Raw genomic sequence first — 69111 nt, forward strand, 5'->3', positions numbered from 1 at the left:
CTTCCATGTCCTGGCTATTGTAAATAGAGCTGCAATGAACATTTTGGTACATGACTCTTTTTGAATTATGGTTTTCTCAGGGTATATGCCCAATAGTGGGATTGCTGGGTCATATGGTAGTTCTATTTGTAGTTTTTTAAGGAACCTCCATACTGTTCTCCATAGTGGTTGTATCAATTCACATTCCCACCAACAGTGCAAGAGTGTTCCCTTTTCTCCACACCCTCTCCAGCATTTATTGTTTCTAGATTTTTTGATGATGGCCATTCTGACCGGTGTGAGATGATATCTCATTGTAGTTTTGATTTGCATTTCTCTAATGATTAATGATGTTGAACATTCTTTCATGTGTTTGTTGGCATTCTGTATATCTTCTTTGGAGAAATGTCTATTTAGGTCTTCTGCCCATTTTTGGATTGGGTTGTTTGTTTTTTTGATATTGAGCTGCATGAGCTGCTTGTAAATTTTGGAGATTAATCCTTTGTCAGTTGCTTCGTTTGCAAATATTTTCTCCCATTCTGAGGGTTGTCTTTTCATCTTGTTTATGGTATCCTTTGCTGTGCAAAAGCTTTGAAGTTTCATTAGGTCCCATTTGTTTATTCTTGTTTTTATTTCCACTTCTCTAGGAGGTGGGTCAAAAAGGATCTTTCTGTGGTTTATGTCATAGAGTGTTCTGCCTATATTTTCCTCTAAGAGTTTGATAGTTTCTGGCTTTACATTTAGGTCTTGAATCCATTTTGAGTTTATTTTTGTGTGTGGTGTTAGGGAGTATTCTAATTTCATACTTTTACATGTAACTGTCCAGTTTTCCTACCACCACTTATTGAAGAGACTGTCTTTGCAGTTGCTGGGGTGGAGGCGTCCAGGGTGGAGGGCAGGGGCTTTGAAGTCAGACAGACACTTCATTCATTCACTCACACACTTAACATACATCTCCTGATGTATATGCCTCTGCTCCGATGTCCCCTCCTCAGAGATGCCTTTCCAGACCATAATATAGCAGCCCTCCAGCTCACGAGCCACCCCACTCTCTACCCCATGTTATTGTCTTTATAGCAAAAATCACCACTGGCTATTTTATCTGTATATTTCTTTCTCTAGTATCTGGCCTTTCCACTAGAAATATAACCTCCGCAAGAGGAAGCCCTTGGCTTATTTTGTTTGCTGCCGTATCCCTCACACCTGGAACAGAGCCTGCTACAGAGAAGGCACTCAGTTAATGTATGTCAAGTCAATGAATGAGTGAGTGAATGAATGAATGAGTGAATGAAATGGGCTCTCAAACCCGGGCCTCTCTGACTTCAAAGCCCCTGCCCTTTACCATGAGAGACGACTGTCTTCTTCCAGTGTCCCACCCCCCTTGCTGCTGAGTCTGACCCAGTGGCTTTGGGCAATTCACTTCCTCTCTCTGGGCCTCAGTTTCCTCATATATAAAATGAGAATGTTGCTAGGATCCCTCAAACTTGAATATTCCAAATGTTGGACTCTGCTGTCACATGAGCATATTCACTGGGCACAGACGGTTCTAGTCATGATTGAAAGCCAGCCCAGTGTCTCAGCTTGCAAGTTTGCAGCAGCACTTTGCTTCCTGCAAACCCAATGGCCTGGGAGGACCCCGGGCCCCCATCCTGCAGTGCAGGATGTTCGTGCACATCAGAGATGTCTTGGGAAGGAGGAAGAAGCTTATATTGAGCTGATGCCTGTGGTTTCCGTGATGCTGCTGCGGGTATCCTTCTCTGGATTTACCAAAAGGTGTTCATTTTGTCCTTGAGCCCACTTAGTTTAAAATGGTGCCTTCCTCCCCTCCCCCCCGCTTCTCATGCTGGTGACCAGAGCTGCCACTCACTAATCTATTTATGGGGAAATTAGAGAATTTATGTTCTCTGATCGGTCAGCCTCAAGGTAAATTCTGCAGACTTGCAGGAATCCCCCTCGGTTTTCTCCAGTCGTGGCAAGATGAACAGTACGTCATATCTAACGCACAGCAGATTTTCCGATCAGATCCTGCTTCAGGCTGGTACCTGTAGAGAGGCTCTGGGCTAAGGTACCTGGTGATTGTGGTTGCAGGAGGGACCCACCCTCACCCTGCTCCCCATCTCTAGTTTTTAATAAAACTCTTGACGTAAGCTGAGGAGAGATGGGGTAGCTGGACAAGCAACCACTGCATGTGCCTTAGGTTTTGTCCTCCATTTGAGAGCCTGGGGACGGGGACCTACTGACTGTGGAGGGGGAGGGGCTTGTCCTGGCGGCCCAGGCAAGAGCACAGGCCTCCGCCTTGCACAACTCCTGCGGGCACCATCGGCTTCTGTAGCACAGGCACCGTAGCAGCCCGGGGGGAGGCTGAGGGCTGGAGGGGCCGCAGACACAGAGTCCCACCTTGGAGCACCCTCCAGGACGTGATGGAGTGTTCAGCTGGCCCACTGTAAAGTGGAGCCCAACACAGAGCTACATTTCTTGTAGGGAGTTCTGAGGTCTTTCAGGCAGGCTGGCTCTGTCCCAGTCACTCCAAAGCCCAAGACCCTGAGGTGGAAGGGGACAGTCCCTAAAGAATCACTGTCCCCCTTAGACGAGGAGAGCAGGGAAGTGTCACCTGCTTGTGTGGTCCGAGGCCTGGCCTGGGGAGGGCTGGCTAACCCCACAGACCAGGGTGGACAGTTGTCCCCATTTGCCGGACCTCCTAGCTTCATTACGTGTGTAACGGGATCTGGCCAGCCAGGTCTCCTTGAAGGTCCTTGTGGCTGGAGTCAGCCAGGAGGTTTGGGTCAAGCCCAGCAGGACGGGCATCCCTGCACGTTCCGCTACAGAGGGACCTTGCCCAAGAATTCAGGTGGCACGTGCGAGGAGAACAGAGGCAGCTCCTTCCCTTAGTAATGGCAGAGCCAGATAATTTACATCCCTAGAAAGATGCAGGGCAACTGCCGGCCGGGGTGTATGTGGTCTAATTTTAAATCCTCCAACCTCCCCTTAATGAGGAGGTGCTTCGAAACAAGCAGAATGTTGGGATCCTTCAAAGGACTCATTTCCTTGGTGCTTTCTTTGTTTAAGGGAAAGCATGATACACGATGGGGAATTGCAGGAGTAGGGAGGGTTTTGCCTCCCCCGCCCACGTTGTGCAGACATTATCTGCTGTAAAACTGTCACTGAAGGATGGAGAACTGGCTCTTGGCTGTGGTGGCCTTCAGATAATGTCACTGCTGAGTGATGACCCAGGATTTGTTGGCACTGAGCAAACATCTCTAGGGCCCTGCTGCCAGAATCCTTAGCTGAGCCTGGCTGGTGCTCCTGCCTGGGATGCTGGTGTCCAGGGGCTCCATGGTAAGAGCTCTAGGCTTTTTTTCCCCAAGCATTAATGTCCCTCTGAATCACCAAAGGTTTTGTAGAAATACAGAGAATGATTCAGTAGGTCTGGGGTGGGCCTGAGAGTCTGTGTTTCTGACAAGTTCCCATGATGCCACTGGCCCCCAAACTGCATTTTGAATGCAGGCGCTGGCTTCCTGGGTCCCACCAGGTGGTTTGACTACATAGAACACAAGAGGGCTAGGACTTGGCTATACCCTGTGCTGCCCTGGGCGGGGAAGGCCGGGGAGCCCTTCAGATGTTCTTGAACATTCTAGGGTCTGTGGTTATGAAAGGGGTCAGTGTTGTCGTGGACGACCCTTTATTTGGGTTTGGTGTATGGCGTTGCTTCTTTCGTCCCATTAGGCTTGCCTTTCTGATGATGCTCAGGTAAGAAGGCCAGTGGGGAAACTGAGTGTGCAGACCTCGAGCTCCTCAGCGGGCACCTCAATGGGGAGGAAAGCGAGCTCGATGTTCGAGGCCACTGAGCAGCCTCTGAGTGAATGACGGGGAGTTGATGAATTGATTGGGTCATGTCCACTTGGGCTCCCCACCTCTCTGGCGTGGTCAGCTAATCCTCTCCTGCTCATCTGGTTTCAGAGGTCCCTGGATGAGAAGGAGCTGACAGCGGCCGAGTCCCACCTTCTCTGCGTGCTGGGGAGCAGGGCTGCGTCGCCCAGGTGGCCCAATGCCGAAGAACAGCAAGGTGACCCAGCGCGAGCACAGTAGTGAGCATGTCACGGAGTCGGTGGCCGACCTGCTGGCCCTTGAGGAGCCTGTGGACTATAAACAGAGCATCCTGAATGTGGCCGGAGAAGCAGCCGGCAAGCAGAAGGTGGCGGATGTGGAGGACCGGCCGGCCTGGAACAGCAAGCTGCAGTACATCTTGGCCCAGATCGGCTTCTCTGTGGGCCTTGGCAACATCTGGAGGTTCCCCTACCTGTGCCAGAAAAATGGAGGAGGTAAGAGGCAGCCCTGCTTGCCCTGGGGGTGCCCTGCAAATGGGCCGGGCTGAGGGGTGAAAAGAAACACCCCTTTGTGAGGCAGAACCAGAGCCCTCGTAGGTTGGAGCTCAGAACTCGAGTGAGACTCCCCAGGAAGAGCTAATGGCTAACAGCTCTCAAGAGGCTGCAGGCATGATGATAAGAATGTGGGCTTGGCCCTAGACAGCCTGGGTTCAAATCCCAGTGCAAGTTGTTCAAGTCAGCTTGGGTTCAAATCCCAGGGACCCTGTGCAAGTTGCTTAATTTCTCTGTGCCTTGCTGTTCTGTGTTTGTAAAATGGGAATAATAGTAGTTCCTGCCTTCCAGGATAGTTGCGAGAATTAAATGAGCTTTACATGTAGAATGCTTACCGCTGTATCCGACACAGTAACTCTTGGCCATTGTTACTAAATGCGTATTACTCCTGGGCACTGTTGTGAGCACTTCCTGGATATTAGGCTGAAATACATGAGACTGCTGATATGTGAGTGTCTTGGAACAGCCAAAGCACCAATTTCATATGGTTCAACCATCATATCCTCCCAAAAAGCCTATGTGAGGAAGAGCTATTCTCATCCTCACTTTAGAAACTGCAAAACAGGCACAGAGAGGTTAGATCACTTGCTCAAGTCACACAGCTAGTGATAAAGTCAGGATTGAAACCTGGACAGCTTGGCCCCAGAGCCTGAGCACTTAATCACTATACCCACAGCCTCCCAGGTAGGAGGGGTCTTCACGCTGCCCCCTGAGTTTCAGTCCCCCCAGAGGATCCTGCCCGTGGCATCAAACCCCTTCTACTCAATACTTCTAGCTCCCAGGGAGGGTAGAAGCCCACAGGCCTTATCCCCCAGCACCTGAATGCAGGCTAGAAAGTTCCAAAGGCAACTTGCTTTGAAACGGGGGGGAAACTAACCAAAAATAAGCAAGGCAAAACCCAATGGACTGAAAACAATGACGCTTCCAAGCTCAGACCTCTGGTCCTGGGAAAGTGATTTGAGTCAGAAGAGAGCTTTCATGCCCCTGAGTCCCTGTGCCCTGGGACTGCCACACTCCAGCCTGAAGGTGTGGCTGCCGCTTTGCAGGCATTTTAACCCTGCTGCCTCCCTCGCTGCCCCGTGGGACTCTCCTCCCAGTGATGGAGCCCTATTCAGGGACCCTCCTTCCTCTCTGGGACACCCTCCCTGGTCCAGAAAGCAGAGTCTGGCTGGAGGCTTCCCCTCCTTTGCAGTTTCTAGTCAAGGGCAGGGAGTGAGAATGCCCGCCTGACTTAGGCCAGAAACTTCCATCTTGCCACCAGGGCACAGTCTATTCCCCCTATGCTCTCTTTGCTTTGAAGGATCTTTTTTTTCTCCCCCAATAAATAATTGCCAATCAGAGCTTTCAGTCTGTATGGCATGGCCAGGCCCAGGTCGCTGAGTTGATATAAGACCAGCCCAAAGCAAAGATACAAATGGAAGTGTGTGGTTCCCTTAAGTGCCGTGAGATGTTAAGAGCTCAGAGTACCCGAAACCACTTTGGAGGACACGTTACATTTGGGGACTCCGGCTGGCAACCTGCAACCTTGTCCTTTGTGGCCGAGATAATCAGTCTGCCTGAGCACTGATGCTGAATCACAGAGTCCTTCTCCCCACTACACATTCTGCCCGTGCCGCCGCTCCCCCGGGCAGCGTTCTTGCCAAAGTCTGTTAGTTTCCAGTGTCACCAGACAGTTGCCACGGCACCAGACATCACGAACAACCCCTGGAAGAAAAGCGTTGTCGGGTCTCAGGACTCTGAGCTCCCCATCCCATGTTCCTACCTTCATTTTCCCATCCTTTCTGACTCCTGGAATCCCTCTTTATCTCTACCTTTAACTCTCCAGTATTTTACCGTTTTTATAGTAAGTCGTCTTAAATGTATTTTGGAAGGAGGCAAATTATCACAGGAAGGAGATGATTGGTCTGAGAGTCAAAACTCTGGCTTTGAACCCTGGGTGATCCAGTCAAAATTACTTAATTTTGGATGGAAACTCTGGAACTCTGCCTAGCTCTGCCAGATGTTGACAGTTTATTCTGTATCCTCTCAGTTTCCTTCTTTTTTCTCTTTATTTTTATGAGAAGGAGGCAAATGGTCATCAGGTGCTTACTATGGGTAAGTCACTCATTTAATCCTCACAGCAGCCCTGTGCAGTAGGTATACAGTTGAAGCATATGAAATGGCCATTTTCATAAGTCAAAAATGATCAAATATCAGCAATTTCATATGGTTCTACTTAATATTTTCATCCTCTTTACATAGATGGCAGAACAGTGGCACAGAGAGATCAAGCAATTTGCCCAAAGTCACACAGCTAGTAAGTGGCAGAGCCAAGATTCAGGCCCAGGAGGTCTGGCTCCATGGTCTGGATCTTAACCCCTACTCAGTGTGCATCTCAACAGGTTGAGATCGAGATGGTCTTTCAAGGCCCAGGAATAACCTTGGGGTTTGCAAGAAGCGAGACATGTATAGACATGTCACACAGCCTCCCGGGTTTTGTATTTCACCCGCAAGTCCTCAGGTCGGGCAAGATGTGCAGGGAGATGTGTCCCTGTCCTTTCCTGCAGATCACTTCTCTCCTCTTCTGCATCCCTGAGCCAGAGACCAAGAGACAGAACTAGGTTAAAAGACAGAGCCAGGGGTCCTTCAGGCCCTCCTCCTTTTAGGATCGTGATACAGCAGGTTGTTAGTGACAAGTGGAATTTATGTGTGCACGTGACCCTGTGCACCTGTGTGTTTAATGTATTAGATGCTGTTATATGAGGTGTGGGAGGTGGCTCACCTGGAAGCCTCTCCTGATTAGCTCCATGGGACTCACACCCCTCCCTCAGGACACACGTGCTCAGTTGGCCGTGTGTGCATGCACTGACATGGCTCGTGTGAACCTGAAGGTCCCGCAGCTCTCTTGGGCTAGCGTCTGTGCCTTCTGTTGCCCTGATATCCCCACTGCACGCACCTGGTACAGAGTAGCTAACAGCTGACTGTTGCCAAGTGCCGGCTCGTGCGCCCCGGAGATGCCAGACCCCCTGGACTCATTGGCAGTTTGGGCACATGTTGGGGCGACAGGTGTCCACAGAATACGTCAGGAGGTGGCTGTGTCTGTCTCTGAGTCTAGCCTCGTGAGTGGGAGGCATTGCCATACATCTGGATCCTCCTTTAGTGTTTCGGGTCAGGGGAGCCAAGGGCTAGAAGGAGGTCTGGGCGGCCAGCGTGTGGTAGGTCGCACGTGTGAGCCAGACCGTTCCTGGAGGAGCACAGGGACTGGTGACGGTTTGAGGATGATTGGAGATGTGGCCAATGCTATGGGACCTGGCTATGGGACCTGGCTGCCCTCCCTTACCCTGCTGCTGTGCTCCAGACACCCTCCGACATCCCTCCCTCCTCCCCAGGTGCCTACCTGGTGCCCTACCTGGTGCTGCTGATCATCATTGGGATCCCGCTCTTCTTCCTGGAGCTGGCTGTGGGCCAGAGGATCCGCCGCGGCAGCATCGGCGTGTGGCACTATGTGTGCCCCCGCCTGGGCGGCATCGGCTTCTCCAGCTGCATAGTGAGTCGGGGGCTGGTGGCGGGCACTAGCCAGGAGGCAGAGGGGCTGCTCCTGGGCACAGGGTTTACAGACCAGAGTCCTGGGCGGGGGTGAGGGCAGGGAGGGAGACTCTCATCATGAGAATTGCATCCAGCTGGTGTCTCAGGGCCACATATTTCCTAAACCGAAAGTTGGCACCACTCTCTGATGGTCTAATATTTGGGATTGTTCTGAAGGAGGGAAGGCCTGGGACATCTCCGCCAGAGTTCTCTGGGGACATGTGGACCATCTCAGATTCCCCTTTCCGCCTACCAGCCCATCAGCTCTCTGTGAGGGAGGCCCGTCCTTTTTCCTGGGTTAAAGAGTATTTTATTTGGGTAAGTGGGTGGCACGAGAAAAGGCAGCCCTGGGGTATGGCGTCTCCTTGCCAGTTTGCTGTGGCATGAGCAGACCGGAGAAGGACTCAGGAGCCTGGGGCTGACCCACGAGGGGTGAGGCTTTGGAACAGTGGGAGACGGGGAGACCCCACTGGCCTGGATGGGGAACTCCATGAGAGCTCCAGGCTGATCCACGGGACAGCAGACGAGGCCCTGCTTAGCTCTCTAGGTGAGGAAACTGAGCCTCCCTTAAGGGCAAAGCCCGCAGGTGCCCATGCTCACACCTGGGATAAAAACTGGAATCCGCTTCTGGAAGGGACTGAGGATCTGTCAGCCCCGGTAGCAGGGCCAGTCCAAACCTGCCTCACTCAGCGCCTGGGAGAGATCACCTCTACACAGGTTGACATGGCTGAATACAGCAACCTCTGCTGGGGCTGGCCGGGGTGTCTACGCTTGAGTGTGAGTGGTCTGCCCCTTGGACTAAAAACATCCAAGTAAAGATAGTGGGTGTCTCTCCTTCTGTATTCCACATAAGGTGTGCTGTAGGAGTGTCTGCTTGTGCATACCCGGGCTTAGGTGAAATTAATAAAGCAAGGGGCTCTCAGCTCTCACACTGCCCAGCAGTGTCATTGATGCATCATATAGTCGGGCCCCTGGAGATAGAAGGGATCTCTTGACATCCAAAGATCTCTGCATGTAAAAACATTGCTTTCAAAGAAAGCCCTTGAACCCTCAGCCAGAATCCATGTGCTCCTGTTTTAAATACAGTTCTGCCAAGGTTGGTTATCGTGTTTCCAAGGACGAGAAGTGATGTCTTTCTAGAGGCAGACTGCTGACAGTACCAAAGAGAAAGTAGCATCCCGAGAGAAGGAAAGACATGGGAAGCCAATAAGAAGCATTTACAAAACCTCAAAAAGCACAGCAGTCTGGGGCCATTTACTGTAGCGGTAGTAGCTGTACATGCCTCCATAGCTGTGGAGGGCAGCTCTGGAATTGTAATCCTGAGTCATCAGGAAATGATGGGGAAGCGCTTCAAGCATCTTAGAAGAATTTCAAACTGGAGAGGATTAACATTTTAAGAGTTTACTGCTTAAAGGAGAGAACTTTAATATCTGAAACATTCCTCTGTGGATTCCCCAAATAGCAGATGAGTGGAGGATTAGGAACAGGCCCTCAGCTGCCACTGTCCCAACATCCCATCCCTTCTCCTCCTCCTCCAAGGCTGTGCGTGGGGAGGGGGTGGGGGTGGAGTTGCCTGTAGCCTCTGTGACCCCCATGGACCCCCATCTGCAGGTCTGCCTCTTCGTTGGGCTGTACTATAATGTGATCATCGGGTGGAGCATCTTCTATTTCTTCAAGTCTTTCCAGTACCCGCTGCCCTGGAGTGAGTGCCCTGTCGCCAGGAATGGGACCGCGGCAGGCAAGTATGGTTCTTCTGAGGAACCCACCTGGGGATTCCAGCCAGCTCTGTCCCAGGAAGGAGTCGAAGGAGCCTAAGAGGCTAAGGCACAGATTTGGGATTTCATTGACTTGCTGTGCCACCTTGGATAAGCCACCTACCCTCTCTGATCCTCATATCCCCTTCTGATGATCTCTTGCCGGCCTATCCCACAGAGTTCTTACAGGGATTGAATGAAATAGTGAGCATAGGTATAACTCCAGAGATTGTGACTTTCGTTTAGTTATTATTAACTACCCTATGTTACTCTAATACCATCCTATCTGGAAACAACCTTAATTTGCATGCCAGTCCCCTAAAGGGCTGGCTGACTTATCCCACCCACAGATGGGTAAACTGAGGCCCAGAAACAACTTTCCCATGGTCACACCACTGATTTAACCAGGGATCAAGGATGAGAATGCAGGTCTCCAGCTCCTTGCTCAGAACTGTTCCCAAGGAACTTGAGGCCAGTTCTGCCTAATCCTTCCTGCCCTCCATGGATGGATGTGGGCAGGGGGATGCCATGAGTGGGAATTCGGTCAGATCAGTATATCCTGAAGCCTCCCAGGCCCCTTGAGAGCCCAGGAGTCCTCAGGGTCTGCCAGATCCTGGCTAACCCAGAACGATATCATTCTTCCCTGCTGCCCATGCTCAGCTGCCCTGGGTGAGGGTCAAGTGGAGGAGGTGGTCCCACAGGCCCCTCCACCGAGGCCCTGTGGCCTTTGCTGCCGTTTCAGTGGTGGAGCCAGAGTGTGAGAAGAGCTCGGCCACTACCTACTTCTGGTACCGAGAGGCATTGGACATCTCCAACTCCATCTCAGAGAGTAGGGGCCTCAACTGGAAGATGACCCTGTGCCTCCTCGTGGCCTGGAGCATCGTGGGCATGGCCGTCGTCAAGGGCATCCAGTCCTCGGGGAAGGTGAGCGGTTGCGGGGGGTACCCACACTTACACGGGGGAGGGGGTGCCGCAGAAAAGTGTGGAAGGCAGGGGTGGAGAACTCTGGGTCGCCCCTGCAGGGTTCTTTGGGTGGGCTTGGCCTCTGGATGGCTCAGGATGAGGACACAGGCCTCTGAGGAGGTGATGGGAGCATCATAGCCACAGTACTGTTCCCTGTGGACAGCCCGCCAGGGATGGGCTTGTGGAAAATCACTGCCTTGACCCCAGCTGCCTCCGTGCTCACATAACTCCGGGTTGCTCCCACAGACTTTAAAGAGAAGGAAAACCAGGAGTACTGAGCTAGGACATTCGGCTAGACCGTAGCCCCTCAGGTTCCCTAGCAAGAGCCCTAGAAGAGCCTGCTCAGCAATTTTTGGTGAAAACCAACAGCTCAACGTATCTACAACTAATGAGCTCTGTGAACGGGTGGGTGCTGTGAGTGAAGGGGGCTTTGGGGGCCTCTGAGGGTGCAGACCAGCCAAGCCCCACACACACCGTCTCCCAGTAGGTCAGATTCCCTTCAAATAAGGGTACTTTCTTCTTTGTCATGTGTACCAGTATTCGTGGACTGCCAGGGCTGGAAAAGATATTAGAGATCCTATAGCCCAATCCACCCATTTTACAGATGAAGAAACTGAGGTTCCAGAGGCGGGGGGAAATATCTCACCTGAGATCAGGCAGCCAGTCAGCCCCAGGGCTGGAACTAGAATCTTGGCTGTCTGTCTGTCTGAGGCTCCCGGCTCTTTGGTGGATTTGATGAGCAGGGAAGCTAAGCCCTGGAGAGGTGGCGTGGTCTCAGCCACCACTTCTTCTGTCTCCAAAGGCCAAAATAGTAGCTGGCACTTCGTGGCACCGATCAGGCACTGCCACATGTGTGAGCGCATTTGGGCCACAACAATCTTAGGAGTTATTTTACCCACTTTATATATGAGGAAATGGAGGCACCCCGAAGTTAAATAAATAGCTCGAGGTCATGTGGCTGGAAAATGGTAGTCAGGATCAGAACTCAGGTGGTCTAGCTCTGGACTTGCGTGCTTTTAACCTTTACACCATCCTCCCTGAGCAGCCTTCTTGGTTCGTTTCACTGCAGCAAACTTTTTGTAAGCATCTCCTTTGTGGGAGGCTCTGTGCCAGGCCCACGGAGATATAGAAATGTTCAAGAAATGCATGTGCTAGAAAGTAGCATTTAATTTATAATCACAAGAGGCAGGACCTTCTTCTGATGCTTTTGCTTGGGAGCCGTGCCTATAACCTCCTGGATGCCTTCTGTCAAAGGAGCTCTAAGGACAGGGGAGATCCTTAGGGGGTCCACTGGAGTCAGGGACAGAAAAGCAGGCATGAGGTATGAGAAAATGAAGGGGGGAGAGAAAAGGGCTCCTCGCCCCCTTGGGGGCCCTTGGGGACGCCGAGGCTGCGAGCCCAGCCCCACCAGCCCTTGAAAGGAGAAAACAAGCCTCAGGCACAGCCATGCTGACTCCAGCTTGTCTGTGTGGCTGCTTCTGCCTTGGCTCGATGCCAGACGTGCAGTAAGTTTGGCCCCGTGCCCAGGGGTCCCGGGGCTCTGCTTTCTGCTGCCATCAGAGGAGGCGCGTGTACCCCAGCTGCGAGCAGGGAGGCGGATGCCAGCTGCAGGAGGGGCTCTGGCCCACAGTGGGTCCCTGTCCTCTCTGCAGGTGATGTATTTCAGCTCCCTCTTTCCCTACGTGGTGCTGGCCTGCTTCCTGGTCCGGGGGCTGCTGCTGCGGGGGGCCGTCGACGGCATCCTGCACATGTTCACTCCCAAGGTAAGGGTCTCGGGCTCCCCAGGAACACGGACAGCTCTTCTGGGCCTCGTCTGCTTCACGCAGTTTAACACTGCCTGAGGACGTGCTGTGTGGCGGGCCCTGTGGTGGGCGCTGGAGGGAGGCACCAGGGAAGCGGGCGTGGGCCCTGCCCGTGTGGTTCCAGGGAGAGGGACAGGGCAGGGACACCACATCAGTATGGGTGAAATCAGAAGAAGCTTCAGGGAGGAGATGATATCTGAAACGAGCCTCAGGGAGCAGATAGGATTTCAGTGGGCGGCAGTAGGACATTGCAGTCAAAGGAACTGTATGAGCAACAGTGTGGAAAAGCACTGGGCGTGCTTGGGGCCGTGGTGTGAAGTCAGTTTTGGCTCGGGTGTGGGGGGCAGGGCACGATTTCATTGAGTGGATCTGTGACAGCAGGAACCAAGGAGATGCCTAAGAGAAGAAAGCTCCCTGGGAATCCCAACTTGTACCCCAATCAGGGGAATGAGGTTACTATCTTATTAAAGATAAAAGACCACGTGGATTGAGATTTTTACCCTTACCAAAGCTATCCACGGGCTTCCCTGCTGGCACAGTGGTTGAGGGTCCGCCTGCCAATGCAGGGGACACGGGTTCGTGCCCCGGTCCAGGAAGATCCCACATGCCGCGGAGTGGCTGGGCCCGTGAGCCATGGCTGCTGGGCCTGCGCGTCTGGAGCCTGTGCTCCGCAATGGGAGGGGCCACGGCAGTGAGAGGCCCGCGTACCACACACACACACACACAAAAACACCTATTCACATGTCTCATTAGATCCTCCCAGTAGCCCAGTGAGGGATGAGCAGGACCATGGTGCACGGTGTCCTGAAGGTGGACACCTATACTCCTTAGGAAAATGGAAACAGCCAGTTTCCTAAGCATGGTCTCTGCCCACCAGGTGGCCCTGCCTCTCTGTTGCCCTCCAGACCACTGGGCACAGCTGGCATGAGCCAGTCCACTGAGGAATAAGAGAATTTCAGATGCAGAAACGGCATGCCCTTCAATGTAACCCTAAGCAAAGTACATTAGTCGCCCCAGCAGGCAGGCTGGGAAGTCCACCTCCAAATGCCAGCAGATCAGTAAGCAGCATCGGGGGCCTGGTGAGGCTCCAGTCCACAGGCACAGGGTCAGAACCCTGCCGGGCCAGCTTAAGGCCCTCAACACTGTCCCTCAGTAGTGCCATCTCACTCACGTGTGCGCACACACACACACCCATACACACATACACACACGCATTAATGCTTACACAGAAAGTTCATACAAATGGCACAGGGAGAAGAATCCAGATCTAGTGGGGTTTGAAATCCCCCTTCCCTCCCAAATGCCCTGCTCTGCAGCTGCAAACAGCCCCTGATGTTTGGGGCTGGGGGAGGTGGGTAGCAACGGGCAGGGCACAGACCCCTCCATATCCACTGGACAGAGCATAATGGGCCCTCAGCGTTCTTGGATGTAACATCCGAGGTTTCTACGTGAACAAGCACGGAGGTCCGCTCTATGGAGCACTTAGTGAATCTCCCGAGGCATGAGTGTGACTACCGAGCCACTTGGCTGGGGTAGGGTTGTTGTGAACATGTGATGTCTGACAAAGAAGAGAAAAATGCAAACCTGGTTTCTTTGGGGGAAAACAGCCGTGAGACGAAAGCCGATGGTTTTTATGAATGAATTCAACTGTATTTCTAGAACCGTGATCAGTCTAATGTGTTCACTTGAGTCTTTCCGTTATACTTTATTGAGCTTTATGAGAAAATTATATACTCTGGAGATGTTAATAAACATGGAGATTCACACAGGTCTCCAAACGGTCCCCTGGGGGGTGCTAAGAGAGCCTGGTACTTAACTCAGAAGCCAGTGGAACCGATTCATAAGATCAGTTGCCAGTCCCAGCACACACAATACTGCTCCCCTTCTGATTCAGACACTCTTTAAAACATTTTTTTAAGTGAAACACCTCAGACATATAAACACACATATATTAATATAATAAACATTCTTAAGAAATAAGATATTACAGGTGTCATAAAAGTGCCCGTGTAGCCAGCCCTCATCCCATTCTCTTCCATTCCCTAAAATAACCACTATCTTGAATTTGGGGTTTAACCTGCTAATACATTTTTAAAATTTTGTAATACATATATGTGTATACTTAAACAAGATATAGCATTATGTGCGTACTTTTAATCTTTTTTGTATCATATGCAACCTTCTGCAACTTGCTTTTATTTTTGCTAATCACTCTTTTTTGAGATTTTAGCTATATTGATACATGGAGGTCTAGTGCATCCATTTTCATGGCTGTATTGTATTCCACTGTGGCACTAAACTAAAATTTATTTATTCATTCTTTAGTTGATGGTCATTTAAGTTGTGTCCAGTTCTCACCATTGCTAATAAACATTATGACACAGGTCTTCATGTGCACACGTTTCTCTCGGGCTTATATGTTTTGGAGTGGAATTGCCATCTTAAAGGGTATTATACGTGTCTTCAGTTTTACTAGGTGTTGGCCGAGTTGCTCTCTAAAGTGGTTGCATCTATCGATATTAACACTCCCACCAGTTGTATATGAGAGTCCCAGTTGCTCCACATGTATTACACTGCAATTTTTGCCAATCAGGTGGATGCAAAAAGGTTGATGTACACTTTGAATAACAGGGGCACTCCTTTCCCAAAGCTTTTCCTGGATGTTCAGGAAACAGTGTGGTTCCACTTTAGCATTTGCAGGGGCCCCGAGTCTTCATGAGGTGAAACTTAAATCAAATTCAGAAGGCCCTAGAGGAGCCAGGTCACCAAGAACCAGCAGGTGTGGTCCCTGGTTCATCTAGCTCTTGTGACCTTCAGGTATGGATAGAGCCTATGGGGCCCATCTTGAGACCTTGTCCACGGAGCAGTGCCATGGGGCAGCTCCTGCCCTTGACCCTGGAGGGAAGTATTGAGCAGGGAAGGGGAGGCTTGAGGGCTTCAGAGGCCAAATCCCTCCATCAGGGATCTCCTTCACAGCCTGTGTCACCATTTGTTTTAGGCAGGTGAGGCCCAGTAGTGATGGCTGGGGTGAAGTTCCTGTTTACAAATCCTTCCAAGTCATCTGCGAAAAGTGTGGACCTACTCTCAGACACAAATGTCTGACTGTCCATACATGGCAGGCTACTGTTGCAGAGCTGGGACTGTTTCAGCATGGGCTTGGTGAGATATGAGGAACCCGGGAGCCATTTCAAGTCCTGGCTCTAGTATAGTGCTGTAGAGTGCCAGGGTCACGGCACACAGCTGCCCAGCCTGTGTACTGCTCCATTCATATTGACCACAATGTAAATGACATCACCAGGGGTCATGCCATTTGGCAGCCATGGGACAGTCCAAGCAGATTTTTGGCCAGGGCATCTCAGAATCCACCTGAAAGAAGCATAGGCCCTCCGTGGGTATGCTGAATAACCAGGAAGATGCCCCCTGCTATAAAGTCTTCCAACATCAGAAATAATCCAAGCTACAGGACCTGGGCTCTCAGTCCATGCCTTCAAGCAGTTATTAAGTGTGATGAATGCAGTGTGGCCAGGATACCATGATGACCCACTAGCACTTTTTTTTTTTTTTTTTTTTTTTTGTGGTACGCAGGCCTCACACTGTCTTGGCCTCTCCCGTTGCGGAGCACAGGCTCCGGACGCGCAGGCTCAGCGGCCATGGCTCACGGGCCCAGCCGCTCCGCAGCATGTGGGATCCTCCCGGACCGGGGCATGAACCCGCGTCCCCTGCATCGGCAGGCGGACTCTCAACCACTGCGCCACCAGGGAAGCCCCCACTAGCACTTCTGATGGGGACGGTAGCTCATGTTAATGTCTAACGAACTTCTTGAATTCCTTGGGCTACTTCTTTCTGGGTTATTCTTTCCATCCAGTTAAAAACCCGAGTCACTGTGGGGTACCATACAACTAACCATGTGATTTGCTCAATATAAAATGGATTATGGTAGATTTTGTAACCACTAAAACTTCCAGGGAATATTTATCAAAATTACAACCGTTCACATCCCTTGGCCCAGCAATTCCTCTTCTAGGTATTTGTCCTACAGATGTACTCACCCACAAACAGAATGATCTGTACATAATATTGGTCATTGCAGCATTTGTTTTAGTAGCAAAAGAGTGATAGCAACCTGGATGACCATCATTTATTTATTTCTTCATTCAATAAAGGTTCGTTGAATTCCTGTTATGTTCTGGCACTGTTGTGGGTTCTGGGATCCAGCAGTGAACAAACTTCCTGGCCCTGTTGGAGCTTATATTTTAGGAAAAGGAGACAGATAACGTAAGACAAAAGAGTTGTTGGATGGCGTTGCTAAGGAGAAAAGTAAAGCAGAGAAAGAAGGATTCGGGGCACTGCGGAGAGTGTTGCTTAGCTAGTGTGCTCAAGGAAGGCCTCCCCGAGAAAGTGATATTTGAGTGAAGACTCGATGGAGGTGAGGGGGCAGGCCATGTGGATATTTGGAAGTAGCACATCCCATTCTAAACAGAACAATAAATTAAGAGCCCTTAAGTTCGTACGTGTCTGTCATTCTCAAAGAGGCTGTTGTGGCTGGAGTGGGAGGGGAGAAAGATAGGACCTGCGGCCACGGGGCCAATGGGAAACCAGACCAGGAGGGTCCTGTAGACCAGGTAAGGACTCTGGTGTTTCCTTGGGGTGAAATGGGGGCCACTGGACAGTTGTGAGCAGAGGAGTGACGTGATCTGACTTCCGTCTTCTGAGGACCACTCTGGTTGCCATTGGGAATCTGAGGGAGCAAGGGTAGACTAGGGAGAAGCCTCCATCCAGGTGCTAGAATTCATCTAGGTGGGAGGTGACTGGCTGGAGCCCAGGAAGTGATGAGAAGTGGTCAGATTGAGGCTATATTCAGAAAGCAGAGTCAACAGGATTTGCTGCTGGATTGGATGTGAGATGTGAGAGAGAGCGTGACAAGGGTGAATGCAAGGCCTTTTGCCTGAGCAACCAAGGGGATGTGGTCGGGGGGAACAGGTTTGGTGAGGAACACCGAGGGTACCGTTTTGAACATGGCGGGTCTAAAACGTCTAAGAGATATCCAAGTGGAGAAGCTGAGTAGGTGGTTGGATAGATGAGTCTGGAGGTGGCATGGAAGTATAAATTTGGGAGTCTGAGAATTTAAAGTCGTGGACTGTTTACAGTCACATAGTGAACATAGAGAAGAGGACTAAACACTGAACACTGGGGTCCCAGTGTTTAGAGGTTGGGGGAGAGATCGCCAATGAGGGCAGAGGAGAAATGAGAGAGATAGAGAGGTCCATCCCAAAGGCCAAGTGGAGAAAGTGCTCTAAGAAGGAGAGAATGGTCAGCCAAGTCCAAAGCTGCTGAGAGGTCAGTGATGAGGACTGAGAAATGGCCAATGTGCTTACCAGCAGGGGGGTCACTGGCACCTCAGCAAGAGCTGTTTCGGTGGCACGCTGGGGACAAAGTCTAGTAACAGTGGGTTCAAAGGAAAATGGGAGGGGAGGAACTGGAGGCGAGCAATGAAGACCACTGATTTTCAGGAGTTTTGCTGTAAGGGGAGCAGAGGAACAGGAAATGGGGTGGTAACCAGAGAGGACCATGGGATCAAAGGTGTTATTTAAGAATTTTATACCATGATAAAAATAATCCATCATACATTGCTGGTGGGAATGTAAAATGGTGCAGCCGCTTTGGAACAGTCTCGCAGCTCCTCAAAAGGTTACACAGAGTTAGTGTATGACCCGGCAACTCCACTCCTAGGCGCACATCCAAGATAACTGAAAACATATGTTCAAAAACGTGTGCGCAAGCGTTCATAGCAGCATTGTTCATAAGAGCCGAAACTAGACACAACTCAAATGTCCATCCACTGATGAATGGAAAAGTAAAAGGTAGTATGTTCGTACGATGGAATATTAGCTGGCCATACAAAGGAATGAAGTACGCGCTACAATATGGATGAATTCATCCTTGAAGACATTGTGCTGAGAGAAAGAAACCAGTCACAAAAGACCACATATTGTGTGATTCTGTTTATATAAAGTGTCCAGAATAGGTGATTCTGTAAAGACAGAAAACAGGTTAGTGGTCGCTTGTGGGGAGGTTGGGGGAGAAATGGGGAGTAACTGTTAACGGTATGGGCTTTCGTTTTGGGGTGATGAAGATGTTCCAGAATTGATTGTGGGAACGTTATGTAACTCTGTGATATACTAAAAGCCATTGAACTGTACACTTTTAAAAAAAATCCAAAAAAGAGAGGGAAATTGATGCTATAGGAGAGGAGGGAAGCAAAGTCCTTGAATAAGCAGGAGAGATGGGACCCAGTGCCCAGGTGGAGGAGTTGGTCTTAGCTTGGAGCACACACGGTCCCCGTAGGAGCAGGAGGGATGGGCCAGCCTGTGGCACACATGCTGGCAGCTGAGAAGCGATGGCGAGGATAGTCTCACTGTGGGAGCTCTCTTCTCATTGGGTCATTTTTCGCTGTGAAGTAGGCAGCAAGGTCATCAGCTGAGAGTAGGGATGGTGGGGGAGGGGTTGGAGGCCTAAGGAGGGGTGAGTGTGAGGTAATTGTGACGAGATGGGGATGCATGCACACGGGGGTGGAGGGGACAGGAGCTGGAGGTCAGGGGTCGGGGGAGCAGGGAAGGCAGCCAGCGTGGTTCCAGTTCCACGGTGGACAGTTCTTCATATTTTACCATCTCTGAAGGCAGGCTGTTCTCACAATCGGTGAGACACTTAGAACAATCACATGTTTTCCAGCGGTCAGTGCTTACTCTGTGAGGCACCTTACGTATATTAACTCATTTAAACTCATGACAATTCTAGAAGTATTATTATTATCACCGTTTTCCACATGGGGAAACTGAAGCACAGAGAAGTTAAATAATTAGTTCAAGGTCGCATGTGTCCTGGGCCCAAGGTGTGCACTGTGTCCGGCTACACTTGCTGCTTGGGGGCAGGCCCAGAGTAGATGGGGGGTTGGTCATCCCCAGGGTCAGGAGCTTATCAAGCGATGACAATGGAGAGATGGCAGGGGAGATGAGTGTAAACGAGGAGTGACAAGAAGGATGGACGTTGACTAAGCCAGTGACGAAGGACAGTTAGGATACAAACAGGGTGAGGGGCAGTGAAATGGAGGTAGGCCAAAGGATTGGAGGTCCCAGCAGGGCTGAAGAGTTTTTAGAGTTTAGATACTAGAGGTGAGCTGGAAAGATGGGGTGCTTTGGAGTATGGGACCCTTAAAAACTGAGGTTTAATTGGAGCACAGCTAGTAGTCATGACAAAGGCCATGGCATGACCATAGGAGTGGGGGAGGACAAAGAGGACTGGAAGTGTTGTAGGAAAATGGGGCCTGAGAGGATGGTCATGGCCCAGGTCTTGGGTGAGTCCCTGGGATGGGCTGCCAAGGGAGGGTCCTTGACTTCACGCAGGAAAGAATTCAAGAGCAAGCCATCGTAAAGTGAAAGCAGGTTTACTGAGGTACACAATGGGTCTCAGGAGGCCCCGAGGGGTGAGGTGGGTAGTTTTTATGGGCTGGGTAATTTCATAGGCTAAGGTGTGGGAGGATTATTCCAACTATTTTGGGAAAGGGGTGGGGATTTCCAGGAACTGGGCCATCACCCACCTTTTGGCCTTTTATGCTTGGCCTGGGAACTGTCCTGGCGCCTGTGGGTGTGTCATGTAGCTAATCTATGACATGAATGTATCAGGCTCAGAGTCCACTGGAAGTCGAATCTTCCGCCATCTTGGGCCTAATCCGTTCTAACCAGTTTTTGTTGTATCCTCAACAGCTCTGTCATTCTTCTAAAGGTTGTGCCCTGCCCCCTTTGCTCCTGTCTCAGAAGGGAGGAAGAAGAGGGACCCAGAGGCAGATTGTTGGAGGGGACATGGATGGAGATATTGAAATCACTTAGATGACAGCAGCAGTAGTGTTGGGAAGAGCGACAGTGTGTAGTGGAATGTGGGGAGTGGCCGGGAGGGCGGACAGCACTTTGTCCACTCAGGCCCAGTTCTCCTAAGTGTGCAAGAAAACAGCCTTCCCCCTGGGAGGCTGCAGGGTCCGCCTTGGCCTCAGGGCCCCTTGCTCAGCCCTTCCCTGCACATCAGCCTCCCCTGGGAGCTGTAAAGACCAGGAAAAACTACCAGTGCTCAGGCCCACCCTCGACTATTGGGAATCCAGCAATCGGACTCCTTAATCAGGATCGCTGGGTGTGGTGTCCAGATGGCAGTAGAGCGTCAGAGCTCCCCAGGTGATTCTAATGTGTAGCCAGGATGGAGAGCGGCTGAGTCACAGCAAGAAGGTGAAGAGAAGTGGATGCGCTGTAGTAATGGGGGATTGTGCTGATCACAGGGCCCAGTGGTAGGGTGCAGGCAGTTGTGGGCGGTGGCACAGAGACTTGGGTCAGAGCAGGGGACACACCTGGCCCTCCCGGGATGAAGGCCAGATGAAGGAGGACCCTGGAGTTGTGGACATCTTGCAGCAGCGGAGCTAAACTGGGCCCTCGGACCGAGGACCTGGCCTGGTGGTTCCTTGAGCCAACTGTGGGGACGAGGCTATGAGTGGGCAGGGGCAGGGGGGGGCAGCTTACCAGGAGCCCCGGAACCCTGTGGGTTCCCAACTCAGCAGGATGAGGGAGTGTTAAGGCTGGGAGCGACATCTCTGGTGGACAGTAGGGAGAAACAGGGAGGAATACACACACACGTAGATACGCATGTGTGTGACCTGTGTGTGTGTGCATGGGTATAGGTGTGTGTGTGTGCGTGCATATATCTATATTGCTGGTATACGCATAAAATATCACTGGAAGTGTAGGCAAGAGACTGGTACTGTGGTTACATCTAGGGAAGAGGAACTGAGTATCTGGAATACAGGGGTGAGAAAAAGGAGACCCTTTAATGCCTTTTGAGCTTTGAACCACGTAACCGCGTTACCTATAATCAGTAAGATGGAAGCCGCACCAGTTTTTCAGGGGCGGGGCCTGGCACAACCTGAGCCACGTGGGAGCTGCGGGCATCTTCTTTGCGGCCTCTGGGATCTAGACGAGCGAGTGGTCCTGCCCGGTGAGGACAGGCCGCAGGGTCAGGGGTGTGCGTTCACCCTCAGAGAGGAGAAATGGGGTCCCTGCGAAGGCCCAGGTATACCGGTTAGTGGAGGAACTCCATGACCCCCGCAACTAGCGTAAGGCTTCTGAGCAGGGTGGTGAGGGCAGCCCAGCCTTGTTCCCAGAGGTGGGATCTGGAGCTGGACAGTCTGGCTCAGATCCCAGCTCATCACTCAGTCGTGGGAGGACAAGTTCCTTGTCCTCTTGGGGCCTCAGTTTCCTCAGCTGCAAGATGGGGTGAACCACGGCAGCTCCCTCACCGCACCGTCAGGAGAGCATATAGGACTGTCTCGGGGTGCAGGGAGTGCATGGTGAGCATTAGCTATTTTTCTTCTCTGTCATGAAGGTGACACTGCTCTTGGGCAGTGGGAACCAGGTGCCCCAGTGCCATCTGGTGTCTGCGGGCCCGTCTGTGCTGAGAAGCAAGGGCGACGTGCGCTCCTGTCATGCACCAGCCCGGTGTCAACAGAGGATGTCAACAGAGGATGAACCCAAGGGCTCAGCAGCTGCTTGTCGATTCAAAAATCATCTTCGTGCTGCTGAGTCAAGTGCCGTGGAACACCTTGCTCCCCGCGTGAGGGAGTGACTCAGCCGTGTGCCAAGGGAATGACAGGAAGCCGTTGCTCTGTTTCAGGGTGGGCACCCTGAGGCAGGTTTGAGCCTTGTTTTCAGTGGGGAAAGCCCGTTTCCCACCTCTCTTCTTGCGGTCACATCCTGATGTCCAGAAAGGACACTGGGTTTCCTGAGGTCTGGTCTTGGGTTCATCCTCTGTTCATCCAAGGTTCACGATCAGGACCTTGTTGAGATCAGGCACTATCATCCGTGAAATCCTCAAAGAGCCCCTTTAAATTCAGGGAACACAGGCATTCAGTCCTGAAGGTGCCTGACTCTCTTTACCCCCAGATGTGCACTGGGCTTCCGGTCCTCTCCACCGGCAAGAGTGCCCCTCCACACTGCAGGCTGGAAGGGGGGATGCCCAGGGACCATTCACACGAAGGCCAAGCTTTGGCCCTCTCAGCTGCTTTCCTGGGGGCTTATTAATGTCAGCTTTGGATCCATCAACTTCAAAATAATCTAGAGGTGGGTGGGGGGAAGGGTGGGGATATAGAGGAAGCAAGGTTAGCCATGTGTTGATAATTGTTGAAGCTGGGTGATGGGTACATGGGGGTTCATAACACTGTCCTCTCCACTTTTGTACATTTTGTAATCAATGTTCTACAATTCTTAAAAATGGAAAAATAACAGCAATTAAATACCATCTTAACATACAAACAAGAAACAGTTTTTGTTTCCGTCCAAAATCATTGCATGTAAGACAATCCTACCCTGTCCTCTGAGAAATCCCGCATGCTATAGGGTCAGCTCTGATGGCACAGTTTGGGATTATGGTGTCCTCCCTGAAGTGGCTGCCTCCATTTATGAAATTGGCCACCTCCATTTATGAAATGGGCCCTGATGGTGCCTGGGCCTAGGAATTTATCCACATCTTAGTTTTATGCTTAGGAAGTGGTGAAAATCCTAATGATGACATGTGTTTGAGTCTCATAAACGGCCCGGACCTTTTTGTAAAAACTTTGGTAATGACTGACATAGATCAAAAAGGAAATAATTACTTCAAAATGAGAGAGAGAGAGAGAAGAGAAGGAAAGGAGATGGAAAGGAAGCCAGCATTAAAGTAGACTTGTTTTAGAAAGTAGAAGTTTAAAGTCCTAAGGATCTTCCTGTCCAAGAAGACTGCATCTTAGCACAAAAAGGCTTATACAACTTCATAGCCCCTGATGTGGTCCTTCCTGATCAGCTCACCTCGAGGACACAGGTCAGCCTTTGTCTGTCTCTCTCTTGCCCCCTACTCTTTCCTTCTCTCCTACGTGCCAGGCACTGCTCACACAAAGATAAACAGGAGATGCGCTCCACCCCTAACAACTACCAAGTGTGGAAAGGAAGACAGACACATAAACCTGAAATGCGGGTATGGACAAGAACTGTGAGAGTCCAGGGACCACGAGTAGCTCTGCCAGAGGCGGTCAGGAAAAGCTTCAAAGAGCAGGTGATATTTGTGCTGGGTTTTGAGAAATAAATAGGAGTTCACCAGAAAGTGAGTAGGTGGAAGGGAATTCCAGGCAGAGGGAACAGCCTGGGCAAAGGCCAGAAGTATAAGACCACGGTGCTTTTGAAGAGTGGTTAGGATGTTCAGAACACAGAATGGAAAAAGATTTGCCAGCAGGCAGCAGGGGAACCACGAAAGATGTTTCAACATGCAAACAACGTTGCCAGCGCTATGCCCGTTTCAACCGGCCCTTTCTTACAAAATCTTATGCTTCCTCCTAGTTGGAACTCTCCAAACTACCCAGAGCCCTCCCACTAGGTCCAGGTTTCTAGCCTGAGGTTCCAGCGGATTGGTAGGACTGTCATGACTGACGTCCGTGAACTTCAGTGAGTACCAGCACGCCTTCCAGACATAAGTAATCTACCCATTTCTGGAACCTTCTGAGAGGATCATTTAAAAAAACACAAAAACCCACCCAGGAGAAGGGAGGTACAGAAGTCCTTTCCCAGTGGAACTATGATTATTTTGTTCTCCCTTTTAAAATAATCTCCAGATTTCCATTAGGAGCATGTATAGGTGCCTATTTCTTTTTTTTTTTTTATTTTTTTAATTTTGCGGTACGTGGGCCTCTCACTGTTGTAGATTCTCCCGTTGCGGAGCACAGGCTCCGGACGTGCAGGCTCAGCGGCCATGGCTCCCGGGCCCAGCTGCTCCGCGGCATGTGGGATCCTCCTGGACCGGGGCACGAACCCGCGTCCCCTGCATCGGCAGGCGGACTCCCAACCACTGCGCCACCAGGGAAGCCCCAGGTGCCTATTTCTTTATGCACAATGCCAAAATCCAAATAGCCCTGAAAAACAAGAAATTTTTTTTCTTTCTCCCAGAACTCATTTGGCAACAAAATGACCTGAACAGATGTGAGACTATTTATAGTGTTTATCGATTTGCTTGGTGTGAATATTCATATACTGCTGCAGAAATACTAATGTGTCTGATTACGGGGGGCTGCCCCAGACCCCATGGGGGGTGTTATGTAATTATGTGGCATATGTACCATATTACCTTTCAACAATAAAATTGGAAACAAAACTAGTTTCCAAAACCAGTCTGGTCCCAAGGCTTTTAGATGAGGAGATGCAGGTCTGTACCACTTTTGTAAAGAAGATGATGCTGCAAGCAGGCCCTCAACAGTGTGGGATGACCCTGCGCCATTTCTCTGGCCATCTTTCTCTCCTGTGTTCCATGGTGAACATTTTCAACCCCTTCCACTGTCTGAACCTTCTGACCTCTCCTCCCAGGGCACCTTACCCCCAACAGTTGATTTTGCCTCCTGCTTTATGGGGAAAACAGAAGCCACCAAGACGAAAACTCCCTTAGATGGCGGAGACAGAAACAGAATATGTATACAGCCCTGCCCACAGCTGCCCCATCCTGTCCTCCTTCTGTCATCTCCCAGGTGAGCAGCTCAAGGGTCCCCTATGGCAGACAGCTCCTCTTCCCTCCTCTAGGTCTGCTGCCCTCCATCAGCTTTAGGTATCGTCAAGTCACTGCATTAAAAACAAAAATGAGACAACAAATCAAAAAGCAATGCTCCAGATTTCGTAGCCTTCCCCCGATACTGCCCTGTCTTTCATTCCAAGCCTAGCTTCTCCAGAGTATCCATCATTTCTTCCCCTCTGCTTCTCAACTCTCCTCATTCCTCTCTGTCTTCTGGCCCCATTGCTCCCTGTACAGCTCCGACTAAGCTCACCCATGACCTCGTGGCTGTAGCATCCTTCACTCCATAGCAGGGGTCCCCGCTCCTCCCTGACAGCCTTTCTTCCCATGGCCTCCGTGATCCAGCCCTCTCCTGCTTTTCCTCCGGCCTCCTCTCCCTCCCTGTAAGATCCTCTTCTCTGCTTTAAACTTGCAGATGTTGACTTGCCCCAGGCTCTTGCCTCTTCTCACTCTATCCACAGCCTCAGGGCAATCACTGCCTGTACACCTGCTACGCACACATTATACCTCCAGCTCAGCGCTCTCCTCGAAATTCCAAACTCATTTGTCTAACTACTGGCTTGACATCTCCTTGTAGATATCATTTTTTTTTCCATCTTTATTGGAGTATAATTGCTTTACAATGGTGTGTTAGTTTCTGCTTTATAACAAAGTGAATCAGCTATACATATACATATATCCCCATATCCCCTCCCTCTTGCATCTCCCTCCCACCCTCCCTATCCCACCCCTTCAGGCGGTCACAAAGCACAGAGCTGATCTCCCTGTGCTATGCGGCTGCTTCCCACTAGCTATCTACCTTACGTGACACATTAAACTCAGCATTTCTAGAAGGGATGCTTTGATCTTCCCTGTTCTAACCTCTTAGACACTGACCCCTCTTCCACTGTTTCCACATCCACCGGCTCAGGTCTGCAGGCCAGGGCTGTGGCCGTCACCCTGGCATCTCCCCTTCCAGCGCCCCCCATCTCCAGTCCGTCACTAAGGTAGACTTGTGTTTTCCTGCTATACCCTCTCTGTCTTCACCACCCTGACCCTAGGCAACGCCACCGTGACCTCCCACCTGAATCCCAGGATGTGCTTCCTCGCAGATCTGCCGCATCCACTGGTTTCTTTAAGAAATGCCCATCCGATTGTTTCCCTCCTCCTTCACACCCCTTCGTGCTTTCCCTGGTTAAGTGCCTTTTTAGGATCAAGACAGGGATCCTTACGGGCCTTTGCTGTGACTCCTCTGATTCTCCCAGCCTCGCCTGTGCCACTCCTGCCTTGTCCTCTCCGCTTCCCTACACAGCTCCCCGTGCGAGGAGGGTGTCCTCCTCCGTCCCCCCTCAGGGCCTCTGCACACACTGTTCCTTCTGCCTGAATGCTCTTCCCTCCCTTCAGCAAGGGCAGCTCAAAGATCCCTTCCTCTGGAAGCCTTCCCTGACCTCCCAACTCACTCAAATCCCCCTATCACAGGATCTCCCAGCGTTAGGTACCTGGCTTTCCCAGCCCTTGTCACTTTTGCAACGTAGCATCTATTTATGGGGTCATTTGACCAATGTCCATCTCTCCAACCAGAATGTCAGCTCCACGCGAGCTGGGACCTTGCCTCCTATTGCTCCTCGTGGCTCCCCACCACCCAGTACCAGGCCTGGCCCGCAGTAGGTGCTCAGGGTTTGATGGACGAGTGGCTGCATGTCGTATCCACAGGGAACCCACACGCGTTACAGCTGTTGAGTGTACAGCGAGGGGGAGGGGGTGGGAGGGTGTCACCTCCTCATGAATGACAAGGGGCTCTCGGCTCCTTAAGGTCTGGGCTCGGGGCTTTCTTGGTGGGCCAAAGATGGCTTTACCTATTTTGTGTGGACTGAGGGACTGTAATCTCCCCTGGAATGCATCTCCCTCCTCCTCCCCTAGCCCATCGCTCTGCAAGCCTCCAAGCTTGCCAACGCCTTCTCAGCTGGGCAGTGACTCCTGGTGCTCAGACACGCCTGGGAAGCTGCTGAGATGGTGGGCCTCTGTCCTAGATGTTAGGACTGAAATATTAGAGCTGGATGGACCCTAAGCCCATCACTTTACTGTACACACAAGGAACAGACTCTCTTATAGGCATGCAGCAAGGGGCAACCAGGCCAGGACCACTTGGGGCTTGCGCCCACAGGGTGAGTAGTAGATTCTCTAGTTCGCTCCTTGCCTCCCTCCTCTGTTTGGAGTGAAGCCACTTGGGTCCACCTCAGCAGCAAAGGTCCAAAGGGAAAGTGGTCTGAGGAGTATAGCGGCAGACCAGCTGAGTCAGGAGATGGTGCTAGGAGGGCGCCATGGCCCGATGTCAGACGATCTGTGTTTTAGTAACTCCTCTGCCCCGGCTGGCTGGCTCCAGTACTTCGAGTGAGTTATTTCACCTTTGGGTCTTAGTTTACTCTTCTAAATGTAGATAACAATTCCTTCCCCCACCAAAAAAAACAAACAAAAAACCTCCCCAAAGAACCCAAAACCCACCTCTGTCCTGACCAGGTCAGAGGCATTTTGTCAGGATTAAATGCTCCTATGAGCCAGGCATTACTTGAGACTGTACATTTGGTCCTCACAATCATTTTTGGAGGGAGACTTTATTATTATTCCCATTTTTCAGATGAGAAAACAGAGGCTCATAAAACAGGCACTCTCACGTGCCTAAGCCTTCTCAGCTATTTAAAGAGGGAGTCAGACTTAGACCTGGGTCTTTCTGACTCTAAAACCCTATGCTGGGCCCAAGCCCTAGTCCCTGCATTGAGGAACAAACAGTAAAAGGAAAACAGACACGAAACGCGTTTAGAAATTGCCCCAAGCCATCTAGATACTGTGGGCATCCTGGCTCCTGTTGGGTCTGAGGGCAGATGGACAGGTCAGGCCGGGGCTCCCCTCTTCAGGAAGTGTCTGGGTTCTGTGCTTCAAGCTGGGTGGGTTGGGGGTGATTCTTCTGTGATCTAGGGCCTGTTGATGTATATGAATGAACTTAAGGTTTTTCTCTTTTTTGGAAAAGGGAGTTTGGGTGGGCAGGAGGAAGAGGTTGGTGTCTTTTTTCATGGTTTGAGGTGGAGGAGGGAGACGTTTGTGTTCTTAGTTGTCTTGTACGGTTGTGCAGGCTGTATACTGCACGACTCCAGGAGGCACCATTCACACTATAGTCTAAGTGAATGTCACTCCCTAGAGTTTGCCCTACACGTCATTCCTGATGGCCTTGAAGATGTTCCTTGGTATGATAGCTCCGTGGTAAGCAACGATAGCAGTTAAAATTAACCGAAAACTTACTATGTAAACATGTAGCGTTTATTTTATCTTACCTGGCTCACAACAGTCATCTGAAACTGATACTCTTTTTTGTAATTGAAGTATAGTTGCTATACGATATTATATGTTACAGGTGTACAATACAGCAATTCACAATGTTTAAAGCTTATACTCCATTTATAGTTATTATAAAACATTGGCTGTATTCCCTGTGATGTACAATATATCCCTGTAGCTTATTTGATAAACAACAGTTTGTACCTCGTAATCCCCTCCCCCCATTTGCCCCTCCCCCTTCCTTCTCCCCACTGATTCCCTCTAGTTTGTTCTCCGTATACCTGTGAGTCTGTTTCTTTTTTGTTATATTCACTACTTTGTTGTATTTTTTAGATTCCTGATGCTCTTGCTATCTGTGTTTTACCCATAGGAGACCTGAGGCTCAGGGGGTGTTAGAGGAATTGCCCAGGCCACACGTAGCTCTTTACCACTGTGCCACGCTGCCTCTGGACTCCGTGAGGCTGAGGAATTGGGGTGTGGTGGGAACTCCACTGCACGAGAATAAAGCCGTTATCTTTTTTTTTTTTGGCTGCGCCGCCTGCTTGTAGGATCCTTAGTTCCCCGGCCAGGGTTCGCGCCTGGGCCACGGCAGTGAAAACACCGAGTCCTAACCACTGGGACGCCAGGGAACTCCCTAAGCCATGATCTCTGTGTCTCTTTTCTTCCCCTGCCATGGTCACCCCTCCCCCACCACAGCTGGACAAGATGCTGGACCCCCAGGTGTGGCGGGAGGCAGCCACACAGGTCTTCTTCGCCCTGGGGCTAGGCTTTGGGGGTGTCATCGCCTTCTCCAGCTACAACAAACAGGACAACAACTGCCACTTCGACGCCGCCCTGGTGTCCTTCATCAACTTCTTCACCTCGGTGCTGGCCACCCTCGTGGTGTTCGCTGTGCTGGGCTTCAAGGCCAACATCATGAACGAGAAGTGTGTGGTCGAGTAGGTGGCCCCTTTCTCCTCCTGTCCTTTTCTCTCGCCGTCCACCTTCCCCTGGGAGAGTCCCCGTCCACCCGCGCTGGGCGATGGAGATCAGAGGAGCTCTCTGTCCCCAGCCCTGGACCACAGGGACAGCTTCAGAGATGTCTCCATCGATGCCCATGGCATCCCGCCTGGGTGTCTAGGAGGTACCCCCAGGATGGTGCCCAGTCCTGCCTCTTTACCTGAACTTTTTTTTTTTTTTTTACCTTTTATTTCAATTTTTTTTGTTTTAAACCTTTTGACTTTACCCTTCCCTTTGTGCTGCAGGAATGCCGAGAAGATCCTGGGGTACCTCAACACCGACGTCCTGAGCCGGGCCCTCATCCCTCCTCACGTCAACTTCTCTCACCTGACCACTAAGGACTACGCGGAGATGTACAAGGTCATCAAGACCGTGAAGGAGGACCATTTCTCAGCCCTGGGCCTCGATCCCTGCCTTCTGGAGGATGAGCTGGACAAGGTATGGGGCAGGCTGTCCTTCCAGGATGGGCAGAAAGGCAGGTGTGGGAGTGCAAGACCCAGAGACAGGCCATGGGTGGCTGGAGCTTGGGTGCAGAAAGCCTCCAGGGACTCATTTTTTTACTTGATAAGTGAGGACCTACTATGTGCCCAGAGAAGCACAGAGGGAAGGTGCTGGCCAAAACCCCTGCACTGAGGTAGGCTGAGTCTCTCTGAGAAGACGAGGCAGGTGCACAAGTCCCAGAAATCAACGGGAACGGGGACGGCTTTCACGTGTCTTGAATGGGCTTCCTGCGCACCCGTCTCTGCCACGTGTAATGCGTTTGGAACAGTGCATTGGACACAGCATGCAGAAAGTAAGTGTTTACATTAGCGTCTGCCCTTTGCTGTCTATCCCCTGGGCCCTCGTGACAGAGCCGTGAGCCGAGTATTAATGTTGTCTCCTGTTTTACAGGCGAGCAGCCTGTAAGCTGGGAGCCTGCTTGAGGTCTCACAGCTAAGAAGTAGGGGAGCCAGGGTTCAAATCTTGATGCTTCTGCCCCTCCCCCAGCTGCCCCACTCCCACTGCCACAGTGACCCTTAGCCCCTGGGGAGGGCAGGGCAATGCTGCCCCTCATTAACGTGCAGGCCCAAGTTTGGACACCTTGCTTCTATCCCCGTTTGCACAGCTGGAAACTTTCAAAATGACTGTTCTGTTAGGAGGGGTAACAGGAGAGAGACGTACCCACGGGGTCCTGGGATCCAGCTGGTGCCAGGGCTCACATGGGGCTGAGCCAGCTCCTCTCAGTCAGCCTCGATCAACCCTCCCCTTCTCCGTGGAGCCAGGGAAGATGACGCTTTCCCTGTGCTCGTGAAAAAGTCAGCTGCATTCTACTGGCGCCAGCCTAATGCTGAGGGACTGTGTCGCCTGTGAGCTCTTCCCATGTGATCAAGAGTGAAAGGGCCATGTCTGGGCACCCCTGCCCTGGTTTCTTCCCCAGGTAACTGGCAGCATAAAGGACGGCGCCCTTCCTTGAGACCCTGCCCCATTCTCACAGGCGTGGCCGGGTCCTCTGAATAGAAGTAGGATGGTAGGGCTTCCCTGGTGGCGCAGTGGTTGAGAGTCTGCCTGCCGATGCAGGGGACACGGGTTCGTGCCCCGGTCTGGGAAGATCCCACATGCCATGGAGCGGCTGGGCCCGTGGGCCATGGCCGCTGAGCCTGCGCGTCCGGAGCCTGTGCTCTGCAACGGGAGAGGCCACAACAGTGAGAGGCCCGTGCACCGCAAAAAAAAAAAAAAAAAAAAAGAAGTAGGATGGTAGCAGGCTTTTTAAAAAACATTTATTTATTTATTTGGCTGTGCAGGGTCTTAGTTGTGGCATGCGGGATCTTCATTGCCATGTGTGGGATCTTTGTTGCCACGTGTGGGACCTTCGTTGCCGCGTGTGGGATCTTTAGTTGCGACATGAGGGATCTTTAGTTGCGGCATGCGGGATCTGGTTCCCTGACCAGGGATAGAACCCGGGCCCCCTGCATTGGGAGCACAGTCTTAACCGCTGGACCACCAGGGAAGTCCCCGTAGCAGTTTTTTTACACAATACAATCTCGATAACATCTAAATGGCAAGAACTACACTCTCACAGTCTGGGGAGGTGTTCCCTCGCAGTCCGCAGACACTACAGGATAGCGAGAAGTGATGTCAGCGGACAGTGTGTGGTCAGTTCCCTGTGAGCAGGGACCTGGGCATTAAAGCAGTGGTTCTCTACCTTGGCTGCCCATCAGAGTCACCTGGGGGCTTTATAAAACCCTGATACCCAGCTTTACCCCCAGGCCAAACAAATCATTGTCCTCGTGGAGAGACCCAGGCATCAGTGTTTTTAAAAGGCTCCAACGTGAGTCCACTGGGCAGCTGAGGCTGAGACCGCTTCGGTAAAGTCTGGCGTTCAGAGCTGGGGGCGGATGCATTGCTTAGAGGAGGAGAGTCTTGAGCTGGGTGTGTTTCTAAAAGTGAGCATCTCCATCTGAATCACCTGGGGTCCTTGGACAACTCGTAGATTCCAGGCCCCACAGGTGAAGTCCTGAATTAATGTTTTACTCCCTGGGGAGTATTCTCTTGCCCACTCACATTTGAGACCCACTGGCTGAAAGCAAGAGGATTTAGGGGGGCGGGGATCTCTGTGAAGGAGGGAACAGCTATATTCCTAAAGCTCTGAGGGCAGAGATAAGGAAGCAGGGGGCCCCCAGGTGGGCGTGGACCCTCACTCAGCCCCGCCCTCCGCACCCGCCCTCAGTCCGTGCAGGGCACAGGCCTGGCCTTCATCGCCTTCACCGAGGCCATGACGCACTTCCCCGCCTCCCCGTTCTGGTCCGTCATGTTCTTCCTGATGCTTATCAACCTGGGCCTGGGCAGTATGATCGGGACCATGGCAGGCATCACCACGCCCATCATCGACACCTTCAAGGTGCCCAAGGAGATGTTCACAGGTAACTCCTCCTGGCAGCCCCCGCTGGGCTTGTGGGCTGTCCAGGGGAACGGTGAACAGGTTGTGACTCTGACTGTAGAAAGATTGGGTTCCCACTGGGTTATTCATGACTCCATACTTAGAAAGCTCCACCCCCCCACCCCCCACCCAACCCGGCACACAGCTGGAGCCTGGCTACGCCACCCAGAGAAGAGCACTTCAGAGCCAGAAGGGAGAAGGCTGTTTGGGAATCTGTGCCAAACCTGGGCTGGGAGATAGGCCTCTTTCTTGGTTTGTTTGCCCTTCTCCCCAAGGGCCTGCTGAGGAGTCTTAGCAGGGGTGGCCTCCTCCGTGCAAGCCCTGCACCCTGTTCCATCCCTGTCACTCCCAGCCCCAGGGTGCTCCCTGCCTAGTAGAGTAGGAGCTCAGAACCTCAGCATCTGGACCCCCTCCCCACCTCCGTGCAGGGCTGGGCCTACCAGAGGGTGGGCTGCAGGCCTGCTGTGAGGAGGGGTGAGATGGGAGGGACCTGGGTGCCCCTAAGACCCCTGGGGCACCACCCACCCTGCACCTTTGGCCCCATACCGGCCTCCCGTCTCTCTGTAGTGGGCTGCTGTGTCTTTGCCTTCTTCGTGGGGCTGTTGTTCGTCCAGCGCTCCGGAAACTACTTTGTCACCATGTTTGATGACTACTCGGCCACCCTGCCGCTCACCGTCATCGTCATCCTTGAGAACGTCGCTGTGGCCTGGATCTATGGAACCAAGAAGTAAGGGGGACATGGGGGAGAGCTGGGGACAGGAGGAGGGGTCTATCCCACCCATCATGACTCCCTGGAGAGTGCTGTGTTCCCAGGGCTGCTCATGAGTGGCGCAGGAGATCACAGAGTCAGAATGTCAGCCAGAAAGTGCCCTTACAGATCACTTAGGGAAACTGAGTCTCAGAGAGAGGACACGACTGTCCAAGGCCACTGGGCTGGTGAGAGAGAGAGCCAGGCTGAGGACATGAGTCTTGCGGATTCAGGCGCTGGCATCATCCCGAATGGGCTTAAACTACCATAGCACCTTTCCTGGGTACCAACTCTTCAGAATTCTGTCAAGTTCATTAAGCCCTTGGTGGGTACACAAGAGGCCCCTGCCCTCAAAGAACCCATTGACTTCAGCAGCCTGACTCATAGTTCTAGAGTGAGCTACAAAGGAGTATGAGACAATGTGTGGTTTGGGCCCTAAGTTTGGGCTTGGGTGGGGTAAGAGAATTCAGCAATATGAAAGGATTGGGTCTCGTAGCCTGAGCCTCAGGGAAACCTATACATACTGTCAGCCCCTGGCCTCATTCCTCATTTCAGGACAAATCTGTGTCCCCAGGAAGTCCTTTCACTCACTCAGCAACGCCCAGGGCTCCTCTAACCCACTCAGCCTGACCCACCCCGATGTCTAGACCTGGTCTCAGAATCAGACTGTCACAGGCCCTGCTACAGCCATCTACTTCCTAGAGTGCAGGAGGGAACGGGCTGATAAGAGAGAGAGCGACCCTGTGAGCCGGGGTTAGAACAGGCTGCTGGAAAGGCTCTCCCTCTTCTGCAGTCTGGTGAAGCCCCGTACCCCTTCTCAGACTGTTATTTTTTAATGCACAAGATAAAATATATAAGATTATATAGGAAACTAGTTATATTAAAAATTAGCAAAATAATGTTTAAAATCTGTGATACAGTAATATACGTGTATTTTATTTTTACTGCATTAAGTTACAAGATCTAGCTGTGGGTCTAATAACAATGGTAATTTCAAAGCAGTGATGAGCATAAATGATGTTTGTCGGTATCTCAATTGTAATGTGATAGGGAAATATCTGTGATTTAATCAGTTACTTACAGCATCTTGGGTACTGTTAATACTACTGTTGTTGCTTGCACTTATAACAGAAAGAAATGCAAGATTTCAGCTAGGTGTTACTGAGGTAAAGATGATTTTTTTTTAATGCCATTCATGTACACAGCCTGCCAGCCTCCCGGAATTTCACCCACATGCCCAGTGGTTAGGCATCCCTGAGTCAGGACGGCCTTCCGCCTTTGGACACTAGGAATGTGCACTTCTACCTCTCTTCCAGCAGGGGGAGTCTAGAGCCAGGCCAGCACCAGGTGGGCTGGGTGCCCAGCAAAGCCCTCTGGAGCCTGTCCACCTGCCCAGGGCGTGTCCTGTGGGCTGTATCATATCCCTGGGTGAGGTGTGACGTGACATCGTCAGAGGAAGTTAGGGGAGGACGACAGAGCCTTTTCAGAGGCCAGTGGGGCCACAGAATAACGTATTGAATGCGAAGAGTATAATAGCCTGGGAGGGAGGGACTGGTCAGTGAAGACTTCCTGGAGGAGGTGGCTGGGGGGCATGTGCCGGCATAGTGAGGGTGCCAATTTCTGGACCCTGCGCTGTGCTTGGCAGGTTCATGCAGGAGCTGACGGAGATGCTGGGCTTCCAGCCCTACCGCTTCTATTTCTACATGTGGAAGTTCGTGTCTCCACTGTGCATGGCTGTGCTCACCACGGCCAGCATCATCCAGCTGGGGGTCACGCCCCCGGGCTACAGCGCCTGGATCAAGGAGGAGGTGAGAGGCGGGGGGCCTGAAACCCCAGGGACATTGGCTTCTTTCCAGGCCTTTAATGCCACAGGTGGTAGAGATAACCCCTTATAGGGCAACTACTCAGTGCCAGACCCTGCCAGAGGCTTTGCACAGCTGATCTGTAACCTTTACAACAACCCAAAGAGAGAGGTGGTGTTATCGCTGTCACACAGATGGGGAAGCTGAGGGTCAGAAAGGTGAACGCACTTGTCCAGTCTTTCTAACCCATGTTTTCTCTCCCTGTGGAGTCCATGGAGTGGAACCACCCCAACTTTTTACAAGTGCAGAAGCTGAGACCCAGGGAGGCTCAGGCCCTTAGCCAAGGGGACCAGCTAACCCAAGGAGCAGCCCCCGATGAACCCCATCTCTGCCAGTGCCTGGCCGGGATGAGTGCGGCGGGGAAGTTGTCCTGGAGTCTGAGAGGGTGAGGCTGCGGCAGGGCGGGCAGCAGCCCTCACCCGTGTCCACCCCTAGGCTGCCGAGCGCTACCTGTATTTCCCTAACTGGGCCATGGCTCTCCTGATCACGCTCATCGTCGTGGCTGTCCTGCCCATCCCTGTGGTGTTCGTTCTGCGGCACTTCCACCTGCTCTCCGACGGCTCCAACACCCTCTCCGTGTCCTACAAGAAGGGCCGCATGATGAAGGACATCTCCAACCTGGAGGAGAACGACGAGACCCGCTTCATCCTCAGCAAGGTGCCCAGCGAGGCGCCCTCCCCCATGCCCACTCACCGCTCCTACCTGGGGCCCGGCAGCACATCGCCCCTGGAGACCAGTGGCAACCCCAATGGACGCTATGGGAGTGGCTACCTCCTGGCCAGCACCCCTGAGTCGGAGCTGTGACCACCGCCCCGCCCTGCCCGCCTCGCCTCCCATACCCAGCCAGCCCACGTGTCCCAGCCTGGCTTTTCCTTCCAGGCCAGGCCCTCTGCCCAAGGGGAGGGGCTCCGCCCTGCCTCATCCTCCACCCCAGTCCCAGCCGACTTCTGCTTCCTAGATCTGAGTGGGGGCTGGGAGAAGCTCTGTCCCCCAGTCTAGGCCCCCAACCCAGCTAACCTTCAGAGATCCCCTTACCAAACTACAGCTGAGTTACTGGAACCGCCCAGACGTCCCGATTCCCAGCACAGGGGAGACTCCAAGTGGCCACTCCGGGGGTCACTCCATACTCCCTCTCTCCTGCAGTTCTTAGGTCTCGGAGTCCCTTAGGTCTGTGCTGCTAGGGAGTGGTGGTGGCACAGGGATGGGTTGGGCGGGGTGCCCCTTTCCAGAGGTGCCCAGTTTAAGGTTGGAGATGGGGCAGAGGTGCCAGGACTCAGGGCTTAGACTTTGGGATGGAGTCTGCAGAAATCCCCAAGTTCTGTTTGGTGAGGCAGACGGTGCCCTCTGGTTTCAAGCATGAGCCTTGGCAGCGGGGGTGGTGGGATGAGGGGGCTCCTTGGCCCCAGGCTCAAGGTGGACCCTCCAGTGTTCTTGGCCCTGCCTGGTAGGGCAGTGACTGGCCCCAGAGCCTTTCCCACTTCCATTAGAGCTTAGCCTGCCCTCTCCCCACACCCCCATCCGGGAGCCCAGAGTCGTGGCCTCTGCCTCTGTCCTCGAGACAGGAGAGGTCTCCAGAGCACACCTGATGTCTCACAGCACAAGTCAGATGGTTTGGAGCACAGCTGTGAAGCACACCCCCTCCCCTCTCGCCAGGGGCCTGACTTTCTTGCTAGTGGCAGCTTCTGCCCTGGAGCGGCAGTCCCTGGAGTTCAGGGGCTCACACCTGGGAAGGAGATAATTTCACTGCCCCTTTGGGCCGCCGCCTCTCTCCTTGTACAAGCACAGCCACCTGGTGTGCACGTCGTGTGTGGATACCTCGGAAACCTTTCCCAAGCCGCCCGGCCCGTGGCGGGGTGTGGGGGGCACAGGCTGTGCTGTGGCCACTGGAAGCTGCCCAGGGGGAGGGCCGGGCCTCTGTCCTGGGGCCCAGCCCTGCGGCACCCCACCCACGCTTACCTTTGCCTCCCCCGGAAGAGGGCCGCCCTCGGAGTGCAGGCTAAGAGGATTGGAACCTGATTGGAGGTCAGAAGTCTGCAGAGAGATGAATGGACTGATGAAAGGATGCAAGGATGGGTGGATGGAAGGAAGGAGGGGTGGGGAGGAAGGAAGACTGGCTGGGACAGCAAACCTCCATCTTTGTGAGCTGCAGTGGGCAGGGCAGGGGCAGGCCTGGCTCCTTCACACAGGGTCCTGAGTCACTCTTATGCCCCTGACTGCTCTCAGCCCTGGGAGGGACACACTAGGCCCAGGGGTCCCTCCTCCACCCCTTAGTCCCTTGGTTTTCCCCGCCCCCCCCTTGGGGTCCACTTGCCACCATTCCTCGTCCTCCTCCCACACGTGCTCCCATTTCCAGCCCTCTCAGCCCCACCCATCCTTCCTGAGTGTGTGGGGGGAGGGGGAGACCCACATCTCCACAAAGACATGAGCTTCTGGGACACCACGTCACGCCTTAGGCCCCCTCACCTGACAGCACCTCCTACCTGGCCCTGTGCCTAATCCCAAGCAGAAATAGCAACAGGAAAAGCAAGGCCCCAGGAAGACACTACTATATATACTCTATACGTTCTATTTCTATTGTATATTCAATCTGTACATGTGGGTGTAAATGCTGTTAAATGACAAACCCAATATTATACTGTGGCTGGTGGACTATTTTCATCCTCAGTGCTGTAAAGATCTATTTTCATTGTATATTTGATATATTTTTAATTTTGTAGCGTGTGGCTGGACCAGGCCCCATCACGCCAGCCTGTGACAGGGCGGCTGAGCTGGGGCCGTCAGCTTGGTCCTCGTGGGCTGGGTAGTGCTCGTAGCCGGCTGCCGTAGGCCGGGCCCTGTCCTGCTGCGTCTCTGCCATTAGACGTAGGGCCCCGAGCTTGGTGTGTGTGTGTGTGTGTGGGTGCGGGTGCGTGTGGGTGTGGGTGCGTGTAGGGTGCTGACTTGTGATCCCCGTGTTCACCACGTTCCTGAAGGCCATGCTGCCCTCCTGCCACCTCCTTCTCCTCTCAGCTCCGTCAGGCGAGGCCTCAGGGCAGGGTTCCGTGGGAAACCCATGTCCTGGGAAAGGCACATGCCTCTCACTGGTGACTCATTGCCTTCACCCCATTGGGCTTGCCAGAAACAGGGAATGAGGCATCTTAGGGGAGTGGGAGAAGTCCCCACATTTATTTTATTTTCTCGCTGTGCCCACTGGAGACACAACGTCTTCAGCTCCGGGGAAAGTGCTGGGTTCCTTAAGATGGTGAGACCCCAAGAGGGCGTCATCTCACCGCACCTCTGTCCTGTGTTTGTCCTTGAGACGTCCCTGACAGTGTTCGGGGGAACAGCCGCCCCTCCCCTGTGCTTCTGACACACACACACCTCTGCTCACTCCTCAGGGGAGCTGGGAGTGGATGGGGCCGATGGGGTCAAGAGCAGGTAGGGCATCTGACAGAGAGAGATCCAGCCCCAGATTCCCTGGAGGAGCAGGACGTGGCCAGAGAGGGGCAGGCCCTATGTTCCAGCACAGGGTCCCCACCCCACTGACTTTGGTGCTGTCCCTGCAGTGCCCACAGGGGACAGAGCAGACTCCTGGGCAGAGCAGGGCAGGCCAGGGGTGTACCTGAAAGAGTCCCTGGTGGCTGGTTCTGCCTCTGCCCGCCCTCCAGCCCCAGTCACCAGCTTCTTGCCCAGGGAGCCCACTCCACTGAGGCAACGTGAAGCCTGAGGCCTAGATGGGTGGACGGGTGGGCACAGAGGTTGATGCCAGCCAGGTTGGCTTTTGCCCTCGAGCAAAAAATCTGTGGGGACTAGTGCTAGGAGAGGCCCTCCTGACTCAGCCTACGGGCCATGAGGCTGGGGGCCAGAAGCTGTGTGGTCCCAGGCCCACGCAGGCCTGCACTAATACGGGGAGGGGGCTGCCCTCTAGCTTCTTCACAGCTGCACCTCCCCCCTCCCACTGGAGTACATGTTGGGACGCACCCAACTCCCTGAGCGCCCACCAGGCCCCCAAACTGGGGGGGCCTGCTGCCCCTTCACCGGAGCCTAATGACTGGGGATGGGGGAGAAGGGCCCAGCGTCCCTTCTCATCCTAAGCACACATGCCAGGTGTCACTTTCGGTTCTGGCGCAAGTTCAGAAAAATTCTAGTCCACGTGCCCCATGCTGGTCAGAGCCCTGGGTCCAGACCACTCAGCCCAGGGGAGGGGATGAGGCTTTGTCACCCCTGGAGCCCCTCCTTCCTCTCTACACCCCCCATGGTGTACAATAAAGCGTCTGTTCTTACCAAACCCCTCTTGCCTTTCTGACCTGCTCTGGGATCGGGGAGAGGGGATGGGAGAGGCCGCGGATCCCGAGGGCGGCTTTGGGTTGAAAACCTGGATGGGATGGGTTGGTGAGGACCGCTGTGGGACTTTGGGGGCTGCCTGGCTGTCTGGCTGTCTGGCTGAGGAGGATGAAGAGGGGCATGGGTTTATTTTCCTAGGAATTGTCCAGGATAGGTAACCGCATACACTGGTAGGAAGCCTTATGGATTCCAAGTACTTCATACCTCTAAGCTCGTGTGGTCACAGAGCAACAGCTCTCTGAGGGAGATATGCTGTTGTCCAAGTTTTTCCAGATGAGGCAAATGAGGCTTCGTCTGATGGGAGGATGGTGTTTTGTGTCCGTGTATGGGACCTCGTAGGGAAAATTCCTACCCTGCCTTACTGCCAGGAAGACAGCCATCTAGGCCTGTCAGTTCTGCAAGGGGGAAGGTGGGAGGGGCTGAAGGTGGGAAGACGCCAGTGTCCAGAGGCCTGAGACTGAGGTGGGGGATGGCCGGGGACTTGAGGGTTTGCCAGGAGCAGGCCACTTAAGTTCTGAGAGAACGGCCCCTCTCTTCAAGGTAGCTATCTTTTTTGCAAACTTCAGTAGAAGGTAAAGGTGAAATATGAGACTGTTCATTGCCTTTTTTCCACAAATTTCAGTCTCAAGTATTTATTGAGCACCTACTGAATGCTTAGCTCTGCAGAACAGAATGACCTGGGGGTAGGGAAGCACTACTTCTTTGCTTACCCTCAAGGAGCACAGACACTGGAAGAGACAAGAAGTATGGATCCTGGGGGAGGCCCCACCACAGGGCACTCTACTCCAGTCTAGAAAGATGCTACCTGATACCTGACACCCCCAAAGTCCCCCAGGGAACATTCCATTTCCTTCTCCTGCCAGAGAAGAAAGTGTTATTCCAGGAATAGCCACCAGATGGCAGGCAAACCATTCTCTCCAGGTCTTGGTCCACTTACCCGTCTACTCCACTCCATCACTTATTCTTTTGCGGGCTAATTTATTCTTGAACAAACATTTATTAAGTATCCACCATGAACAAGCTCTGTGCCAGCTATGGATACACAAAGATAAATAAATCAGCAGCGCTCACTGTCCTGAGTTTGGGGAAGGGAACCCCTCCTCTCCCGCCCCCCTATCTTCAAATCTCCCCATATATCTCTTAAACAGGGAATGTCTTGGTGCTAAAAATATCACTCCTTGAAAATTAATTCAATTATTTGTTTAAAGGTAATGTTTTGGGTTGAAATGCCAACGCTCCTGCCAGGAGGGACACATAGATCCACTAAAAAGCGATATCACAAATGCTTGGGTTTGAGGGAGTTATGGAGTCAGACTTCCCAAGTTCAAGTTCAAATGCCAGCTAGGCTTCCTGCTTCCTGAAAGACCTAGGGCAAGTTATTTAACCCCTCTGAGCTTAAATTTCCTAGTCTGTAAGACAGGTATGGATTGAATGAGATAATGCATGTTGCTGTGTATCAAGTTACTCCAAAGCTTAGTGGCTTGAAACAACCGTTCTATTATAGCTCATGATTTTGGGGGTGAGGAATTCAGGTATGGCTTGTCTGAGTGGCTCTTCTAGTGGCAGTTGAGGTCACTCAGTGGTATTCAACCAGCAGATGAGCTGGTCTGGAGGGTCCAAGGTAGCCTTGCTCACATTCACTCAAATGGCTGGCACCTCAGTGAGAACAGCTGGCAGCCTGGGCTCAGACTGTCCCCAGAGGAGCATGTACAACTGGATTCCACAGCACAGTTCATCTCTGGGTGGCCAGACTTGTATGTGATGGCTCAAGGTGCCCAGAGAGATCGATTCAAGAGATGGGAGATGGAAGCTGTCAATTTCTTAAGGCCTGGGCCTGGAAAATGGCATAGTGGCACTTCTGCCATATTCTGTGGGTCACAGCATCTGCCCAGAGTTAATGGGAGGACATACAGATCCCACTTGTTGATGGGAAAGGGGCCAAAGAATTTGTGGCTGCCCACGAAACAGGCCTATTCTAGGGTGCCAGAGATCTTCAGTCACTGGTGCCTGAGTGGGGCACAAACAGCTAAGTTCTGATGGGGAAGTTAATGGCTGAGCTTGGGCCCTGGGTATAGAGAGCAGACAGGGAGGAAGAGGAGGGCATGAGGGGGGCATGGGAAACAACTTTTTTTTTTGCGGTACGCGGGCCTCTCTCTGTTGTGGCCTCTCCCGTTGCGGAGCACAGGCTCCGGACGTGCAGGCTCAGCGGCCATGGCTCACGGGCCCAGCCGCTCCGCAGCATGTGGGATCCTCCCGGACTGGGACACGAACCTGTGTCCCCTGCATCGGCAGGTGGACTCTCAACCACTGCGCCACCAGGGAAGCCCTGGAGACAACTTCTTTTGACGCATGCTTGCCCGGGGCAGGTAGCATGAAGTAGGTTTGAATCATGACTCTATCACCAACCCTATGACCTGGGGCAAGTCCCTGAACCCTCTGAACCTCCACTTTCTATAGGGAGAATGACAATAACAACGCTTCCTTGCAGAGATGTTGGGAGGAAAAAATGAACTCTTTCTGGAAAACCTACTGGAATCCAGTATAGAATTCTTTCCAAACTGGAATATAATAGGTGCTCATTAAATATTAGCTTCCTTCCTTCTTGCAACTGGAGTAAGTCCATGGGGCCTGCTTCATTCTGGGGGCCCCATCACCCTTGCAGTGAGTCATTCTCCCAGAGCTAGTTTGAAAGCCTAAAACGCAAAGAAGCCAAGGAAGGAGGGGAGAGAAGGCACTGTTTTAAGGAAAGGGAGTATCAGAAGTGTGGGTGTCTCCCCAATCCCTCACACTATCATGCTCCCCCCAACAAACAGCCATAAACAGCTACACAGCTTCAGCCAGCTCCAGCCACAGGGCCTTGGGCTAGAGGAGAAGGATTCTACAGACCATAGGGATACGGCGGCTTTTTTAAAAAAGGCCCCAAATTCTTTAACACTTCAAGGGAATGGAGTCCATGCTCCTCCCCTGGAATCTGGGTGAGCAAAACCTTCCTTTGACCAACAGAGTATGGCAGAAATCATGCTATGTGACTTCTGAGGCTAGATTAGAATTGGTCATGCCACTTCCATTGGGAGTTCTGGGGAAACCCAGCCACCATCTAAGAAGTACAACTACCCTGAGACCAGCCTGTGCCAGAGAGGCCGAGTGTTTGCAGGTGTACCACCGACAGCTTCAGCCAAGCTCCCAGCCAGCAGCCAGCGTTAACTGCCAGCCACATGCACACACCTCGGTGAACGTTCCGCCCAGCTGAGCTTCAGACGTCTGCAGCCCCGGCTGACATCTGCCTGCAGCCGCGTGAAGAACTCTAAGCCAGGACTGACAGCCCTTCCTAACTTCTGACCCATAAAATCATCAGCAAAATACAGCACTTGTTGGATTTATACCACGAAGTTCGGGTAACTTATTTCATAGCGACAGTAACCAGAATATAAACCTTAGTGCATATCTGGCCCAGCCTCCTCGTAGAGTAGTTGCAGAAACTGGCCCAGAGATGGGAAACTCAGAGCCTCATAAACCACGGAGTTGGAGTCAAAGGGCTGCGAGCGATCTGAGTGTCAACCAAGCGGGGGCAAAATTGGGGTCAAAGACTGGGTTTCTCCCAATCCAGTGCACCCTCCGGTAGAGCAAGATGCTGACAGGGAGGGCTCCCACCTTCTCCCACCCTCCTCCCACCCTCACCCCACTGCCTCATTAATTCCATGCATCAAGTATAAACCAAGTATTCTGAGTGCCTAGGACTGTGCTAAGCACTGGGAATACACAAAGAAGGTCAGGCAGGGGTCCCTTGCCTTGTACTTCTACTGCCTTGTAGAAGCAGTAATAATCTGACTTGGCACGTCCTGTCACTGTCACACTCACCGGAGCCAGGCACACTGCTGCATTTACTTACATGGTCTTACACGGGTGGAAACCCTGGGAAATGGGGAGAAGACCATGTGTGTCGCTCAACAACCGCCCAGCCATTATTAGGATTATTCCAAGCGAGCCACGGTGCCAGCTGTAGAGCAGAGCTCCACCCTGGGGCTCCCTGGGTCAGAGCTGGCTGGCTTCTGGGTCTGTCTGTTCTTCCCAGGGCTGACCCAAGCTGGGGAGAGTCCCTGGGCTTCGTGAGTATCCAAGAGGAGCCAGACTTTGGTCTCCCTCTCCAGACAACTGCTTTCCTTTCCCTGGGACACCACTGGAGGGGACCGGACCCATCAGGACTAATTAACCACTCTAATGGAATAAGCCAGTTTTGCTGGAATTTAGCCCAGGTGGGAGGAAGCTGTACTTTTCTAGATGGAGAAGCACTGAGTGTCAAGGAGTCTTGCCAGCTGGGCCCTGAGCTACCGGGTGTGCACGCGTGCTCTCACTCTCTGCACCTGGCCTGGGTCTCTATCTCAGCAGCCTTGAGCCAGGAGGGCTCCGGGAGTCCCCTTAGCTGCCCTGATCCTGTGATCCCGTGAACACTGTTCTACATTCAGAGGCCATGTGGGCCCAATATCCTTCTTGACCCTTGGCCCAAGCCCAGGCCTAGCTCAGTCTCCCAGCACTCACTGTGGCTCCACAGGGCTGGAATCTGTCAAGGAGAATGTGCTTGTGAGCTGACAGTCAGGTCCCTTCTAGCCCTTTGACTCCAAGTCCATGGTTTATGAGGCTCTGAGTCCTGGCCAGGCCTGAGCTTGTAGCCTGTACCCTTCTGGTCTTTTCCCTTTAAGAGCTGGGCCATCAAAGGCCATCTCTGGTGTTCCCCAAGAGCCCCAAATACACCTTCACTAGGATTTTCACAGCAACTCAGCCCTACCTTTGTACCTTGTGCCGAGCCCTTCTAGCTGACCTCTGCAAGGCCCCGTGGGCTGTCCTCTGTGTCTGGGTTCTTCCCAGACCCCTCCTGGGAAGGCTCTCAGCATTTGATTTGGAGCCTGCAAGTCTCCACAGGCTGCCTGGGGGTGGGGGTGGGAGGTAGGATAAAGTGAAGTGATAAGCACACGGGAGGTTTTCAGCCTCCTCTCACCCTCCCTTCTCTCCCTCCATGAGGGGAAAAGCTCTATCACCCTCTGCCCCAATGATGATGACTGATAAAGCAATTCAATTAACCAGTCTGGGAAGCAGGGAAGGCTGGGAAAGGATGCTGGCTCCTTGACCTGGACCTCAGGGAAGAGGGTTTGGTTCTTGGCAGGAGCTGGAATACCAAAAGGGGGAGGTGTGAGTATCAATGGCTAGGACTTTGCCTTGGCAGCCATTGGGCCTGCTCCTAGGCCTGGAGCCCCTCAAAACAAGCAGAGTCCAGAAAAAAAATGGAGAGGAAATTGGCTAGCTTCTGTCACCTCAAAGTGGCTGAGCCCCACACCAAGCTCCCAGTGGGCAATCAGGAAGGGTAAATGGCTTTGATGTCAGGCTCTCAAGCCTCCCACTGGCCAGATCAGCCTCAGCTCTCAGAGAGCAAGGGCCTCATATGAGGGGGCTCTAGAAAGGCTACAGGTGCTTAAAAGAGCCCCCATCCGTTCCACTCTGGGATCAAACATTGCTCTCTTCCTTTTCTTTGCTATACCTTTATTCCTGTTGAGGAAAACCCACTGTGACTGACACTTTAGCATGAACTGGCTCCCAGATGGATGTTCTTTCCAGACAGCTGGAAGAAACCTGGGCATCCAGAGGAGGAAAGTGAAGAAAAGGGAGAGAAGTTTGTGGAATTCGGAATTTCCAGCTGTGACTGCTTCGTGGTCTTGCTTAAGCCTGTTGGTCATCAAGATCTTGGAGGAAAGGAAAAGGGAGAGATCAGGCCAAGTCCCAGATGGGAAAGATACCTGAGGTCCTGGAATTGACCGGAAGCCTATCAGCCCCATTTTCTCCCAAGACGGCAGCCCAGTGAGGTCTGGAGCAGGGTCTCCTAGCACCACCAGGGGGCAGCACCCACCCATCCACAGTAGGTTGTCACATGGCAGTCTGGTGGGGGGGGGCTCTCTCCTTCCTGGGTTCTGAGCTTTTCGGAAATAGCAGGACCTCATACATACAGAATTGATGGAGACAAGCCCTATGAGGCCAGCTGCGGCATGCTGAATCCTCCAGAAAATTCCACAGAGGCCCAGGTAACAGGTTAGCCCAGAGGTCTAGGATAAAACCTTCAGCAAGTGGTGAGGTCTTCTCTGGAGGCCTCTGGCCTGGCTGAGTTCCCTTCTCCAGGAGCCGGGCAGTGTGCTGAATCAGGGGCCCTCCCACCCAGTGCACTTTCACCCTGCTGCCTCTCCCAGGCTGCGCCCTCTGTTTTCAGTGACTCTTCCTGGGTTCTCCTGCTCCGACCCCAGCTTTCTGACCTCCTGTCCAGGCCTCCTTTTTCTCTGGCAGTTTTCTCCCTCCATTTATCTCCCCACATGCTTCTCACCATCTACAAACAGCACAGAGTGAAAGCACCAAGAGGGTGGAGATTTACCAGGGCAAGGTTGGAGGGGCTCTGTTTTGTTTGTTGATTTTCAGGGCCTGGAACAGCTTCTGGCACATAGTAGGTACTCAAGAAATATTTACTGAATGAACAAATGACTTAGGAGTGGGATGCTGGGATGGTATTTTTCACTTCTCCCACCCACCCCCACCAACCTCTCCCTTTTCTTGGAATGACTGAGTTCAGCCAGCCTGAAGAATGGAAAGTGGGGGAGAGACCCCAAGGGAGTTTGCCAGGACACAACCAGATAGGGCTTTAAAGCTATTCATTACAGTCAATTCTTTCATAACCGTGCTGTGGTTCTTCCTTCCTCACTCCAGCTTCTGGCCAGTCCTGGGTCTTCTCTCCCCAGTCACAAGTGGGAGATTTGTTTTCCACTGCAGCAAACTCAAAGCCAGCCAAACTCTGAAATGCAGACATCAGGCCCAAGGGGTAGGGAGACTGGACACAAAATGAGTGCCAGCAAATGAGTGTTTCTGACTACAGGTCAGGATGGTATTTACCTCTTCTGCATCTTAGTACAGATCACAGATCGTCATCATTATTTTGGTTTTCTGACTTCATTAATGACAAGATTTTGCTTATAAGAATTCCCCGTATTTGTACTGGGCTTCTATTCTAACCTCTCCTCAGAGCACCCCCAAGCCCCTGTCTTGTTTCTCCCAGTATAGCCAGGTACTGCCTGATCTGGAAAACAGATGATGCACCGGTGTCCAGGGAAGGTGTGTTAATCACCTTGCATTTCTGCTTTAAAATCCTTCTTACGGTGATCTGGACAGACATGGAGGCTTGCCTGAAACTGTAAAAAAAAATTTTTTTTTAAATTAAAAACAAAGAGGATTAATTTAAAGATGTGGAAGAGGTCTGGACTTAAAAACAAACAAACAAAAAATGAATCTGGACATTGCTCTTGGGATGAGGCCAGTCAAGTCGGGCTAGTGCCTAATGTTTTGGGTACAGCAGCTTCTCAATCACTTAGCAAACAGGTTCTCAGAGGCAGGCACTGTGGGAGCTATTAAGGTGAAAAAGCAGACCGGACTGGAAGAGCTCAGGGTCAGAGAGGGGAGATGAGACAGGAAAAGGGCAAAGTCAGCTTGCAATGAGTGAAACAGTAGAACCAGGAGGTTGCTCCCTAGGATAATAAGCCACGGCTTTAACCTAATGATCTTTCAGGGCAACCTGCCCCACACCCATAACAGCGCCAAGGCTACGGTTTCCTTCCGCCCGCCTAAACCAGGAGATGCTTCTGTGCCCAAGGCCGCCGGGTCCCTTATTCCACCGCGGGGGCTTCGGTGACTGTGACAGAGGCCGCAAGCATAGAGACCACGGGGATCTTGGGCCCAGTTGGGGGCGGAGTCGTCAGGAGGCCCTAACACAGTGTCTGGGGGAGGAGGGGGCAGCCTCCTCCTAGCGACACTGTCTCTCCGCTCTATCTTCCCCGGCCTCCAGTCAGCCACAATTAACCGGCAACAAAGCGATCAGCTTGGTGGGGACGAGGCAACAGGAGCTGCCAGAAGGGGCGGGAGCAGGTCAGAGGTCAGGGGTCGAGAGCGCTTAGGTGGCAGCCGGACTGCAGTGGGAGGAGCTCTGGGCTCTGGGGAGGCGGGGAGCCGGGCCGAAGGGGGCGGGAGGGGACGGCGGCGGAGGCGCGCAAGGCGTGCAGGCGGCGAGGGGGTTACGCGCCTGGCTTAGCTTGGCTCCGCTCGGCTCCGCGGAGGAAGGCAGAGCTCGGCCGCCGGGGCCCTGCAGCGAGCCGGGTCGGCCCCACGCCGCGCCCCGCCCACTCCTCTCCGCGGAGGGCGCACCCGGGCGAGGCGGCGCCGGGAGGAAAAGGCGCCAGCAGAGAGCGGCGTTCGCTACCAACGCCGGAGAGAGACGGAGAGCACCCAGAGCCGCAGCCCACCGGCGTGGAGGCAACCCCCGACCCTAGGCCACCTCTCGCCCGCCCCCTGCTGCGGGCCAAGGCCAGCGCCCCTCCCGGAGATGGGTAGACGCGTGGATGGCGTGGCTCTCAGCCCCGCCAGATCGCAGGAGCCAGGCGCCGGGGCGCTGCGCTGAGGCTCCCGCTTGTCGCAGCCCAGGAAGCCTGCAGGTGTCCTTGGCCGCTCGGCCACCGCCCGGGAGACTCCTTCGCAGTGCCCAGAGCCCTGCTCCCGGGAGCTGCCCCGCCCCCAAGCTCGGCGCCGCGCAGGACGCCCCGTCCGAGGCCCCCCCGCCCCGGCACGGCCCCCGCAGCGCAGCGCCCAGCGCGGCGCAGCTCCCCGCCGCTGTCGAGCCGCGGACGCAGGACCAGAGGCTCGCTCCTGCGGGCGCGCTTGTTTTCCTTGTGCCGCCTCGCTCTGCGCAGCACCCGCCCGCCCGAACGCCGCGTTCCGCTCCGCCCCGCCCGCCATCCGTGCCCTGCGCTGGATTTATGAATGGGGGGAAGAGGCCACATGCCGCCGCCGCCGCCTTGTGTTGACCGCACGCAGCCCGGGCCCGCGGAGCTCCGGCTGCCGTGAGAGCGCCGGCCCAGCCCCGGCAGCCGCTTGGAGGACTTGTTGCTGCTGCGTTGCTTCCGCCGCCGCCGCCGCCGCAGCTCCCGGGTCTCGGCGCGGACTGGAAGCCAGAGGGTGGCCCGTGTGAGTGTGAGCGCGCGCAGTGCGCCTGGACAGTGCGCTTCCCCGTCTGTTGGGGGGTGCAGGGGGGTGTGTCCCGGTCCCCGAGCGTCTGGGTGTCCAGTGCTAGCGGGGGAAGTGTGTGTGTGCTAGCCCTGACTCCCGGGCGCCTCGCTTGGGTCCTCGGCTCTCCTTTTCCCCTCCTGCCTCCCTCCCCGGCGCTGCCAGCCCAAACCGCAACCACCTGTGCCCGCGAGAAATCCAACTCCTCCCGCTCCGCGCCCCGGGGGGGAGGCAGGGGCAGGGCCACGCCGCAGAGGGGGCCGCCGCGGCCTCCTGCCTCCTCCTGGTCTCCTCCCCCTCCCCCGTCTGACGCTGCCTCCTCTGGAAGGGTGTTTGGAGGGCAGCGGCCGCCCCAAGCCGAAGCCCCGCAGCGCTTCTTATGATCAGCTCGGTGTGTGTCTCCTCCTACCGCGGGCGCAAGTCGGGGAACAAGCCTCCGTCCAAAACATGTCTGAAGGAGGAGATGGCCAAGGGCGAGGCGTCGGAGAAGATCATCATCAACGTGGGCGGCACGCGACATGAGACCTACCGCAGCACCCTGCGCACCCTACCGGGCACCCGCCTCGCCTGGCTGGCCGATCCCGACGGCGGAGGCCGGCCCGCGTCCGATGGCGGTGGTGCAGGCAGCAGCGGCGGCGGTGGCTGCGAGTTCTTCTTCGACCGGCACCCGGGCGTCTTTGCTTACGTGCTCAACTACTACCGCACGGGCAAGCTGCACTGCCCCGCCGACGTGTGCGGGCCTCTGTTTGAGGAGGAGCTCACCTTCTGGGGCATCGACGAGACCGACGTGGAGCCCTGCTGCTGGATGACCTACCGGCAGCACCGCGACGCCGAGGAGGCGCTCGACATCTTCGAGAGCCCAGACGGAGGCGGCGGGGGCGCGGGGCCCGGCGACGAGGCTGGCGACGATGAGCGGGAGCTGGCCCTGCAGCGCCTGGGGCCCCACGAGGGAGGTGCGGGCCCTGGCGCCGGGTCCGGGGGCTGCCGCGGCTGGCAGCCCCGCATGTGGGCGCTCTTCGAGGATCCCTACTCCTCCCGGGCGGCCAGGGTGAGTGGCAGGAGCCTGGGTCTTCTCTCGGACCGAGACTGACCGACTTTTACCACCGCCTCTCTCCCAAATTCCCCTGCTTTCCATGGGCCCCCAGGGGAATCATCCTCGCCCCCAACAATTCATCAGGAGATTGCGCACTTTTGCACTCCTGACTGACTTCTTGGACCTAATCCCAGCTCCTGCTTTAAGGCATCCCCCTCCCAGCGAGTGGGGTGCTCTTAGCTGAGCTCTTCCACCCCCTTCTTCCTGGCCTCTACATCTACCCCCAATTCCTCTGAAGGACAGAGTCCTGGAGAACTGGAGTGGGGCCTTGTGCTGGAGTCAGGCAGGATTTGGGGGGAAAAAGTGGCTACTGTGGCAGTTCCTTGTGTCCCATCTCATTGAAATCCCCCCAGCAGCTCAATGTGCTGGGAACTATGAGTTCTAGAGAAGGGGACACGGGTTTCAGCCTCTTCAGCCGTAACAGGCAGAACTGGGACCAGGACCCAGGCCTCTCATCCAGGTTTGGGAGAGCCCTTCTTTTTCCCAGGAAGATAAGTCAAGATGCCTGCCCCACGCCATGCCCCTGAGGCTTCCTGGACACCTGGGTTATCCTGGCCTCTGCTGGGATGAGGGGAGAGTCAGACAGGAAGAGCCTAATGTTGCGGGCCCTTGGGGCTCCCGCAGCCAGTGGCCAGCCACAGGCTGCCTGGTGATGATCCTAGATTTGTGGCCGCTTCCTTCTTTCTACTGCAGCACAAACTGGCTTCCCAGAAAGCCCTGGTTCAGGTTACTGCTTGAAATAGGTGATGGGGATGGGGGCAGGGGGGAGAAGTTAGGTTGATTTAGGCAAGATCTAGTCCCTTCCCACCATCCCCTCCCCAAGTCAATCCAGTTTCCTCTAACCCGCTTAGGTGGAAGCGGGTAGAGGGGAAGGTAGGCTTGGGCATCTAAAAAGAAAAAAACACCCATGAAGGATGGCTTTAGATTCTTTAAAAAAGAGACCCTTGGGGGTTGGTGTCTGATCTCATGGATGGCAGCCTGAAGCCTGGCTGGGGTCTGTCTGGGAGACAGGGAAGAGCTGCGTGATGTGTTGGTTCTGGGGACTGCCCCCTGCTGTGGAAGCTGGTAGTTTCCTCTGGCATCCCAAGTCGTCATGTTTCTGAGTCTCAGAGCCCTGCCGCACTCCCCAGCACCTCCTGTGCTGGGCCTCAACCCAGTCATGGAAGAAAAAGTTACACTCCCCCAGGGGAGGGCAGGAGATTGGGAAACGGGGCTGCAGAGGGGGGGCTCGGCTGGCATAAAAGCTCTACCAGGGCACATGCATCTCCTGCGTGGAAGAGGAGGGAGGAGCAGAGGGCTCAGTGGCTGAGGCGTACCATCCCAGGGCAGCCACTGGAAGGTAGGGACCTTTTTCTAGGACTGAGAGCAAAGCTAGGGTGCTGCTTCTGTTTGCCCTGGCTGGCTGTGAGTCCCATGGGCTTCTCATGCAGTCCTCTAACCCTGCTAAGTGTTCGCTCTTGGCTGTGTGCAGGAAGGCAGAGACAAGTGCAGATCCTTCAGGCTCTTTCGAAGTTGGGGGTGGGGGAGGAGAAGGCAGATTTAGCTTGATGGAGTGGGGCAAAGCGGGCAAGCCAGGGAGGCAGGAATGAGATGAGGTGGTTAGGGGCCCTATTTCCGGGCGTTCTGGGGCCTCTGAGGACTTTTCATCTGCTCAGGTTCCTCCCCCTTTGATTCCAAGGGGCTGTACCATCAGTGAGTTTATTTTCTCCTCAACTCACCGCAGAGTGGTCCAGCCGGGGCTCTCTGAGTAAGCTCAGAGCCTGGTTAGCCCCTGGAAATCCTCCAGGAGCCCAAGATACTTGGCCCTTTGGATGTAGAATCCCAGCAGCCAGGGCAATCCAGTTGAGGTCAGAAGTTTGGGGCTGGGTTGGGTAAATTCTTCCCACTTAACGAAGAAACCAGGATTCAGGGGTGTTAAGTGTCGTCACAGATCCTTAACTAATAAATAATAGAGCCGGCAAATCACCCCAAGTATCCTGCCGTCTGGTTGTTAATACTGGTGTGCGCAGCCATATGGAGCTTTGGTGGCACTCATGCCAGAAGGGGCTTGCCTCCTGAGAGGCACAGGCAAAGGCAAGCCTCCAGCTGTTCCTGGGACATACAAGGGAGAACACAAAAGTTTAAAAAATTAATTGATAAACAACCGCCATTCATTGAGCACACCGTGCAGGTACTTTGCATTAATCTCTAATCCTCCCAGTAAACTTAGAGCAGAGGTATTATCCCCATTTAATAGACTGAGGCTGTGAGAGGGTAAACAACTTGCCTGAGGTCACACAGCTAGAGAGCGGTGGGCTGTGACTCAAAGCCAGGGCTCCCTCACTACCCAGCCCTTGCTCCTCGGGTGATAACATGTTCTTGCCACTGAAGGCGGCTGTTTTTTGAGGTGGATCGTTCGTTACTCTGGTCTGGGAGGTGGCCTGAGGTTTTGTACCTCCTGTGGATGACATCAGAAAACCAGGGGCAGTTGGGGACATCAGAAGGGACACTTACTCGGTTATGCCTCCAGGCCTGAGGGTCTGAGGTGCTGGGTTCTGGGGCTATGCCCGCCCTGCTCTGTTTACGCCAGGCCAATAATACCCCCTGCCCCTGTGCTGTCCCCTGGGTCTGTGCACATACCTTCCCTCCCTCGGCTTCCTCCCTCTGCCTCCCTGGAGGAAGAGGGAGGGGCCTGCAGCACTGCGGTGGGCTTGGGGCGCTCACCGAGGGCCAGTAAGGGCAGAGCATCTCTTTGCATACAGCAGCTGGTCATTTGAGTAGTGCGTTATGACAGGAACAAAACAGATACAAACGGAAAGTGAATTGAGCTGATTATGGGAGGCTGTTGCCTAGCTACCGGCCTGGCCCGCAGAGCCATTCCTGTTCAGGCAGGCTCCAGCCTGGGTGCTCACCCTGCTCCCTTCACAGCGGCTGGGTCCATGGACAGCTGCTGCCGTGGTTCTGTTCCCATGGCCTGACCTGGGAGCAAGCACAGGAGGCAGGCTGGTCCTGTCCCCCTCTGCCCACTGCCCTTGGTCCCAGGCAGAGGGAGGGCTCAGCAATGGCGAGGGTGGCTTCCCAGACCGAGGCGGACCAGTCAGGGTTTGGGCAGCAACCGGAGCTCTAGGATCAGGCCTTCCTCCTTTTCTGAGGGCAGACAGGAGGCCTGATGAATGGGACCCTGGGACACTCACCTTCCTCATCCCCAGTCTCCAGAGGTCCCAGGGGCTGAGCTGGCTTTAGTCCAGATATCGGCCCTATTAAGGATGATAGCTCTCCTTTGGCTAAATCAGTACCTAGATTGAGTTTTCTCATGGCGTTTCCCCTCTGAGTAGAGGAGGTGACACCACAGGATCCCACTGCCCCAAGAGGCAGCTGCAGCTGGGGTTTCACACTGCTTGGGCATCCACTGTGCCAGTTGTCAGGTGCTGGCACACCTGCACTTTTTTCTAATACCTTATCTGACCCATGTGAGGCAGGGATTATTAACCTCAGCTTACAGAGAAGGAAACGGAGACCCAGAGGGGCTTGTTCAACGTCACATCCCTGGTGGTAGAACTAGGATCCAAGCCCAGATCTTGTGCATCCACGTCTGTGCTTGTCCCCTGCTTCGGCCGCCTCCTGGGGCTTCTGCTTGGAGAGGGCCTCTGACTTCAGGAGGGCCCTTCGGGAGGGGAGGGCCCTTCTGCTCTCCTCCCATCCCTTCCTTCACTTCTCCCTCCAAACTAAAGCCCCCATCTCCTTGCTCCCTAGAATTGCTCACACCTGAGCTTGCTTTCTCTTTCTTTCCCTCACTGTGGGGTTTTTTATAGGACAAAAAGAAAGGGGGCTTGGTTAAGAGAAGAGACTAGGTGTTCCGTGGCCCAGGCAGAGGAATGAAACCGAGGCCTTCTCGGAAGGACATGCAGAGCTCGCTTCCTGCTCACACCCCATCTGAAGGCCCCAGCTTCTCCGGCCTGGGTGTTGCCTGGGACCAGCCAGTCGGTGGGCATGACAGGCTTCTGAGTGAGGGCCAGGACTCGCAGTCCCATGCCCTCTGGGTGAGGAAGGGCCAGGAACCTGAGCCCAGGAGACCGGGTGCCCCAGCTTCCGCAGCACCCTTAGGGGGGCAGTGCCAGCATGCCCCAGGGCAGCCCCTCTACCGCCTTCCCGGGAATGGGAGCAATGTTAGGCCAAGGGCTGCAGGCCTCCCCCCACCCCTGCCCTGAGGCAGCCTCCCAGTCTCCTCCTGGGTTTGTTTTCTGTTTTCCTCTCTTGTTCTGAACAGACCAACATTTGTCTCTGAACATCTTGTCTCTGGATGATGAGGTGTTTCTGTTTGTCTCCGTTTGGGGTGGGGTGTAAAATGGGGGAAGGGATAAAATAAACTTGGGCTATTTTGGAGAGTTGGGGGAAGAGCAGGCAGGAACAGAGTTAGGCAGCTGGGCCTTGGGAACCGGGAGCCCCCAGGACCTTCACCTCCACCTGTGGTCAGCGTCAGCCTGGGATGCTGAGCACAAGGGTACTCAAGCCAACTTTGTTCCTTGGCAGCCAGCCTGCCACCACCTGGCCCAGCTCCCTGCTGGGGATTTCTCTGGGCTGGGTGAAGGTTACTGGCCCCTGGCAGGGGTCCCCATCAGGCAACTGGCTTGACCCACCCCTGAGAGCCGCAGAGTCTTGAGAGCCCAGGTGCCTTGAGGGATTCCTAGGCATCCCTTTGTCACCTCTAGTCCCAGTTAGTGAGGCCGATGATCTCTCCTCGTGACAGGCTCCCCAGGGCCAGGAGAGGGGGCAGGCAGTCACCTTGGCTTCAGTCATTCAGAAAACATTTATTGAGCACTTACTACCTGCCAGACGCCAGGCTGGCCTCTATAAATATAAAGACGAGTTAGAGGTGGTCCCTGTTCCTAAAGAGAACCAGATCAGGTAGAGTAGGTGGCAGTTGGGGAAAACCGAGTGACAAGAAATGGTAATAATAATACAAGATAGATCAGGAGAGGGGCCACAGTAGTCTTAAAAAATGAAGTTCAGTAGAAGGTGAGAGGGGGAAGTGATCAATCCCACCTCTGTGTGAGATGAGGTTTTGTTTGGAGGGGGATTGGTATGCAGGGAAGCTTCAACAAGGAAATAGAAGTTAAACTGGGTAGGCCCTGCGTGATAGTGACTTAGCTTCCTTAAATAATTTTTAGAAGGAAGCCAGTTATAAATAAATATATAAATAAATATTCAGTGTGGGTAGTGCTCAACCATGCAGTTAGTGAAGAAGGGAATTTCCTGGCCAGGCGACCAGCCAGAGCAGAGATAGGACAGCATGGGACAGAAAGTCTAAGGGGCAGGGGTGTTTTGACACATAGGCAAGAACCTGGAATTGCGTTTGTCTGGATAAGTTCTTGGCCAGTGATATGGACTGGCCTGAATTCCTTCTGGGACTCATCGGCTCTAGGCAGCCACGTGGCCCTGAGAGGCCCCAGGTGCTAGCTTGGCAGGGGCTGGGCATGGTAGAGGCTGGCTCTGACACCGGAACCAGAGGGTCCTGGCTCAGGATGGGAAGGCCCAGGGCCAGCCAGGTTCTGCTCTTGGGCAGCCCCCTGAAGGGAGAGGAGCTGGGGTCCCTCGGCTGGGACCTGGGCATCATAGTACAGGTCCTCACCCAGGAGCCCAGGGACAGCTCAGAGATGCCTTGCCTGGCAGACTTCCTCTCCTTCCCTGCTTCTCAGCCCGCAGGGCTGCCCACTCCCTTTCCAGCACCACCTGGGCACTAGGATCTCACTTCCCCAGAAGGCTCAGCTCCTCATCCCATCCCCTCAGATCTTCCTCTGCAAGTGTCTTTGGCTGTGTTCTCAAATTTCTCTTCTCCTACACTTCAGCCTTAATATAGGTTTTTGGGCATGAGTCTTCTTATGTTTATCTGTCCATCTGTCTCCTTGGCCCTTCCTCCTTGGGCTCCCCTCCCCTGCTCCTGCTGATTGTATGCAGTTCCCAATGACTGGTGTCTGTCACCTCCTCCCCACCCCCCCCAACCCAGCCTCTGCCAGATTTCTGAGCCACTCTAGGCTCGGTGCTAAGTTTTACAAATATCATTTCTTTTAATCCTCAGAATAACCCTATAAGATAGGTACTCTTATCCCGTCAATACATGAAGTATGCTGGTAGCCTCAGGGCCTTTGCACTGCCTGTCCCCGCTGCCTCTGGAGTTCTGCTGGATCTTCACGTAACTCATTCCCTCACTCCTTCAGGTCTCTGCTTCGATGTCACCTTGGCACTGAGGCCTTGCCTGACCACCCTATTTGAAATAGCTCCCCCACCCTCACACTTCTTAACCTCCTTTCTCTTTATTTTTCTCCCTCTTATACCATCTGACATACTCTACTTATTTGTTGACTGTCTCCTTCCACTGGAATGGAAGGTCTAAGGGGCAGGGGTGTTTTGTTTCCTACTGTTCCACAGCACCCAGAACAGTGTCTGGCACATAGTAGGTACTCAATTTTCCATTTTATGAACAAAGATCTTAAGGCCCAGAGAGGGTAAGTAACTTGCCCAAGGTCTGGGCAGTAAGTTGCAGAGCCGGACTTGCGTCCAGAGGTGTGTGACTTTACATTTCCGCCAAGGACAGTTGTGGGGTGGGCTCAGTGAAGGAGGCTGGTCACGGGGCTGGCCCACCAGCTGAAACACCTGGGTCTCTGGAGACAGATGGGTCCCCAGCAGGATACAGCCAGCCAGTGTGAGGGGCCCAAGGGAGCAGGAAGCTCGAAGGAGTAGCACTGTCCTTCAGAGAGGCTAGGACCCTCCTGTCCAGGGTGGCGAGACCCTCCTGTATCCTCCCAGCTGGCAGGAGAGGGGCTGCTGCTGGCCGAACTAGTCCACACAAGCGGTTTTCTGCTTGGGCAGTTTCGGTTTTTGTTTTCTTTTATGCCAGTTCCCCCTCCAGGGATCGAACCCACGCCCACCGCAGTGGAAGCGGAGAGTCTTAGCCACTGGACCGCCAGGGAAGTCCCTGCTTGGGCAGTGTTGACTTCCAGCAGAATCCATGCTTCTGTCCCCACACAGTGGAAAGAACGGACAGCTTCAGCCATGGGAACCAGGCAGGTCACTTCTCCCCAGGCCTCAGTTTCATCACCTGTAAAACAGCAGAAAGGGAACTGAATTCAATGACCTTCCGAGTCCCTTTCTCTTCTGTGAAGCAAAGGCTTTGTGATATTTTGGGCTCCAGATCCAACTCGTCCTCAGAAGCTGCACGCGGGTGTTCACGGAGGCCCCCTCGCCTCCTCAGCTCTGTCACCATTTATTGAGCACTTACTGTATGCGAGGCGCTTGCTGTGTAGCAGCTCATTTAATCCTACAGTAACACTACTGGGGGCACTAGTAGTGTCCCACTTTGTAGCGAGGAAACAGGCACAGAGTGCACCGTTTCCCTGGCTGAGTAGCAGTGCCGGGATGAGGCACCCAGGCAGCTGACCCCAGGGCTCCTTAGCTCTCCTTTGCCCTCAGTCTCAGCTCCCCGAGGCTGCACAGCCCCATGTGTGGCAGGGGCCGATGGGGAGCGCTCTGAGGGGCCCTGCCAGCCTCGCAGGATGGGCCAGGGTTGGGGGGTGGGGGCACTGGATAGGAGGCTCAGGTGTGAGGCCTTGACCTCTAAGCTGGGCGATGCTGCTGCCAGCCGCCGCCTCCTCGCTGGTCCCTTTCAGGTCCCAGTCAAGGGTTGAAAGCAGAATGAAAGCAGCATCCCTGCCACGAAAGGGAAAAGCCCCGGTGAAAGACACCGATTGCAAGCAGGGCCACCACTTACAAAATAACTGGCTTGGGGAATAATTTAGGGCCCTGAAGGGGTACCTGTAACTTCGGGACCCACCTGGGGCAGCCTGCCAGAGCACAGGCCACTGCGTCTATCACCGCTCGGCCTTAGGTCTACCTGTCTGCTCAGTGAGTGAGGGCTTCCTGGGACCATCCAGGAGGGGCCACAAGGGAGACTGAGGCCCCATGTAGGTTTCATCAGGGAGGAGTGGATTGTCCCCATCTGTTTGGTCAGAGAGGCCAAGAGGAAAGAGCTCTGAGCTGTGCGTCAAGAGACCTGGCCTCAGTTTAATCCTCAACAAGTCATTTGCCCTGTCTCGTGCCTCTGTTGCCCCTGAGAAATGGACACGTGTGGCTCCCCTTTCCCTGTCCGCATCCTCTGAGAGGGTGGCAGTGAGGGGTAGAAGTAAGTAGATGGGATGGTTCTGTGTTTTAAAAAGAAAAAAAAGAGTGAACACTGCAGGAATTCAGGGGGTTGTTCCCTAATGCAGGAGGGAGGAGTGGTTTGCACCCACTCGGCCTGCTGCAGAAGGAGCCCTTGGGGTGGATTTGAGGAAGGCACCTTGGCCCTGCTGGTGAGAGAGTGGCCCTGGCCACAGCACCCGCCCTGCCCTCCCCTCCCCTCCCCTCCCTGCGCCCTCTACTCAGCCCCTTGGCAGCTCTTCCTGAACTTGTTTTTCCAAATCACCAATTAACTTCACGCTGGGCTCCCAGGTGGGCCAACTCTGCTGGCTAACTTTTCCTCAGAAGAGCACCAGCTTCTGCTTCCCAGGCTTCCTGGCAGATCTGGGATGTGCTGACCCCACCCCTTACCCCGATGCCCTCTGCTTGGGAGGGCGGTGCCAGGACTCGGGGTTCCCAGCATCACCGTGGCCACTGGACAGGTGCCTCCACCGGCTCATCTCTGGATGGCCCTCGAGAGCCCATAGGCTGGAGCTATTTGCCTAATGCCCATGTCAACCTGCCCATTTCTCAGGGGAAGAAGACTGAAACCAGCAAGGGAACTTGAAATTCACCTTCATGGGGCAGGGGGGAGAAGCAGGCAAGAGAAGCTCCAGGCAGAGTTGTCAAGTGGAAAAGCGTGTCTGTGGTCTGCTACCCTGCTTCTCCTAACTTGCCGTTATCTGATCAACCTGTCCGTGTTCAAGTATAAATAAGTCTTACTGTGTGGCGGGTGTCTGTCTCAAGCCAAAGGTACACATTCCTAAGAGTGAAATAGCAGTCATCAAGGAGCTGGCTGGGAGCAGTATTGACAATTCAGAGAAGACTTTCCTGGGTCTGTGAATTGACCCTGCCTGGGAGGTGTGAAGAGGAGGTACGGCCCCTGAGTTAAACAGTGCTGAGTTCAAGTCTGGTTTCCATCCCTTCCAGGCTGTGTGACCTTAGGCAAGTATATAACCTCTCTGATCTTCAGTTCCTCCTTTGGAAAATGGGATAATGGGGCCTACCTCACAGGGAGGACTGAAGGTGATAACACATGTAGAGTGCCCAAGTATGCCAGGCACAGAATAGACGGGTAATGAATGTTCATTCCCAAAGTTCCCTCCTCCGACTCGCTCCTGCTCCAGAAGCCCTCGGATGTGCTACTTCTTGCTTTATTTTCCCAGATCCCCCTGTATTCCCCACTGGTGTTTTGCAGTACTAAGAAGAAGTTGTGCCCACCCGCCTCACCTGTCTTGGTGCAGACTCCCAGGGAGGAAAGCATCTCTGAGAGAAATCATTAGATGGGGCAATGCCATGGCCAGGTGGAAATCAGAGTGGGGCACGCAATGGGGGTTGCCAAGGGGTCGTGGGGCCACAGTCCTCCCTCATCTATCAGCTCAGCCCGCCGCTCAGGGAGGAAGCCCATCCCCACCCACCAAGCAGGACAGACAACAGCAGGGGGCATGGACTCCAGCAAGGAGCACCCTGACAGTGGTGAATGGCGTCACATGAATAACAGATGAAGGCTCCGTAACTGGTGTTATTACACGTGCATGTCGTCTCCATTCATGATGATTGGACACTTAAACCCAGCCGTTCCTCTGCTGAGTGCTGCTGTCATCATTCTAGCCGAGATCCCAGCAGCTGTCCAGGTCAGCTGTTGCCGCACTCTGACCCCAATGGGTACAGTTTACTTTTTGCTGGCGCTCAGTGTCCCAGGAAACGTCAGTTCTCGGGAAGGGGAGGGCGGCTGTTCTGGGCAGACTACCCTGTCTCCTGCCCCAGAGCAGGTTGTCTTTCTTAGACGCTTCTCACTGTCTGGGCAGTCGGCTCAGACATCCTAGGGTGAGAGGCAGGCAGGAGGGGCTGGGGCTTGGGGTTGAGGAGGTGAGTCACGGCCGGAGCTTAATAGGTAGAATGCCAGCCCCCTGCCTCTAGGCATATCCCTTAACGTAGTGGCCCTTGCAGTTCAGTGTGTATCAGAATTACCCGGAAGACGGTTGAAACATTACTGGACCCTCCGCCCAGCATTCGTCATTCAGTAGGTTGGGGTGGGGCCCGAGGCTTTGCATTTCTAACTAGTTCCCAGGGGATGCTTACGCTGCTGGTCCAGGTCACTTTACTGCCTTAAAGCTAGTTACTCGAGGTGTGGTCTGTGGGCAAGCAGCCTCACCTGAAAGCTTGTTAGAAATGCAGAATCACAGGCCCTGCCCCAGACCTCCTGAATCAGAATGGCATTTTAACAAGGTTCCCGGAGGATCTATACAGCCATTACAGTTTGAGAAGCCTCAAAGCACGATCAGGTTAGAGGTGGGCAGAGCCAGGCAGTAGGCAGGGCCAGGCAGCTATAGTCCTCTGTTCAGTTCCTTCCAGCTAAAGGCAGCCTCTAACTTCTGTATACCATGACAAGGATTGGGACGTACTGCCTTAAAGCACGCAAGCAGAGGGATGAAGACCCTTTGGGGAGGGAATTCCAGCCCCTGACTGTGTACCTTAATCCCACCTCTCACCACCTAACAGACTGCCTGGTGACCCACGGCCCCTCCCGCTACGGGCCGAGGGCCCAGTCCCTGCTGGGTGCATCTGTCCCTGACAGCTGCCTTCACTCTCCTCCCCGCCCATAGGTGGTGGCCTTTGCCTCTCTCTTCTTCATCCTGGTGTCCATCACCACCTTCTGCCTGGAGACGCACGAGGCCTTCAACATCGACCGCAACGTGACGGAGATCCACAGAGTGGGGAATACTACCAGTGTGCGCTTCCGGCGGGAGGTGGAAACGGAGCCCATCCTGACCTACATCGAGGGAGTGTGCGTACTGTGGTTCACGCTGGAGTTCCTGGTGCGCATCGTGTGCTGCCCCGACACACTGGACTTCGTTAAGAACCTGCTCAACATCATCGACTTCGTGGCCATCCTGCCCTTCTACCTGGAGGTGGGGCTGAGCGGCCTGTCGTCCAAGGCGGCTCGCGACGTGCTGGGCTTCCTGCGCGTCGTGCGCTTCGTGCGCATCCTGCGCATCTTCAAGCTTACGCGCCACTTCGTGGGGCTGCGCGTGCTGGGCCACACCCTGCGCGCCAGCACCAACGAGTTCCTGCTGCTCATCATCTTCCTGGCCCTGGGCGTGCTTATCTTCGCCACCATGATCTACTACGCGGAGCGCATCGGCGCCAGGCCTTCCGACCCGCGGGGCAATGATCACACCGACTTCAAGAACATCCCCATCGGCTTCTGGTGGGCCGTGGTCACCATGACGACGCTGGGCTACGGGGACATGTACCCCAAGACGTGGTCAGGCATGCTGGTGGGGGCGCTGTGTGCACTGGCCGGCGTGCTCACCATTGCCATGCCCGTGCCTGTCATTGTCAACAACTTCGGCATGTACTACTCTCTGGCCATGGCCAAGCAGAAGCTGCCCAAGAAACGGAAGAAGCACGTACCTCGGCCGCCCCAGCTGGAGTCGCCCATTTACTGCAAGTCGCAGGAGACCTCGCCCAGGGACAGTACCTACAGTGATGCCAGCCCCCCTGCCCCAGAAGAGGGTGTGGTTGAGAGGAAACGGGCAGGTGAGCTTGGGGGTTGGGAAGGAAAGCCACCTCTCCCCCAGTGGCCAGGGGAGTTCCCAGGGGAAACTCAGCCCTTGGAACTTGGGATTGTGCTTTTATTGCTCTGGGCTTCCCGAAATATAAGGCGTGCCTTTATGAGGGCACAGTATGGAGGCTGAATATCTATTCTCTGATAGCTTCCTGAACATCAGGCTCTGTGGAGTGAGTATCCCCCTAAATTTAGGCTGCTCTGGGCAGTGCGTGGGGCTGTAAATTAGAAGCCTGGGTTTCTAATCCCTTCTTGGCCATTGTGCTGTGTGCCCACAGGCCAGTTACTCACCCTCTCTGGGCATAGACTCCTCACCTGTAAAACGGGAATGCTGTCAATGTCTTACCCCGACTTTGATGAGACCCAGACGAATGATGGACATGAAAGTGCTTTAAGAAGTTAAAACCACTTTACGAATATCAGGTGCTGTCTTTATTAGCTGGAGAGTCGGGCAGCTCTTCTTCTGAGGAGAATCAACACATGAATCATTTCTTTCCAAACGTTCCAGTCTAGTGTCTCTTGGCCTGATAAATGTGATAACGTAATGGCAGTGGGAGTCTGCCTTCTGTTTGGCACAAGCTAGACTGAGTCCTGGGCTCGGGGTTTAACATGGGACGGAAGGGAACCAAGAGGGAGCAGCCCAGGCAGTGTTGGGAGAGGGGAGAGGAAAGGTGGAAGAAACTGGTAGCTGCATCCTGGAACGGGAGGACCTGAGGGTCTGAATCGTGCTCTTCAAGGATGAGAAAGGCCACCCCAGGAAAGCTTGCTTCTACCTGAGTCAAGAGTGAAAGGAAATCGGCTTCACCCACAGCAACGTGAAGTTAGGTTGGAGAGTGGGAACCCATCTGTTAGGTACGGGATGGGCTCCTGAGGGAGGTGTGGGATTCCTAGCATGGGGGGGGGGGGCCATCAGATGCCAGGCCGTTGGGGAGCGGGGGGTGGGGTGGTGCCAGGAGACTAAGGTAGCAGCTCCTGTCTCGGCTCTGGGGGCAAAGTGGGACTCGTCCTTGTGGGGAGGTGCCTGACTTGGGACATTCACCTGTGGCCTGTTGGTGGGTGCCCATCCTACGTGCTGGAGCCACTCACTCCCTGGGGTCATTCAAGGGCCCGGGTCTTTCAAAGACCTTGATGGAATGGTACCCATTAGGCCCCCCTCTTCTCCCCCACCATAATGGTACCCTCCTCCCCAATCCCTGAACATAAATCTCCCAGCCAGTACCCCAGGGAATTTCAGCTCTACCCTGAGGTCCATTCAGGGCTCGGAGGGTAACTTAATATCAAAATGTACAAGTCCCTAGGCTGGCTCCGCAATACCTACGGCGCCATGAGCCGTTCCTTAGCCTGACCCTAACTGCTCGGTCACAGAAGGGGCATTCCTGGCCACTGCCTTCAGACCAAGGAGCGCCCCTTCTCCAGATCCCAGGGCTCAGCTTCATCTGTGCTGCTGCGTGCCTGGCGGAGCAGGGGTGGGACTAGAGCCCACAGCAGTAGGAGCTGAATTGCAGCCCCTTCCCCTCGGGGTCCTCCCCAGACACAGGGGAGCCCCGAGAGCACAGGGCTTTAAATCCTTCAGGCACTGACTCTGGCTTGGATGCCTGGTGAACAAGTGCCTTCGGATGGTCCAGGAAGACAGCTGCGGACACCACACTAACAGTTTAGCCCTGGCAGTGCTACCCTCACCCCAACAAGCCAGACATTCTCCTAGGGAATGCAAACTCATCCGCGTGTCAGCCTGAGCCGGACCCAGGGAGGAAGCCGACTCTGCTGCCTGCCTTGGACTGATCTCAAAGGGCCAACTTGGGGAATCCCTGCTTTTAGGGTATCTGTGGCCCTGGCCAAGGCTGGGAGGGAAGCCCGCATCCTGTCCCCTGCCCCCCAGGACCAGACCCACTCCCTGGCTCCGGCAACACTCTCCCCTCGGGTTGGGTAAGTGATGCTTTAGGTCTGGGATCAGCCCTCATGCAGCCTTCCTTCTGTCTGCCCCTTTAGACTCCAAGCAGAACGGCGATGCCAGCGCGGTGCTGTCAGACGAGGAGGGAGCCGGCCTCACCCAGCCCCTGGCCTCCGCCCACACCCCGGAGGAGCGCCGGGCCCTGCGACGCTCCGGCACCCGAGACAGAAACAAAAAGGCAGCTGCCTGCTTCCTGCTCAGCGCTGGGGACTTTGCCTGTGCCGATGGTAGTGTCCGGAAAGGTATGGCTCCCCAGGCTGGGCAGGGGGTTAGCCCCCACGGAGCTGAGTCTCCCCAGTGTCCCCCATGGAGCTTGAGGTCTCCTCCTCCTCTGAGGCCATGGACACCATCTCCTCTGCCTCGGATGCACCCTCGCTTTTAGGATGGGTTCCCTGATATTCCAGTTCCCGGATTAGAAAGGCCTGCAGCATCCCCAGAAGATACACAGAGCCCCCTGGGTTCCCCCAGGAGAAGACAAGTGCTAGAGGGTGAGGGGACCCCAGATCGAGGCTCCTGCCACCCCCTCCATTTTATTGCCTCTCTTCCTCTGGTTCCTGCAGTGGTCTTCAGGCCTGGCTCCTCATGGCCATTGCCAGCCTTCCCCTAGGCCTCCCTTAAACACAGCTCAGGCTTCCCCAAGTAAGTAGTCCTGGGAGATGCCAACACACTCAGGAGTCAGGGTAAGAGTGGGGTGCTGGTGTGAGGTCTTCAGAGAGCCTGGCTCAGGCCCCACCTCCTCCGTCCTGCACTGGGGGGTCTGCAGCCGAAATCTGCAAGCCCCTGAGATGGAACTGTTCACTCCGGGTAGAGCCAGAAGGGTGACCGGGGGAGGGGTGGACAGGGAGAGTGGTTCCCCTCTGAAGTGCGTTCTGAAGGATTTGGCAAGTTCAAGGGAAGGCTGAAATGCCATCAGCAGACCCCATGCAGAAGCTGGTCAGTGGAGCTAGGGATTCCTGGCCTGAAAAAGTGGGACCGAAATGATTAGGGATGGTTGAGAGCCAGTGGTGGCTGAGAGCCAGGGCTCTTAAGGCCAAGTGTCCCTTCTGCCCAGCTCCTCATCACTTTTTTGTTTTTCCTGCCTTGTCGCTGTGACCTAATCTCTCTAAACAGCCTGCCTAGTTTCAGGATAAACCCCGACTCTCCCCGCAAAAAGCTCTTCCCTGGGTTTGCAGGCCGCTTCTTAACTAACCTTCTTTCAGCCCAACACCCCGTCGCCACTTCCCACCATCCCCAAACCCCAGACCAAAGGCAGGTTGAGTGAGGCAGGGGCAGTGGCTGCTGTAGGAATAGCCTGTGATGTCTCTGTCCCCCCAGGGATGTCCCTTGGCCTGCCCAGCCCAGGCAGCCTCCGGGGATACCTTCCCAGTCCCTTTCCCTGGCTTCCTCAGCGCCACTGTCCCCAAGGGATCCCCAGGGCACCCTGACCCTAACCAAGACCTGAGAGATATGCATCCTGCTTTGCTGGGCACGTGTCCTATTGGGTGGCAGAAGCAGGAGCAGCAACCTGGAACCTGGAGGTGGCCCGGAGGCTCAGCTAAAGGGCTGCAGATGGACGGTGCTCAGACTCCTTACACCCTCTTCTGTGTTCTTCTGGTCAACCCTGGCCTCTGTGTATAGCCCACTCCTTGGGCTCTGGATGTACCTCTCCCTCCTGCCCCACCCCAAACGTGCTGTGGCTTCCATTGTGTCCTAGTTCAGACCCAGAGTCTTGCTCTGGCTGGAGCACGCTAAGTGGATGGTGTAGAAGGTGGGGTGAAGGGGACCCCACCCCCGACGTAGGACTTGAGCAAACAGAACTGAGTCCTGATCACCCCTGTTTTTATCCAGAGAGGTGAGGGGCTCAGTGGAAGTAGTGGTGCGCAGGAGGCTGTGAGCTTGCGAGTCAGAACAGGGACCATGAGGGCCTGGGGAACAGGTCCCATCTAAGGAGGAGACTGTGTGTGCACGCATGGGGCTGGGGAGCCTGCGTCCCACCACGTCGTATCACTCTGGCTGCTTGTGGGGCCCGGCTGCTCTATTTTCAAGATGCCTCCACACTGCTTCTTGGCAACAAGCATGTAGCTCAGCCAATTAGAGTGACCTTCGAGAGGGAACAGGTGGGTTGCTGGGAAACAGGCCCTGCTAAGCAAGCGTGGCAGTTAGCATCGCCAAACTCCCAGTGCGCGCTCGGCAACTTTCCCCGTGCCAGACCACGCCACACTTCTCTGCACTTGGGCTACATTCAGGCCCAGGAGAGAGTGGGCCCAGGCCTCCTCCGGCCACCAGCACAGACCCCATGTGACCCTGTAGGTGCGTGTGACTGAAGGTGAACTCCCTGGAAGGAAAGTGGTGAGTGCTAATTAGGGCGTCTTAGGGTTGAGTAAGGAGGGTATTGAGGGCTGTAGGGGCTTCATGCAACTGGAGGGAAACCTACCTGGGGACAATGATAGGGCAAAGGTCAGCTGAGTGTGGGGCCCAGGGGTCCATCCAGAGACCAGAGAGACTCAGGGAGCCTTTCCCAGGGGGACCAGACCCTTCCACCCAGTCCCGGGGCTGCCCGCCCTGCAGGGTCCCCGGAACGTGGATCCCATGGAGCATCTCAGGCAAGGAGCTGTGCCCCTCTGACCCACGTGCCTTTTCTTCACCAAGGCTGTGAAAAGTCCCGGAGTCTAAACAGCACAGCAGGAGCTGCTGGAACCAGTCTGGGGCTATCTCAACTGGCATCGCGGTACAGCTCACCCTACCCTCCAAGAAAGCTTCTGCTCGCCCACCCCTTCCACGCCCTCCCCAGCCCACCCCCTGGACACTCAGCCCTGTAGCTGCACCCTCGGCCCACCCCGCCCCTGGGCGCACGCGCGCAAAACAGGCACACTCACATGCCTCCAGCCCTCGTCCCTCCTGGGCCTGCGGGAGACAGCGGGATGCAGGAGAACTCAGGCCCCCAGGCCTCTCCTCCACAGCACCCAGCTCCCCAAAATGTCCAGCTCTGGGGCCTGAGAGTGAGGGAGAGATTACTTGCAGGCTTTCTATCCCGCTCGCTCCCGTCCTGAGCTGAGGGTGCCGTCAGGTGCCGCCACAGCTCAGGACTGTGTCTCTGGGCCCTGCCTCCCCCGCAGGGTCCCACCTAGATCACAGCAAATGCATTTCCATCCCTCGGGGCCTTCAACCAGTAACCAAACAGCCTGCAACTGAACATCTCTGTCTGTCTGTCTGTCAATCCCACACCCAGACCGGCCAGGAATAAGGCTGTCCCCTGGGGCATCTCTGCCGGTGTGTGAGGGCTTGACTCCTTGGGGGAGCGGTGCCACCTGATGTTCTCCAGCCCTGCCATGGGGTGCAGGTGGGAGTTCCTAGAGTCAGAGCCCAAGGATTGGCTGCGTAGGCGCGGGGATGTCCTCCTCTCGGGGTGGCGCCCAGCAGCGGAGCCCAGCATCCCATCTGCACCCCGAGCTGCAGTATCGCTTGCCACGCTGCTTCCTCTGCTTCCCCGACAATTCTTCTTCCTCTGCTGCTCCCTCCAACTCTCAGCCCTGCCTCTGAGTCACCTGCCGCTCCCACCCAGCCTCTGTGCTCTGTATCGCTGCCAGAACCGGAGACTCATCTAATTTCTATAATTAAGTGTATTCATTTACCTAACGAGCCAGGGAGCACAACAGGTCTGTGAGTCATTGAGTGAGCAGGGGTGCACCCTGGGCAGGGGCAGCTGAGGGGAAGTGTAGGGACTGAAGCCATCCTGCCCCCACCAGCTCCCTGACCGGCAGCCTGCCGCGCCCAGGGTGTGCCGAGCCGCAGGGGGCCCCTCCCCAGCGCACCAGCCAGGCTCTCCGGGACCTCCTCAGCCCAGGAACTCGGAACACCTCAGCCAAGGCATTGCCTGTTTCACCTGATGGGAATTAGACCTGGCAGCGGAGCCGTGTGCCTGGCAATTTTTAGAGTCAGATTATGCAACTTGGTCGAGGGAATGACTAAGGAAGGTCCATGTCTGCTCCTTCCAGAGTGGGCAGAGATAGGTACCGCCAGACAGCATCTTGGGACTTGGCAGGAGGCTGGGGACTCTGGAGGCCACCCCAAAAGGTGAGCTGGGCGGAAAGGTCAGACCGTTTTATGGGGTTGGAGGGGTGATGAAGAGCCTGTTCCGGGAGCATCCCCATTTCAGTGCCTTCTTCAGCCTTGGGCAGACACAGGAGTATCCCTTCCAGAAAAGTCTGTGCAAGGTGGGTCCTCGGCTCCCCCAGCCCTGCTGTGGTCTGTGGGGCCTGCCTCCTGCTTGCTCTCAGAATGACGAGAAGAAGAGCTGAGAAGATACAGGGGCATCCATGTCACTGCCCCTCAGAAGGGGACACGGAGAGGGAAGCCCTGGAGAGCAGGGCACCTTCTACCCTTCCAGCCCAGTCTGAGAACCCAGCTTCTCCTCCGGGAGGATGGGTTCGGTCCTGCTCCGGCCGGGCTCCCTGGTGCAGGGGTCCTGGCTCTGACACGGACACAAGGAGCTGGGTGTCCGGTGTAGCACGGGCACCACAGCTGTTTTCTCCTCTCACTTGCCTTTCTGGTTCAGGGAACTGAGGCGGCTATTTCTGTGGCAGCCCTCAAGTTGTCAGGAGCCCAAGTTTCCACGGCACCCACCGCCTCCTTCCCTCTCTTCCCTCCCACAGGGACGGGCATGCTCACGGCACCCCCGTGGTGGGCACAGATGTCTCCGGGCGACATGATGCAGGAGTGCCAGGCTGGAGCCCCTAGTGCCTTGGGAGGTGGGCTCCCACACACCCCTCCTGTCTCTCTGGCTTCTGTAGGGTTGACACAGGATTGAGCGTGAGCTGACGGGAGAGCTGAGTAGGCTGCCTGCCCCAGCTCCCCTCAGGGCCCTCGGAAAGGGCAAAGTGAGCCCTGGAGTTTACAGAGCCCCGCTGTACACCAGGCCCCGCCTGGGGAGGCGGCTGCCTGCATGGCCCTCAGGCTTGCCCAGGCCTTGGGCCTCCCTCCTCAGGAGAGGGCTCTCCCTCCCACCCACAATCTGAGAGTGCAGTTTGCTTTATCTTGGATCTGGACTTGGACCTCCACCCATTACTTTGGCTTCTAACAGCCTTTCCCCTGCAGTTGGGGCCCAGCTGCTCCCCGTAGAGCAGGGAAGCAGCCCGCTTAGGAGTTGTTACCCCTCCAGTTTGTACCAGGGCTGCTGACAACCCTAGAGGCCACTTCTCAGCCCCCAGGGCTTCTGAGAGGGGTGGCTGGGAGCTGGAGCCAGAGGGGAAAGTACCTGTTCAGCCCAGAGCCCAGACTGCATGGGAGTCAGAGGGGAGGCTGCGTAACAGCTCCGGCTGCCCTTTCACAGAGCTTCCTGGAAGACGAGGGCCCCCTCTGCCCTGGCCAGAGAACATCGCCTTCTCTGGCATAATGCCTGCCCCCACAGCAGCCTCCTGCATGCCCTACCCGTGCCCCAGTTGAGAAGGTAGGGCAAGGGAAGGCCCAGGCCACTGCCGTCCCAGGCTGAGGAGGAGATGCCGAGAAGGGCTCACTGCGGGGTTGGGTTTCCTGCCGTCTCTCCTGAGATGGGCACAGTCGTCCTTCCTGACCTTCCCCTTCAGCACTCACCCTCCAGCTGCTGGGACTCTGTTCCTGCCAGATTGAGGAAGGGGACTGGGCATGACACGGCAGCACACTAAGGAGCCTTCCTCACCAGCTCCCTGGGACAATGGACTAGCCCCAGGTGGTGACAGCAGATGGAGCTATGTCAGGGGGCAGCACAGGCTGGGCAGGCAGCAGCCCAGGTGATGGCCTGTGGGCTGTGAGCCACCACCCTGCCAGGAACCTCTCCCACTGCCTCCATGCCAGGCTGCAGAGCTGTGGTCCCTCTTCCCACTGCACTGCAGCTTTGAGGACCTGAGGGCTCCTGGTTCCTGGAGCTCATTACCTAACAGGCACGGAGATAAGCTGTAACATCACCTATGGGTCACCGTGGCCCAGTGCTGGGTTGGCAGAGGGGTGATGAAGGGCTCACCCCCTTTCCTCCCTGTCCCCACTCTTCCTGGACTCTTAGCTCT

At 54.4% G+C, this 69111-nt stretch overlaps 2 protein-coding genes across 4 annotated transcripts in view; both read left to right on the forward strand.

Moving 5' to 3' along the window:
- The first annotated feature begins 4024 nt into the window (after positions 1-4024).
- On the forward strand, positions 4025-35692 carry SLC6A17 (solute carrier family 6 member 17). 2 transcript variants are annotated; one of them, XM_065880016.1, is made up of 11 exons: positions 4025-4298; positions 7724-7881; positions 9531-9657; positions 10416-10597; positions 12289-12399; positions 29059-29300; positions 29607-29799; positions 32069-32261; positions 32846-33005; positions 34672-34834; positions 35324-35692. In XM_065880016.1, exons 1-11 carry the CDS (start codon positions 4025-4027, stop codon positions 35690-35692), a joined length of 2172 nt encoding a protein of 723 aa, XP_065736088.1. The 2 variants fall into 2 exon arrangements, with proteins under 2 accessions (XP_065736088.1, XP_065736089.1); XM_065880017.1 differs by having other exon boundaries at positions 32078-32261.
- Positions 35693-48580: 12888 nt separating this feature from the next.
- The window catches only part of KCNC4 (potassium voltage-gated channel subfamily C member 4), a 21858-nt gene continuing 1327 nt past the window's right edge, over positions 48581-69111 (forward strand). The window contains exons 1-3 of one of the 2 annotated variants that reach the window (XM_065876996.1): positions 48581-49337; positions 60179-61115; positions 63133-63336. In XM_065876996.1, coding sequence (XP_065733068.1) covers positions 48669-49337; positions 60179-61115; positions 63133-63336 — 1810 coding nt within the window. In that variant the 5' untranslated portion in view covers positions 48581-48668. The remainder of the gene's footprint in view (positions 49338-60178; positions 61116-63132; positions 63337-69111) is intronic. The other variant, XM_065877002.1, reaches the window with a different exon arrangement.

This window comes from Phocoena phocoena, chromosome 1, assembly GCF_963924675.1.
Source record: "Phocoena phocoena chromosome 1, mPhoPho1.1, whole genome shotgun sequence".
In the NCBI taxonomy this organism is placed as follows: Eukaryota; Metazoa; Chordata; class Mammalia; order Artiodactyla; family Phocoenidae; genus Phocoena; species Phocoena phocoena.

What these genes read in the sequence shown, in the direction of transcription:
- SLC6A17 (XM_065880016.1), top strand. Translation starts at nt 4,025, where the DNA reads ATGCCGAAGAACAGCAAGGTGACCCAGCGCGAGCACAGTAGTGAGCAT. An exon ending in GTGCCAGAAAAATGGAGGAG is followed by an intron (nt 4,299 to 7,723) that starts GTAAGAGGCAGC and finishes CCTCCTCCCCAG; the next exon opens with GTGCCTACCTGGTGCCCTAC. An exon ending in CAGGAATGGGACCGCGGCAG is followed by an intron (nt 9,658 to 10,415) that starts GCAAGTATGGTT and finishes CTGCCGTTTCAG; the next exon opens with TGGTGGAGCCAGAGTGTGAG.